At 41.9% G+C, this 72,089-nt stretch overlaps 1 long non-coding RNA gene across 2 annotated transcripts; it reads right to left on the bottom strand.

The window, feature by feature from the left end:
* Positions 1-39,332: 39,332 nt before the first annotated feature.
* LOC135320596 (uncharacterized) lies at positions 39,333-69,582 on the bottom strand. Of its 2 annotated transcripts, XR_010379801.1 has the most exons (4): positions 69,459-69,582; positions 48,994-49,179; positions 46,309-46,529; positions 39,333-40,228 (listed from the first exon to the last, which is right to left on the bottom strand). It is a non-coding gene; the product is annotated as an uncharacterized LOC135320596 (long non-coding RNA). The 2 variants fall into 2 exon arrangements; XR_010379800.1 differs by lacking the exon at positions 69,459-69,582 and having other exon boundaries at positions 39,334-40,228; positions 48,994-49,295.
* Between the last annotated feature and the right edge of the window lie 2,507 nt (positions 69,583-72,089).

Genomic DNA, 72,089 nt, shown 5'->3' with positions numbered 1-72,089 from the left:
GTTTGCGTGTCACCTCTGTCCCGAAGACTTTCAAACTTTTCTTTGGGGGCACTCAGAACTGAGTGTGTGTGTGTGTGTGTGTGTGTGTGTGTGTGTGTGTTTGTGTGTGTGTGTGTGTCCTTCTGGACTTAGTTTAGCCTGAAATGAGCAAAGGCAAGTACCCCCCATTTTACACAATCAATAGACGACTTTCACAATTTGATACCTTTTAAAAATATATGAACTGTAATGTTGTAGAATTTTACAAGAGGCAGTGACCTTCAGGACTGTCAGCAATGGAGGCAGAACAGTTGGAGGGACAGCAGGTGCTCGTGCTCAGTGGCTGAAGTCACACAACATCCACGGCCACCTCTGGTTAATCTTATAGAGTGGGTGCTGTCTGCAGGCTTTCAGGGCTGTGCCCCCTCCCCACCAAACATATATATTAGGAAAAGTGGTGAGCCTCAGTATGAGAAACAATAAAGAATTAGTAGGGGAAATTGAGTTTATTGTTTTTAAAAGAAAAATTAACATCCAGGTAGTTTAATTTCAGCTCCTAATAGACTGATGTGTTGACATTCACAAGGATGCGTAAACACCTGCAAGATCATGGGGCAGGATCGGAGACTCTGAAGCAGCAATCACCACACACAACTTCCACTGCTGTCCTTGATAGCCTTATAGAATTACTTGATAAAGAAAAGGCCATAGATTTTAAATATCATCATTTTGAGAAACCAGTACTTTTGAAATCTTATATACTAATGTAACTGAATTGGATAAAGAAATGTTAAATGTGTAATAAAGCATCCAAAGAGGTAATGATTACTGAAAACACCACAAATTGAAGAGGACCACAGCATAATGTGCATATATATTTTAATGATCTGGAAGAATCAGCTCAGCAGTCTATTCGAGACATCTAGAGATGATGTCAAAAGTGGGTGTCCTTGGATAGCTTTTTGTGAATGTTAGAGTGAAGTCAGGGTCAGGTACACAAAATTAGTTTAAAAACAAAAGGTGAACCAGATTTCTTTTCAAAAATCTATTGTGTCTTGTTAGAAATCATCAAATCCAGTGTCAAGGGAAGGAAAAAAAAAACCTAGTGACCACATGACTGTTTCAGGAGCTGGTAGTAAAATGACAGTTGACAATTGTGTAAATTAGATATGATCTTGATGTCCAACTGACCCAAAGATTTTTAGTCCATGTGCCAATAATATATCAAGGAATAAATAGTGATATATGTTTTATCAGCTCTGTTATCCCCCCTTCAAGCCTGCATTTTGATTGGGAAACTAAGAACTTCTACTGCAGGGAGGGGGATTTTCAAAAATGGAGTGTCCCCCAACCGAGAAAATTAAGAAAATGTAGCCATACACTGTAGAGACACAGGGAGATCTGTTGAGCCAGATGACACTTGCTTTATTGTCAACTAGTGGAGGTGCAGCTTTTTGAAGACTTGGGTACCACGTTGCTGCCTTTCTCAAGGTATTGCCGACGGCTCTTGAGAAGCGATGAAGTGAGGCCAAGGAATTAGCCTCCGAAAGCCCTTTGCCATGGATGTTGTCTCTATTCGCCACTTTTAAGCTTTAGCTTAGACAAGTTGCCGTGTCTTGCCAAGTGAGCTAAATACAGTAAGTACATCTTGAAGCACACGACTCTTTCCTCCTCACTGCAGCAGAGGACCTCTGCATTGGAGCATCCTGAGATGTCATCAATTGTCATTTTTTATGTTCGGAATCAGTAAGGATGCTATGTCCACATGGATGAGGAGGGTAAGATTTCATTCTCTAAAGTGGCAATGATGGGTTGACCTTTTCACTTAAAGGGTCTCACATCAACAAATGCGTGTCTGTTCTGGACCAAGAAGAAACAAGTGTTTGAAAAAGAATAGCTTGAAAGGTCAGTGGGACATGTCAGGCATCTTCTTCATGTCCTCAAGTTCGGGTATCCAACATGGTTTTCCTATCCTGAGTGATACTGACAATTTGCCGTGCTCTGTGCCACATGTATACCAAAGGCTTTCCTAAATAAAATATCTAGAAATGGTAACATTCTTGATATGTGTTAAACCGGGGGATGTGAAGGATTTAAAATTAGTCCCTAATGTGCATTGATTTTTTTAAAGACATCAATTTTATAGAAACTTTTGAAGAATTAAAGTGACAGAAAATTACAAAGCACCTTTTCCTTCTGGTAAGAAAGGGTTCTGTATTCCTTTATTGATGAATGTAACATAGAATCAGTACTAATATTGTTTGTATTGTACTTAGTGTTTACAGAGTGATTCACAGATATTCTCCTATTTCATCTGTGCAATGACCTCTGGAAGATAAGATTTCCTAGTTATGCTTTTTAATGTCTATTTTTAACTCTGTCTAAAAGCAGATTGAGCCCCACTTGCTCAATTTAGAAGGCTGGACTGATATTGTGTCAGAACATTCCATGAGGCAGAGGAAAGGAAGAGACTGGGGTTCTACATGATGGAAGCTGCTCCTGAAATGATTTGACCAGCAGTCTTATCCATTTTTCCCAAGGCTGGAAACAAAACATAACCCAAGACAAGGAAAACAAGGATCCCATGTGACTCCAGCCTTGGCACGTAGAGTCACTGCTGTCTTTCTGTGCCTTGGAGAGGAGGATGCTTTGGGACTGTGTTCTACAAACTCTGTTTTGTTTATCTCCACAGTGTCTTGTTTTACTGGCATATGCTGTAACTTGATTTAAATTTCATAGCTTTAAAACAAAAATCAAGATCTCTTTATCATTTATTAACTATTTGGCAAAGAGTTTTTGGTGAATATTGAACTTTATTATTAGGTCTTACCATGGCAATGCACAACACCTAGTTCCCCAGATAACAGCAGTGGCTTAAACATGCTAAAATTGTATTTCCCTCTTACATAAAGAAGTCAAGCAATCGGTAGCCCAGGGCTGGTTTGCATGATGGCCCCTGGGTCAGAGAACAAGATGCCTGTTATCTTCAGCCCATCAACCTGATGGCCCAAAGTGGCTGCCTGAGGGTCAACCATCAGGTCCACATTCCAGGCAGCAGAGAGGAGGGAAGAAAGGTGCTTCAGTTCCCTTTTGGGATGGTTCTGTAAAGTCCCAGGTAGCTTTCCTGTTTTTATCTTGCTTTAGACAGAGGGCTGAGAGACAGCTTTCTATGAGGTAAGCTCAACCCAGGACCAGCCTTCTCCCTCGAGGGGAGGGGAGGGAGTGCGCGGGGAGGAACCGATCATCCTGCACATGGTGTAAGACACCACGATGAGCCGCCGGGGGCCTCTGCAGTCCGCCCATTGCTTTGGGCTGCACTGAGCGGTTGGTAACGGTTGAGATTTTCACGTAGAGGTGCGTGTATGCTTGAACAATTGCTGGGTTCATTTAAACTAGTGGCTACCAGAGCACGTTGGAGAACACATTTGTTCTCACCTTCTAGCCAGTGACCCTCCCGCCAGGTTGCTGTCCTGCTGTTCATTTCCACGTTATTTTCCAAGACTTCCAGAGGAAATGTAAGCAGCCTGATGCTCAAATGCTTTTCTGTGTGATTCCCCCCTTGTTCTTTGAAGGAAAAACAAATTGCCTAGAGAAGAGTGGACAAAATTCCAACCCTCCATTTCTTTAAAGCTCTGAGATTTGGTGTTAGGAAATAGAAGAAAATTCCAGAAACACCGTTAAGAAACATTATTTCTTTCAAATGTGATTTTTAACAGCAAAGGACAATATAATTTATAGAACAACTTTTAAGACAATTGAATTGGCAGTAAGTTCACATAATGAAACTTCCAACAAGTCTTTATATTTCTCCTGGAAATTCCTTGGCTATTGGTGTAAATTATTAATAATTAATATCAGCTTTCTATTCTTTCTCTTCCTGTAGTTGTAGAGTTACATGAAAATAGCTTGTTGTGTCACTGAGAAAGCCTCCTGGTCAGCCTTCTAGTTAAACAGCTTGTGTGCGTTTCGGTGGCAGGTGTGCTAAATAGTAGTTTTCAGGCACTTGGGGGATGCCCATCACACCAGCACTGTGGGAGCCTATTTCTCACCCACGACCAGGTGAGACCCTCCTTTCCTCCACTGCCTCGCCCAGCCCCCCGCATTCTGGTTATTTCTCACCACCCAATTTCATCAGATTCAGCCCTGCACAAGCAGAGCAAGTCTTGGTTTCTCAAAGACCAGGATCTTAGTTCTAGGTTTTCTGTTAAAGGACAGTGTATAAAATCAGGCAAATTTATGTGTCTATTGAGGCCTCGGGATCTCTGCAATTAAAACAAGAAGTTGAGTTACAATACTATTCTTTTCCACTTCTGAATTTCTATAACTCCACACAATAGCTTTTTTATTAATTAGCTAAAAATTTTTCCAGAATATATTTTCCTAAGATTCACAAATATCTGTTACTTTATATTTAAAGATGCTATATTTAAAAAATGGAATAATTATTTACTTTTAAAAAGTAATTTAAGTCAAGAAATGTTTGATACTGAAAGTTTACTATGAGTTCAAGTATGTAAGCTTAATTTTTGTGGTACTGTCGTTAAAACACACAACGTGAGAGTTGTGGGTTAAGTTTTATCTGGGGCAAAATGAGGACCAGAGCCCAGGTGTCAGCATCTCAGAGAGCTCGGAGGAACTGCTCTGAATTTGAGGGGGAGTTCAGCATTATATGAGATTTCATTGAATGCGGGCGTGCAGTCAAGTGTACGTTAAGTCAGAGGCTGCTGCTATTCGAGGAACAGGTGTCTCTGTTAATGATTTTAGTGCTTTTCTAGATAGGAGGATATGCAAGAATTTGGGCTCATAAAATTTCCTGAAAATGTCTAACTATCTGAAAGATTTTCTGCCCATTTTCCCAGAGCACAGAGCACCCCATTACTGATCTCCACCCTGAACTACTTTCAGAGGGTGTTCAAGGTCAGCAGCTGCAGTGGCTCATGACTTAATCAAATCAGAGGCAGATGACAAGTGCCAATTTTTAGTTGACAATATGTATATATTGTAGGAAAAAATGTTACTTTCCAACCCTACCCCTGTTTTACTTTTAGTTAGAGGTCAACTGATAACTGTTAGATGACTTAAGTCAGATGAGGGGTGAAGGAGTCGTCTCGTGAGCCGGCCAGTGCTCTATGTCAGCCTCCTTGATCACATTCAATTTTCTTTCTGTTCAAACAGCATGCATCTGATTTTATGAAGTTTGGAGACTGTCCTGAGCACATGGGGTCTGGAAGTGGCCCTGTTCCTGTGGTCTTTGTTTATTCTGTGAATTATGGTGTGAATCTTTATGTGCCCAAGCTTCATCATAATTTCAAACTTTAAGGATTTAAATATGGGAGATGGATGCCAAGTTCTGGGAATAGATTTTCAGGATAACAGCCAGGATTGGTAAAAAGTAGGGAGAATGGATACAGCCTTTAAAAAAGAAAAGTTATTTTACAATTTCTGGCAGATAAATTAAAGTCCTTGTTGGGATTCTATCAGGAATGTTTAATTGGGAGACCTACCTCCCATCTTCATGAAATAAAATAATTTTATTATTTGTTTAGTGCCTACTGTCTAACAAATAAGTATCCCCTTTGCATATATTTTTATCATTTAATCTCTACAAAGATTCCCTGGAGAACACACGTGTCACAGGTGAGGGAACCAATATCATCCAGGGTAAGTGGCTGGAAGGCAGATGGGTTGGAGGGCTTACCCTCCTTCAGGCTGAGACAGAGACACCAAGGTTTATTGACAAGCTTGTTGTTGAAGTTGTTTATTTAATACTTTGCTTCCTTGATGAATTGGATCTCTTGAAATTGTTTATGTCTGGCTTATCTTCCCCTCTCTCCTCTGCCTCAGGACTTCTCCTCGTAAGTAGTATGAATTCAGCCTGAGCTGATTCAGGAAAATCAGAAAATAAAAAATTAGCCCACACAAATGACTTCTTAGTCCTTGTAATTCAGTACTTCCTAAAATTCTCAGAAAAGCAAGGAAGGTGTGTTACCTCGGGGACTGAGTGCATTTGAAGAGTGAGAAATGTTAAGTGTGATATGGTAAAGGCGCAGGCTCTATAGACAAAGATCCGGGTTTGGGTACTGGCTCCATCAAGTACTGGAAACATGACCACCTACAGCCTCAGTTTCTTCATGTGTTAAATGGGCTGATGGAGCTCACGTCCAAGTGGTCAGGTCAAAATGAGATGGTACGAGTGACTCTCAGGCAGAATGCTTGGCAAAGTGCTAGTTGCTCTTGCTGGTTTATAATGTCCTCTTAGGTAATTCCGTTGTCCATTGGCTTGAGAATACCTCCTCATTTGATTTAAGAAAAATAGCATACCTTAAGAATTTTAAAATAAGGAATGAAGATTTACTGATTAATGCTGGGTGTATTTTTATAGGTCATTTATTAAAAAAAAAAGTAGGAGTTCTCTAAAGAGAATTTATTCAGTGTGCCTAGAATATGATTCAGTTAAAAATGGTTTTCCTTTAAATACTTTTCAGAAATTTTCTGTGATATTTTTCTTGAAAAGTACTTGAAGATTTCTGAGGAGGTTTTACATTTAGAAAAGTTTATTCTTGTAACAATTGACACATTAAATAAATGATTCATATCCCTGGACAGCATAAAGCACTGGCTTTTTTTTTTAATATATATAATTTTGGTGGTTAGTTCTGTGACATTTTATTGGGTAGAACTATCTCCCATTTCCATTTTACAGGCGGAGAAGATGAGTCATACGATACTCACTATACAAGAGAAGCAGAGGCTGATTAATTTGGGCAGAAGTGTAAAAGGGTGTGGAGAAAAAAATCGTTGACTCACAAACTGGACGCATTCTGTGGTGCTGTGCAGCTGAAACGGATTTGATTTTGCTTCTGGGTTGTCCTAGGTTTTGGCACATGTGCCTGGAAATGTCTGTCGGGCAAAGATGCTTATTTAAGAAGGTTGTCATTGTAAATGTTCTTAAGAGTATTAAACAAATTCCACAGCAAATAAATGAACATGTTTGGAAGGTTTTCCACCCTCATGTAATTTCCAGAAAACAGACATGATTCACTTGCTAAACCAAACACAGAGGTACAGTAATGAGCCTGGCTCACATGACTGGACAGCACGGAGGGAGCCTCATCTATTGGCGTGGGTTACGCTGCAGGAAGCGCAACTGAAATTTTAATTAGAATTTATTTACAGCGAGTGCTGCTTCCGCGTTTTTCTCCCCAAAGTAAGGAAGCGCCCTCAATGCCTGGCCATCAGTCTGCAGAGCCCCGCGGCTCACACACTCCCCTGCTCATCAGGAGGCTGATGGAGCCAGTTTGCTTAGACACACTTAGCTACACTCGCAGCGGGGATCATCAGTCTCTTCTGTGTGTTGATCTCCACGTGCAGGGGAGAAAATCGACTTTTGTTGCCGACAAACGCTAATTGACTACCAGTTGTTTCAGAGGGACTGTGATGTTGAAAACTGGTGTCCCATTCATTTTTATATGTTGGATGCTGACAAATTTCACGGCATCACCTTCACGGTAAGTACACCCACCAGGGAGGGTGTCGGAGTTTGAATCTGTGTGTTTTAGTATTCAGATCCTGGCACTGGTCAGTTTACAGTGTTCTCGCTGGGTTTGGGAGACTGTTTCTGGAGCGATTTCTTTGGCTTCCAATAAATTTGCAAAGCCGTCTCCTTCAGTCGATTTCTGATGAGTTGAGTTGGGAGGGGCATGTGAAATTGGGGCGGGCAGAGAGGTGCAATGAAAACTAGCCACCATCTGGTTACCTTTCATTTTTTGTGGGCCAAAAATGCTTGTCTTCTTTTCTTTTCTCCTCAATTCATCCCTTCAGGTCAGGGAGTCGTCTTCAAGAATTTCTTCCTAAAATGTAAAGTAATGATGAAGGCAGTGTGTTTCTGTGGTTGATTTCATTTGATTTGCTTTCATTGTTAAAGATTTTCTGGTGAGGTTCTTATGAGCTCTTAAAAGCTGGAAGAGCAGCAATACCAAGGAGAGAAAGTCAGAGAAATGAGTCAGCGGCCCCTGTGAGGTCTGGGGGACGAGGGCAGGAGGTGGGGCGGAGGCAGCACCGTGGCCTCACCTGCAGCCCTGAGGGCAACGTGCGCATGTAAAGCCAGAGTCTCTTGTCACCATGTGTTCTAACAGGACTCCCACTAAAGGAATGCGAGGAGATTTGGGGAGGCCTTAACTTTTACCCTCTTGCCAAACATCTTTAATGCTGACTGTATTTATTCAAGATGACACAGAGATCACCTGCAGAGTGTGAGGAAGCGGTGCTTGCTTCCTGTCTTGCCCGCCCCAGGCTCACTCATCAGACACCTGATTCTTGCAGGCACTGCAGTGCCCGTGGGGGGAGCTCTGCTCCTCGGGGAGCTGGGCACGGCAGTGCGCACACTGAAGCCGGCCGCACCATCGCTGATCCCACTCCAAATGGTGAGATGAGCCCTTTGTGTAAGTAGTAGAGGTGGGATCCAGAGTCTTCCTGTGTTTAAGGAGTTCTGCAGTAAAGCCAACTTGGAGGAAAGAAAGAAAATGCCTACTGTTCCATGACTGTGTCCTAAGGGTTTAAAGCTCACTGTGGAGCACACGTGAGATCTCATTCAGTAAACACTCTGGGGTCTTGATTCTGACTTGTCTTGAATTTGGCATTCTCATGTTATTTCTCTTAAAATATGTCTAAGCAATCATTTTTGTTTGATGGTTATGTGTACATAAGGGTCCTGAAGAAACTGTTGTGGATGGAAGTGTGGGTACCAGAAGGGCTGGTGGCCCTGGGGGCTGCCTGAGCTCCACACCATTTGTTACCAGCAGTCTTTCAGATTGCATCTTATTCCAGAGCTCATCAGGGCTCCCATCTCTCACTACGTGTCTTGAGAGAATATTTGTTCAGAGGGGAGGGGACGGGGTGCTTCCAAGTTTGGGTTCTGGGGTTCCCTGTCTAAAGGTGGCACTGGAACAAATCATTTATTCATGGAGTAATGAAGCCCCCCAGTCTCGTGGCTAATTGGGACTCCCTGTCCTTCTTCATTTTAGGAGCTGGAGGGCTTGGGTTAGGCCCCCAAACCTGTTTTTTGGTGAGCTTTCAGTCCTATAACTCCACCTGGGTTGTCCCGTTTCAGTCACATGACTTTGATTTTTGCAGGTAGGTGTTAATCCTGGATAGTGCCTGGGACTTCCTGGTTTCCCCTACAGTAGGGACACTGAAGAAAGTTCACCCCATAAGGTGTGTTCGGGGGCCTCGAGGACAAGTAGGGACCCACAGACAGATGTCTGGATGGGTGGCGATCAGGCCCAAGTCTTGGAAGAACAGAGATTCCATTACTGTTTTAACAGTGAAATTGAAGGAGTAATTCTGGAAGGTCTGATGCAACTGAGATTAAAATTATTATATGGTTTTATTGTTAGCAGGAGTGGTTTTTAACCCTTAGACCCACTCCCCCCTATTGACAATAAATATTTTTTAACCTTTCTTTTCTGGTGCCCGGAAGTGAACGTCATAGAAAATGTAAAGTAACTATAAATATGATAAACAAATAGACAGGTAGATGGAAAGATGTTTTGCCTAAATTCTTATATTATGGGGTATTTTATATTCTATGCTAATTAGTGACCACTCAGGACAAAAGGCACATACAAAGGGAGTCACTTCTAATAAACTATTTTTCCAACCCTTACCTAACTGGGAAACAAGTGGCTTCAGAATGTTAGAGCACCTCCCAAGTCCCTGGGGAAATCTCCTTGTCAGAGTTACACTTGCTGATGGTGTCCTGTGCCAAGTGAAAGCAAATGCGGTTCGGAAGCTGCCCGGAGGCTGACTCCGGGGATTCCTTCTCCGTCGCAGCTGTGAGGGAGCCTTGTCTTTCCTGACCACAACCAAAGAGGCGATTTTGAATCTCTTAAAACTGCCATACCAGTGTATATCACAACCCTCACAAGATACATTGAATAAAGTAGAAAACTTTAAGTGTCTCCTTTAGGATAGAAATAGGGTATAAAAGAAATAAATTAAAAAATTCTAGTGCCCGAATAAGTGCTACATTACACTGGCTGCATTATAAGGTTAGAAAACTTCATTACCGCCTTACATACCACATCTTGTATTTAGATTTTATTTATCTTTTTTTCCCTAAAGAAAAAACAATCATTTGATGAGTTCTTGTGTCAGAGGTGATGAGAAGAGAGCAAGTGTAAAACCGGGAATCGTGGTGCTGGTTAGTCTAAGACCATCTCCGTCACTGCGCAGATCATCTTTACTCATTTTACTGCACTTTTTGGAATCACCTTCTCACTTGGAAAAACTCCCGTGTCAGTTGGATTTGCTAGTAAAACAATTATTTTTCTTACCTAGAACATCAGTGATGTTTTCAAGATGATAAAAAAAATTTGCCCATGGCATTTAAACAGTTGCTTGTTCTCGTAACTCATGGCTCACGGTCTCGTATTTGTCACAATTGGAACTGTGTTTTCTTTCTGCAAATTCTCATTGCTTTGGTGACGCAGGGACACTTGTCCTTACTGGATGGAGTATGATAGTAGTTTTTTGCATTCTCTCCCTAAATCTGGAGTCCTGTGTTATGTTTCCTGTTAACTTAAAAAATAGGAATATTGTTATTTACCTAAATATCTAACCTCACACCAGTGGTGCATATCAAATTGGTCCAAATAGGAATTCCAATATTAAATGAAACAGTAATTTCACAACCCACTTTTCCAAAAATTTGGATTGATGGTTCAATTATACCAGGGACATTAGCTGTTTTAATTGAATCAATCATTGCTTTCTTCAATAAAATTTTCCATTCCATCTGCTCTTTTGGTTTATTGTTCTTCCGTGTTTCATTTGCTTTCTTTCCCAAAAATATATGATTTTGGCTTTTGTCATTGAAAACCCTTACTGGTTTTGCTACCTCTTGCTGGAGAGGAAGGCTTGTGACTGTTTTATAGTCACTGGTTTCATGGTTGTATGAGTGCTTAATGCCACGTTGCAGGGGTGTGGAGACCTAATGGATTGTGTACATAAAAGGCTTAGTCTACACTGAGTGCAGGGTTAGTGTTCGCAGCCCATGTCATCAGTATCATAATTAATCCATTACAATCATCCTCTATTAATCAGTGTTTTCCTTCTAACGTCTCCAGGAGAGGAAATGTAGTAGTCTAAATGCAAATCTTTGCCAAACTTTCAGTCAATTCAAAACCTTTAAAGCTTTGCTGTCAATAGGACTGTGTGCCTTCTATCCCTAATTCTGCTCCTCCTGACCCAGGACGCGGTCTCCACAGCTGATGATCCATGAGACACTGGATTCTTGGTCCCATGGCTCTGTGTGTTCTGGGACTTCTGGGGACTTCAGCACTGTTTTAGGGGCTTTGGGTCCCACCTCTTCATAGCATTGCTGAGATGAGATCTGTGGGTTCACCCTCATTCTTGACTGTATGGTGCATTTTTTCTAGAACCAACACACGCCACCGTGGCAGCACTACTTTGAACACGTGCTGGGGCAGCGTGTGCTTGTCAGTTCTTGGGTTTAAATTTTCTGTTCTAATTTCTATAATGGGGTATATTGACAGATACACTCCATGTAAACAGAAGCTCTGTGGGGTTTTCAGCAACTTCTAAGAGCATAAATATTCCTGAAGCAGCTAATCTTCCTCCCAACAATTGAGGAGCAAGCCGGCAAGTCCTGGGCGCCTGTGGCGGCCAAGCTGTGCAGCCCAGGCTGCTCACCGAGGAACAAGGAGAAAATCTTAAAAACCTACTTCCATGCCGTCTTTCACAGAATCTCAGAAATGAACGTTTTAATATCTAAAGAGGGGTGTTTTTTTTAAAAAAATTTTTTATTTTTTTCCTTTTTCAGTTTTATCAGGTAGAATTTTTACAGTTCAACTTCACATACACATATTGCATGTAAATACATGTATAGAGCATACTGCAGTTTTTAGTTTACATATATGTACTAATTATTGTTTCATAAGAACAGATTAGAGCTTTAGATTTTTAAAATTAGTTACCAGAGGAATAAGGACATCTACAAAAGAATAAACAGAATATGGTAATCCAATCACAAAGGACAGTCAGATGTGCTTGCATATATTCAAGAAATCAAAACAATATTTAGTTCATTTGTGGTCTTATTATTATTGCTATTAATTTTTGATTCCCCATAAATGAAGTCATATGGCATTTTTCTTTCTCTTTCCACCCCACTTCACTTAGAATGACAGTCTTCAGGTCCATCCATATTGCTGCAAATGGCATCTTTTATGGCTGAGTAGTATTCCATTGTATATATGTATCACCTCGTCTTTATCCAGTCATGTGCTGATGGACATTTGTGTTGTTTACATGTTCCTTGTTCTATGTCCCTTCTGGCAACAATTACGGATTTTAAATATTTTCCACCTTAAAATCCTTCCTGAAGGAGATGTGGTAACTGGAATCAAAAACAGTTACAGCACAGGGTTGTTTGTGATGGCCTTGGGGGCTTGGTAGAAAGGTTGGCAGAAAGGATTTCAGATTCTGATCAAATGAGTCCTCCTCTTGTAGCCCTGCTGACTGCCTCTCTCACGGCCTGCCCTACAAGTCTGACCAGTCCCTTCTGTGAATCCTACTGTATTGTGCACAAATTTTGTCCAATTGGTGTCATCCAGTAGGGACCTTAAGTGAGGCACCCAAGCTCCTGTGTTGGTTTCTTCCATCAGCCCTTACTTCCTTGGGAGCCAGGACTGTCTCATTGCCCCAAGGATCCCTAATGCCTAGTGAGATGCATGATAAAGCTGGTACTTAATGAGCACATGGGTCAAATGGAAAAACCTGATCAAAAAAAGGCCCTCATTTTTCAGACATGCCTACTTGAGCACATAGGGTAAAATGACATGTCTTCTTGGATTTGCTGTCAAATACTTCAACAAAGGACAAATAAAAGAACAAAGGTCTGAATAAAGGAAATATGGAAAAGTTTGTGAATTCCTTAATCTGGGTGATTGGCTTATTGTACTATACTTACTCATGTATACTTAAGTTAGTTTATAATTTTACTGCCATTAGCTGAATAGCAAGTATTAATACGTATTAATTGAAATCCTTAGAACTGAACAAACTTACCCCACACAAAATCCTTAATATCCTAGTAGTTTGTCTTTCAGAAATCTTTTCCCACAAAGACAGGAAAAAAGGGAAAGGCAGATCCGTGCAGTATTTCCACGTTGTCAAAAGACCAAAGGCCGATACAAAAGAAGAGATTGTAAAAAAGATAAAGAGGCTGAAATCAATGTCCGGAAAACCTAGCTAACAATCCTAAATGGCCCAACTTAACTAACCTCAGCACTGCTGCATCAAGAATGGGGCAAATAGCACCTAGTGGATTTTTTTTAATAAATAAATAATAATCCAGTTCCTACCACAGGCAATTATGATAAGACTGAGTATAATTTCTAACACCAACTAGTGTACAAATCATAATTTCTACTTGATTCAAACTGCTTCTTCTATAAAATTTGAATCTTTTTATTCTTAAGACAGATTTGTGGCCTATGACCAAGTGATAAAATTTTCAACTGGCTTGTATTAAAAAAGGTTCACCATAGTGAGAGTTTATTACATCAAGTATTCCTTTTTGGGAAACCCATGTGCCTTGTCACTCTCTTTCATAAGATTTCCTGTGGGAAATTCAATCCTTCATTCAGGAAAAGGCTGAGCAATATATCTCATGGGAAAACCTTCATAAACTGCAACACAAGAAAATGAAAATGACAGTGAGCAGCCCGTGAAGCCGGCAGACACGCAGCGCACGGCTGTGTTCCCGCCTCGAATTTCTGTAACCAGCAGGGAAAATGTGCATTTCAAGAAATAGACATAAACAATTTTCAGGACCTGAGCACACAATTTCCCTTTCAGGGTTTAGTGGGCTTCCATTTAATTCTATGAGAAATGTTTAAAACAACAGAACAACAGCTGAGATAGGGTTTAAAGTAACTTTTATGTCTTAGTGAAAATAAAGCCAACTGATAGTTATCATTTTTACTTTATTTGATCTCACTCTCTTACTTTACCTCCCCAACTTCCTCCACAAAATGATTGTGAACATCCCCTCCTGTGTCAGAAGGCTAAGTAGAAAGTACCAATCAAATGGAGGTGTGCTTTGTTGTTTTATTTTTCAAAACAAACAAGTTTCATTCATGTGATTTAATAATTTACATCAGAAACAAAGTCTACTCAATAAATGGTAGCCAACACATGTCATCATAACTGCTCATCAGGTTTGGCCCCACGTTACACACTTTTACATGGACATGTGCCATGTGCTGTCATGGGAAATGGTGAGTGGGGACAGGGCCTCTGCTCTCACAGGGCACACAGCCTGGTGGGGGAGGTGGTGTTCAATCATTGCCCTTTTTTTTTAATATACTTACAAATTATGGGAAATGCTATTTAAAAAGAACAAAATGAGTCAATGAAAGTGAAAAATACAAGGACAGTATTTAGGCTGAGGGAAGACAGGGAACCTCTTTGAAGAGCTGACACTCCACTGAGACCCAAAGGACAACTCCGGTGCTGCAGGTGAAGGGCAGGGACACATTGATAAGGGGCTGATATCCAGAATATACCAAAATCTCTTTAAACTCAACAAGAAGGATGAACAACCTGATTAAAAAATGAGCAAAATTCCTGACACAGACCTCATCAAAGAAAAAATCTAGATGCCAAAGAAATCTATGGAAAGGTGCTCCACAGCATCTGTCATCAAGGGGATGCAGACTGAAAGAGCGAGGTACCACTGCACACCTGTCAGAACTGCCAAAATGCAGAACGCTGACAGCACCGAATGCTGGTGAGGATGTGGAGCATAAGGAATTCTCATGCATTGCTGGTGGGAATGTAAAATGGCCCAGATACTTTGGAAGACGGTCTGGCAATTTTTTACAAAACTAAACGTACTCCTAACACATGATCCGGCAACTGTGCTCCTTGGTGTTTACTCGACGAAATGGAAACTTATGTCCACACACAAAACTGCATACAGATGTTAATAGCAGCTTTATTCATAATCACCAGAACTCAGAAGCAACTAAGCTGTTCTTCAGTAGGTGAATGGATTAACTGTGGTCCAGCCAGAAAATGGACTATTATTTGGTGCTAAAATGAAATGAGTTATCAAGGCATGGAAAGACATGGAGGAACCTTAAATGCATATTACTAAGTGAAAGAAGCCAATCTGGGAAGGTTCCGCAACTGTCTGATTCCAACTGTATGGTGTTCTGGGAAAGGGAAAACCTCAGAGACTAAAAGATCAGTGGCTGTCAGAGGCTAGAGGGGAAGGAGCAATGAATGAGGTGCAGCACGGAGCATTTTAAGGTCACTAAGACAGACTACTCTGTATGATGCTGTGACGGTGGATACATGTCATTGCACATCTGTCCAAACCCACAGAGTGCACACCACCAAGTGTAAATCCTAGTGTCAAGTCTGGGCTCTGGGTGATGATGACGTGTCAGTGCAGGTTCACCCAGTGTCGCAAATGCATGCTCTGTTGAAGGCGTCAATAATGAGGAGGCTGTGGGGACAAACTGCAGTTCATACACTGAATCCAGCCCCAGACACCGCTGTTAATAAAGCTCTGTGGGTGTGTGGAATGTCCGGATGCTCTGGCGTCTGAACAGCAGAGCTGAGCAGCTGCACCAGAGATCAGGAGGTTTGCAGACCCTGAAATACTTACTCCCAAGCCCTTGACAGAAAAAGTCTGCTGAGCCCTATTCTAAACGAATCAGAATTCACCCTGATGAGACAGGACAGCAGGGCCCAAACCAGGCATGGTTAATGGGACTGAAGCAATGTTTTAGTTCCAACATCTTTGCTGAAGTCCTGCAGATCCAGCGACAGACTGTAGCCAGGAAGCGTCTGCAGAAGGAGTCGGTAGCAGGCCTTCGCGCCAGGCTCCGTAATGCCGGGGGCCACGCGCTGCACGGGGGCCACCCGCTTGAAGAAGGCGGACTTGCGGTGGAAGCCGATCAACTCATAGAGCTCGGAGAGGATGCTGCACTGCTGAATTCTCTCCTAGGTATGCTGAAGCACAGGGAAAAAAGCAACAAGCATCTGAACGAAACATGTAATGGAAAAAAGACCCGTAAAAAATTTTCCCTTAAAACAGAGACCCAACGATACAGGAAGGAAGAGGAAGGCTGACTTCATGCACTGATGGGACCGGATGCAGAAATGCAGGGAAGCAGCGCTGTGCAGATGCTCCAGACCCACTCTGGGCCCCACCTTTCCGCGTTCCGCCTCTCCTTTTACTAGAAAGGTCCGTATTCCCTGAAACAGAGGAATCTGCTACCTAAACATGGGACACAGAGAAGGGAAATAGGAAAAGGACGGGAAAGTAAAGGAACAACAGTTCATCTACACCCTAGGGTTTGGGCGGGACTTTCACCAAACACACAACCTCTGAAAGCACAGAGCACACAGTGAGAGGCTGACAGAGTGACTGCGACTTCTGCTCCTTAAACACCAGCTACCTGCCAGCACACGCTGTGCCCGTTACTGAATCATTACAATCATTTCAGAAACTATTACTACCCCGGCTCACAGGCAAGGAAATCTGAATCTCGGGGAGGACTTATTATCATCCTGGACAAATTCCCATGGCCCAGAAGTGTCAGAGCCTCCGGCAGACCCTGGACTAAAATGCTTCTCATCACCACGGGCCCTGAGCCCAGGCTGAGGCCACGTTAGGTCTGCACGGGCCCAGAGCATGAGTCTGTGGGACAGGGAGTGGTCCCATTTGAAGTGCCAGGCCAAGGCCCTCAGGAACATATGTAATGAAACCAAATACCCAAACTCATTTCCAACGCACTTCCCTGTCCGGTAGGACTGCTCGGCACATCTGGCTTATCACCTGTGCACAGGCTGTGCAAGGGGCCCAGACAGTGACGTGACGTCCCCATGGAAGTGGCTCAGAGACCGCTTCATCACAGGACAGACTCTCCCGGCTTCCAACGTTAACTCTCCATTCCATTTCCAACTGGAAAGTAAGTTTAGACTTGTTTTCCTCTCCAGAAACAAAGACAGTGGTAACATCAGCGGGAAACTCAAGACTGAGGAAGAGTCTCCTGGCCATTTGGAAGGATAGGCTGGGGAGGGAACAGAGATAGGGATCAGAAAGACCCGTGTTCCAGTCCAAAGTCTGCACATCACTCGCTTTGACAGTTTCCTTATTAATACAGGTGATAAAATCTAATTATGATTGTTTTGAAAACTAAAAGAAATAACGTATGCCACTAGCATAGGTGTAAAATCCTCCATGAGTGTTCCAGAAATGGACGTGACCATGGTTAGATACTGTCTGCCAAGTCTTGTGTGCTAAGCTCACATCAGCCAGCCAGAGATGTGCCAGAGAATGCCTCAACAGCCAGCAGCCTTCTCCAACTTGGAAACTCACAGTGTCCGAAGAACAGGCAGTGGTGGATGCTTTGGGACACTGTGGAGGTAGCACTCCAGTGATGACTTTAAAAAGCTGGGGAGAATTTAGGGGACCATACAGTTCAAATACAGTAAACTCATTCCATGTCTACAAATATTCATCTGTAGCCATGATGATTCAGAGAGGAAATACATATTCAAACGTACATCATTTTCCCACATAAGTGCATCAAAACAATTTGGAAAGAATGTAACTTTCTTCTCTAGATCACACAGTGGGTATTACAAGGTTTGTACTGACAGCACTACGTGTAAATCATATGCAAACGTAACTGGGTCCATTATCAGTCATCATCATTTGAAGGGAAGGATGGAAAAGAACAAAGCCAAGCTAATACGCTCCGGTATTTTGTTGGGTTACTATGTCAGAGAGGAGACGGACAGGTCATCAAGGAACCACTCTGCCGTGATCACGGAGCCAGGGAACGGGATGGGCTGCAAGATGTATGGCGCAGCCGTAGCTGTGCCCGCCCTTCTAGGCAGGTACCCAGTCACTTTGACAAGATGTCAAAAGTTTATGCCCACGTCCTCATCACCTGTCATGCATTAAAGAGAAATGGAAACCTATAAACGGCCAATAACCTCGGTGGGTACACCGTCCAAAGAGCAACGTCGCAGTTTGACAACTGGCCATCCCGGTTCCCTGGGCTTCATTCTTGGAGAACCTTAAAAACCACTCCTCTGTCCTCAAGAAGTGCTGCCTACTTGTCCTATCTTTGGCTCAGGGATACAGCACGTTCACGTGGACTTTAATGTCTGCACAGATTTGACTGTCTTTCTCCAGGTTCACTTGTCCATTCTGAAGAGGCCTGAGTTAAGTCCAAACTCCATAAGATCAATTCCCTCCAGTGACAACTCAACGAGCCTGCAATTACAAACCAACTGAACAGGACTGTCCTCAGCTAAAAATGTCACCCGCCCTTCACTGCTTTCTTAATCTCCTCTCCTGGCTAATTGCAACAGACTAAAACCACCCTCCACCAAGTTCCCTAACTATGTCAAATAGAAAGTAAGGTCCATAAAAGAGGTGACAACTCCATAGTCACCTCTGAATTCCTAGCATATGTTAATGTCAATAAGTAGAACTATGATTATGGCTTCTTTCCTTTAAAACCTTTCTGGTTATTTAAATGAGACCATGGAAGGGAGGAGTTTGGGTTCAGTATCTTGATCCAGTAGACTCTGGAGACATTTTTCGGAATGGCTGTCCACTGATTCATTCAAAACACAACTTCTCTTTCCGGGAGGAGCTGTGATTTTCTGCCAGGAGCTTGTTGTCACTCTCATGCCAGAACAGATTTAAACTAAATACATACATTGGATATGTTATTTTTCCCCGCTTCCAAAAAATTTAACTTTCCTTACTTCCTTGCCTTGAGGAATGCTTTTTTACTTTTCATTCTAATTCACCCTTTTATAAAGCAGGATTCTCAGGATGTGCTTGGCCTTACATAAGAACAGCCATCCAACTCCCAGTGTGAGAGGCCTTGGGCTCATCTCCTGACCTCCTGTCAAGGCAACTGAAACTCAGTTCAGGAGCCAACTGGCCCCCCAGGGCTTCTAAGGCTCAAGTATCTCCCAGAATCCCTGCTTTCTGGTTTGACATGTCTTCTGAGGATTTCCCCTCACTTACTTCACAATTAGCTGTGCAGCTTGAAAGATGAGGAAGGAAGGTCTTATTTCTTAATCAGCATTTTAAGGAACTTATGTAATGAAGGTTTTCAAGACTTTCTAGAACCCTCCATTGCCAAGGCAGTAAACACAATAGATATTTTCTAAATTTAGCTATCATGTGCATTTTTTCTTTGCTTTTGTTTTCTTAACTGCTAACAGACATTTTTTAATTAAAAAATAAAATAAGGCCCCAAATAGGATAGAACATTGAAGAGGAAACAAAATTAAAGGGCAAAGACAGAAAAATGATAAGTACTCTACAAAGTTAATAGAAAACATACACTATGGATCAGATCAGCAATTCTCAGTAACAACTAATTGAAAACTGACTATGAGGTAAAATGTCTCTCCTGTCAGGAGACGGCCAACAGAAAGCAGAATTAAATCAACAAACTAAAATTCTAAGTCTGGCGAAGTAGAGAAGTCTACCAGCTAAATGTGTTTTCTTCTGGAAGAGAGGGAGACTCATAAGATCTTTTCTGTGGAGCCTGAGCCCAGGTGAGGACGGTGAAGTGAGGTCTGTAAGTACCCAATTAGCAAAGTGAGTGATGAATAAAGAGACGTGAGCTTTGATGACAGAGATGATACTACTATTCACTTGTCCTTTAAGTATGTCTTCACGTTCAATGATCAATACCTCGGCGTCCTCAGGGATTGAGATTATAGGAAAATGCACAGCCCGGGCCTAGACCTCCTCTGTGATTGTGGCACTGCACTTAGATGTTTCAAGGGCACCTCCAACTCCACCTGCAAAGAGCTGACTTCATGGTGCTCCTCCCATGGCCGTCCTGCCCAGGGCCCCTTGTCGGGGTCAAGGTCTGTCTGCCTCTCCCAGCTCAGTCCCATCACTCACAGATGTGACTGGACCCCTCCTTCAGGGCCCAATTTCCTCAGTCAACGAGTCCCACCACCCACACCTCACCTACCAGGTTCTCACTGGCACTCCCTCAGCACTGACTCTGTGCTGGGGACCACACTGCACACTATGAACACGTTATCTCACTGGATCTCCACAGCAGTCCTGGGAAGTCGGTATATCACTGTTTCAATTAATAAGATAAATTGTTTCACTTCCTTGAGTGTGTCATCCAAGGTGACACGGCTACTGAGACACAAACATGGTACTGAAAATCACTTGAAAATTGAACACTGCTACACCTCAAAAACACCCTACTCTGACTTATCACATCACCTCCTGCCGAGCCTTCTAAATGTTTCTAAGCATTCTACAAGACAAAAGTGATCTACGAGAGCACCCTTCTCCCCTACTTAAAATCTGACAATGACGTTCCACTTCCCTTAGGAGAAAGCCCCACCGGGCCTGAGCAAAGCCCAACAGCCCGGCATCCGCGTTCCCTGCGCGGCCGCGCCGCCTCACCCACCACGCAGCTCTACACGTGCCGTGTCCTGGACAGGGATGCTGACTCCCTACAACCCGGGGATCATCTCAATCGAACAATGATCACCCTCTTCAGTGGTCACCCTATTCATTGCTGACTCTCAGAAAAATATTTTCTCAGGGTGAATCAATATCTTTTTCCTTACAACTTCCCATCATTGATAATGAGCTCCCCCCAAAAGAGAGAAGACCTAATCCTCAGTCTCCTTATCTGCAATGTATGAATAACAAGGAAATATGAGAGGTTTTAAGCGAAATAATATTGATATGAAGCTGAGGGACAATTCCCAACATACAGTAAGCACTCAATATGTGCTTACTTAATATTAATAAAATAGATTCCATTCCAGCAACCTTAAATCAATGTTTTATGGCTTTGTCCAAAAGACTACTGACAAACTATTGGACGAACCCCTTTGAGCAGATCCGCCCAAGCGTACTGGGATAGGTAAGCCTTGACTCCAGTTACAGCTGCAGCCAACCAGCACTACGGGCAGGGGCAGTTTGCTCAAACTCTTACATGTTGTTTGAGCATTTAGTTGTAGTTATTGAATAAAGACAGGTATTATATAGTCAAAGCTCCTGAAACATAAATCTTCAAAGATTGATTCAAATTAGGTTTCAAGTACAACACTCTCACTAGAAATTATTTGAAAATTATTGTCTTAGCTCCTCTGCACATCTAAAGGTCATGTTCTTAATGTATCTGACTATATACACTGAGAGGATTGTTTAAAAGAAATTAAGATGAAGCCATAATGAATAAGCTTTCATTATAATCTGCACAAAGCCCCACCCAAGGGTCTCACTTCTCACTTCCACATAGGAGTTCAGGTAGCTTAACCTGGGTCTTGGTTTCTTATGACACGGGTGTGGGAAGAATTGTGGATAGATTTATGTAGCAAATATAAATCTAGGGTATTTGCTGTGTAGGAATCCTAGAAATAAATAAATTGATATATAGTCCCACCCTTAGGAAGCTCAGCCTTTCAAATTACAACAGCATAAAAAATGAAATGAGAGATACATTTAAGAAAAATTTACAAGATTTTCACATTGAACATTTTGAAGTATCACCAAAAAAATAATTAAAAGATCTACATATATGGAAGGCATCCCATGTTCATGGAATGGTAGACAATATTGTTAAAAATGTTAAGACTCCCGAAAGTGATCTACAAATTAAATGGAGTCCCTATCAAAATTCCAGCTGACTTCTTTGCAAAAATTGAAAAACTGATGCCAAAATTCATATGGAAGTGCAAGGGGCCCAGGTCAGCCAAAACAATCTTGAAAAAAAAGAGCAAATTTGGAGGACTCACTCAAAGGTTACTACAAATCTATAGTACTCAAGTCATTATGGTACTGGCATAAGTTTGGGTGCATAAATCTATGAGACACAATAAAAAATCCAGGGGGGAAACTTACATTTAAAGTCATTTTTCCAGAAATGTGCCAACAACACTCCATTGAAAGAATAGTCTATTCAACAAATGGTGCAGAGACACCTGGGTATCTGAAGGCAAAAGAATGATTCTGGAATCTGGACCCCCGTATTTTATATAACAAATAAAATATTAATTCAAAATGGATCACAGACAGAAACGTAAAAACTAAATGTATAAATTTTCTAAAAGAAGACATAGTTTAAATCTTTGTGGTCCTAGGATAGGCTATGGCTTCCTAGATACAATACCAAGAGCACAAGTGAAAAACAAGAAAGATAAGATGGACTTCATCAAAATTAAAACCATTTGTTACAAAGGACATCATCAAGAAAGTGAAATGAAAGGGGAAGGGGGTAGCTCAAGTGATAGAGTGCGTGCTTAGCAAGAAAAATAAAATGAATAAATCTAATTACCTCCCCTAGAAAGAAATTGTTTTAATGTTTAAAAAAAGTAAAGTGAAACGACAATCTGCTGAATAGGAGAAAAATTTTGCAGAGCATATATCTAATAAGAGACTAGTATCCAGGATATAAAACAAATGCTTACAACTGACCAATACAAAGAAAATCGACCCAATTTTTAAATATGCCAAGTATTTAAATAGATACACAATTGGCCAATAAGCATATGAAAAGATGCTCAGCATCACTTGCGAAATCAAAATCAAAATGATATCTGATTTTACACTCACTAGGATGGTTATAATCAAAACATGGACAATAACAAGTGTCGGTCAGGAGGCAGAGAAATGGGAAACCTCAATATGCAGCCGTTGGAAAGGAGCAATGGTGCAGCTTCTTTGGAAAAGCCTGGTGTTTCCTCAAAAGGTTAGAAATATATGGCTCAGCAATTCCACTCCTACATATAGAATCATCCCTCAGTATCCTCGGGGGGTTCGTTTCAGGAACCCCCCACCCTGGATACCATAATCCAAGGATTTTCGAGTCCCTTTACAACCAGCCATCTGGATCCATGAAGTGGAAACTACAGATATGGCTGGCCAACTGTACAGCCAACAGAATGAAAATATATTCTCACAAAAACTTACACATCAATATTCATGGCAGTATCATTCAGAGTAGACAAAGGTTACAAACAATATCCATCCATCAATGAATGGGTAAACAAAATTACCAAGAATAGGCCCACAAATTTTTGGTCATTGAATCTTTGACAAAGGAGGTGAGAACATACAATGGAGTAAAGACAGCCTCTTCAGCAAATGATGTAGGGAAAACTGGACAGCTGCATGTAAATGAATGAAGTTAGACTACTCCCTCACAGCATACACAGAAATGAATTCAAAATGGCTTAAAGACTTAAACATGTAGTCAAGACACTATGAACCTCTTAGAAGAAAACATAGGCAAAACATCTGACATACATCTCAACAATGTTTTCCTAGAGCAGTCTACTCAAGCAATAGAAATACAAGCAAAAATATACAAGTGGGATTTAATTAAACTTGCAAGCTTTAGCACAGAAAAGGAAACAATAAGCAAAACAAAAAGACAATCTATGGAATGGGAGAAAATAGTTGCAATAAATGAGACTGACAAGGGCTTAATTCCCAGAATATGTAAACAGCTTTTACACTTCATAAGAAAGAAAAACAAACAATTCAATCCAAAAATGGTCAGAAGTCCTAAAGAAACATTTCTCCAATGAAGACATACAATTGACCAAGAGGCACATGAAAAAATGCTCAATATCATTATCAGAGAAATGCAAATCAAAACTGCAATCAAGTATCAACTCTCACTAGTCAGAATAGCCATCATTCAGAAGTTCACAGACAGTAAATGCTGGAGAGGCTGCGGGGAATTGGGAACCCTCCTACACTGTGGTGGGAATGAAGTTTGGTGGAGCCATTGTGGAAAACAGTATAGAGGTTTCTCAAAAGACTAAAAATTGACCTCTCATATGACCCAGCAATCTCACTCCTGGGCTTATATCCAGAAGGATCCATAATTCAAAAAGACACCTACACCCCAACTTTCAGAGCAGCACTATTTACAATAGCAAGACATGGAAACAACCTAAATGTCCACTGACAGATGACTGGATAAAGAGTTTGTAGTGTATTTGTACAATAGATTACTATTCACCCATAAAAAAATAATAAAATAATGCCATTTGCAGCAACATGAATGGACCTGGAGAATGTCATTCTAAGTGAAGTAAGCCCGAAAGAGAAAGAAAAATACCATATGAGATCGCTCACATGTGGAATCTAAAACAAACAAACAAACAAAAAACAAAAAACAAAAAATAAAGCAAAGAAACAAAAAGATAAACTTATCTACAGAACAGAAACAGACACAGAGACATAGAAACCAAACTATGGTTACCAGAGAGGAGAGGGTGTGGGAAGGAATATATTGGAAGTTCAAGATTTGCAGATACAGAGTATGTATAGAATAAACAGCAAGTTTATACTGTATAGCACAGGAGAATATATTTATTATCTTATAGTAACTTATGTTTAAAAAGAATATGAAAATGAATACAGGTATGTTCTTCTTTAACTGAAGTGTTGTGCTGTACAAAAGAAACTGACACATTATAAACTGACTAGACTTCAATGAAAATGTTTTTAAATAGACCAAAAACGAAAAAAAAGAAAAAGGATATTATCAAACTAAAAGAATAAAGTACTGATTCAGGCTACAACATGGATGAACCTTCAAACTTTATGCTAAAATAAGCCAGAAACAAAAGGCCAAATAGTGCCCTTTAAGGTGAACTGTATCTGAGTGTTTATTGTACTATTCCTGTAAATTTTCCGGAGGTTTGAAGTCTATCAATATCAAAAAAAAGTTTTATTCATTAAAATCATAAAACGCTTCCTCACAGGAGGGCTTTAATTATTAAATGCAAAAATGCATGTAAAGCTCTTGAAACAACACTGCACGTCCACACACAGTCACTGCTTTCACTGCCACTCAGAGGTTGGTACCAGCGCTGATGAGAGCTACCTCCACTCGCTCTCCTGCATACAGGAGTGAGGGCCTGAGCTCTAACAGGCAGTGTGAGCGTGAACCTGGGTCAGACACAGCCACATCCCAGACTCTGCGTTACCCAACTTTCTTATACAAACTGCAACATATAATGTAAACACGCTACAGGGATGTATCTTACAACGCAGGGAATACAGCCAATGTTTTACAGTAACTATAAATGGAGCATCTATTGTACACCTGAAATATATCATATTTTAAATCAGCTATATCTTTGTAAAAAATTAAAAAATAATTTAAAAATGTTATCACTTTAATATTCAATTCAGTTTTTAAGTAACTACTAAACAGCTTAGAATGTATAAAAGCATTTAAGTGTGCTGTTTGTTTACATATTTATTTACTTTTAGCCTCCTGCTAAAAGAGAAATTAAACAATTTTTTCAAACACAGCTTAACAACCATAACAACAAAAAGGCAAAACTGAGAGTGAAGAGAAAATGGAAATTCAATACTTAAATGAAACCAGGGGGAGGTAAAGTCATAAAAATGGATTCCATGAAGTCAGGGCAAGTGTTAAAGGCCGACTAGAAATTCAGGTGTAAGATTCTTGACAGATAAAGCAAAAAGAAAAAGATGATGGGGAGGGCGGTACAGCGTGTGCTTAGCGTGCACAGGGTCCTGGGTTCGAACACCAGGGCCTCCACTAACAGATAAATACACCTAATTACCTACCCCCCCAAAGAGCCCCAAAGAAAAGAAAAAGACAAATTTCTTTCCCAAATAATCCTGATATTAAATTTGGATTAAATACTTAAAAAAAAAAAAAAAACAGAAAAGATGAGTGACACTGTGAAGGAAAAGCCCAGCTGGGCTAACAAGCTAAGTCACAAATCTAAGTGTGATAAGTGTCCGTTTACTGATGTAAGTTTTGCTGGGCTAACTCGTAAATCCGATGTCAACAATTGTCAGTAATGTGATCTGTTCCAAATTGATAAGCTTCAGTGTACTGATTCCTTGCTTTTTGTTGTTGGAGCCTTATTGGCTAATAGCCCCATACTTGTAATTAAACCTATAAAACCTCACGTGCAGGTCTTGGAGGTGCTCAGAGCTTCGGAACAGAAGCCCCTCTGAGCCCGCCGGGGTAATAAATCTCAGTACTCCAACCCTCTGTGTGGTGCTTGTTTCTTGGCTGGCCTGTTGTTTCCAAAACAACACAAGCGACGATGCCCGTGAGATAGTTCTGCAGTGGGTGCTGGCAGGTCCCCATGTCTCACGTGGGAAAATCTGAAACATCCTTCTCACCACTCAGAGTCATCATAAGCCCACACCTCACCTCCCGCTGTTAAATGCAGGAGCACAGGCAGGGCCCGGCCTTTGTTCTCTCTGTGTCATCACAGTGAGATAGGATGGAAGGGGGCAGAGCACATCCATTCAAGGAAGGCCACAACAATTAACATCATAATGGTGAAGGATTCAACCCCCAATAGGCCTTGAGGCACAGGATGAAGAGATTTAACTTCTAGCAGATCTTGAGCTTCATTATGCACCCACTGTAATAGTAACATGGTGAATAACATGCCCCAGGCACCATGGCAGTCCCAAGGCTAGCCACAAAAGGTCAAAGGGTGGGAAATGGTCAACTCTCTGGGAATACAAGCCCCTTGCCCTAAGGCTGATCCTTCTACTTATTAGCATATGAAACCACCAAGCCCAAGAAAAAAGAGCAACAAAACACCACCTCAGGGTCACCACTCTCTCTCCCTCTTCAGAGAAGGCCCACACTATGTGGAGTGTGTACCTACTTTTAATCTGAGCATCAAACCCCCACAACTCGTGAAGTTTCTCTTGCCTTTCAATGTATCTCTCTGAATAAATATACCTTTACTCAACACTGGCTTGCTCTTGAATTCTTTACTGCATGAAGCCAAGGAACAAAATCTGGTGGGGCACATCCCAGGGGCTCATCCAAAGCCTGAGACACAGCCCTTCTCATGCGTCACGTTTTTTTTTTCTTGTATCAACAGGACTGGGTTGTGAAGGGAGCTCTGAGGCCCCAGCTAAGGGACAGAAGCAGCCCCCAGGGCTCGAATTGGCGGGCAGCCTCTTCCCCAGCAGGGGCCCTGGGGTCTGCCCAGTTCTGTGTGTTTCCCTGTTGTGCTGACTCCCCAGCCTGACAGCTTTCTCCCTAGGCCTGTCCCCACAAAACCCTTCTCTCCAAAATACAAGCACATCATGTCACAGTCCTCTTGTTCAACCAGGAAATGTTCAACCCACTGTTTCCCTCCCCAGTAAAGTACCTAACTGTCCTCCCTCCCATCCCACCACTTCTTTCTTTGTGACAACTCTGCACTCCCCACCCACCATCCTGAACGCAGGTGCCTTGCTGGCTGGGACCGAGATGTTTCAGTCTCACACATCCTGCTTCCATTCACTTTCCCCTTGTTACCTTATAAAAGCCTTTCCTGAGTCACCCACGAATCTGATACTGAACATCACAAAGTGCTGAGTTTGCAGTCACTGTGTGCATACCTCCCAGGTTTTGAGTAGGTTTCCTTCACAAGATCTTCATTAAGGAGCTGCATCAAGAAGTTTAAAGAGTCTTTTCTTACATCTGAGCTGAGGAGCCTGCAAAAAATTTAAATGGCTTTGAAGAGAGGGTTAACCAGGGACAGAGGGTTCGCAGGTCCTATTCAACAGTGTCATGAGGCAAAATGTTCTTCAAAGGCTCAGAGTGGCTTCTGAACGTGGAGTCAGCAAGGAGGAGGTGACAGGCAGTGAGTAGGGTGGGTGACACTGGGTGCGCTTCCCCAGCTGGGGAAGAATTGGATTTTGTTCTAGTTTTCCAAACAATTTCTTACTACCTTTTTCACCTATTGTCACATACCATTTCCTACGAATTAAGAATATCAATGTCAGTCATTTGGGCCACTTGGGAGAAGCAACACGATGCCATTCACAGGGCTGGGACATGACAGCCACACCAGTCTAGGTTGATAGACCAGTGGGGGTATTTCCAAGGTGATCACGGGCATGCAGCAAACTCCCCAGCTTCAATGACCTCATCTCAAAGGTGGGGCCAATAAAACTACCAAGAAAAGTGCGTGATGATTATTGCCGACAACTGTTTACTAGGTAATTGCCCGTGACAGCTGCAGCTTAATGGGTAATGAGTATGATAACAAGGCCCTGTCTACCTGGCCACACGCTCCCTGCCTTCCTGCCTTGGTGCAGCAGCAGAGTTTGTTTAGCCGATATGAACGCCCCCAGAGCAGCACTGATGGGAAAGCTCGCAGCTCTGCACTGCGAGGTGTGTTCCTTTCCTTCTCAGTGCTGATCACAGTTTGCTGTCATCTGTTTTTATGTTTATCCCTTTTATAACTGCCTCCCCCCGGAGTTTTTGCTCAAGCAGCGCAGGGCCAGTGTGTCTTGCGGCCTGCCAGATATTCTGGGCTGGGAAACAGCTGACCCCACTTCTGGCTCTATTGCTGAACGGAGAGGGCAGAAGGCCCTGGGGCACATGCTGAACCGAGGCCACTGCACCCAAAATTATGATCTGACTTTGGGCAAATTACAGTCTTCTTTACCCTGAGATTCCTCATCTGTCCATGAAAATAAATGCCCATGGCACACAGAGTTACAAGGATTAAAGGAAATCACCAAATTCATAACCTAGCCAAGGGGCTACCAGTGCGTCCTCAACAGACAAATGCTGCCTTTACGGCTCTGACACACGCGAAGTGGGGCGGCCGCACACAGTGAACACTGATAAATGCCAGTGTGTTAAGTGCTTCATGTGTGCTACAATACTCTTCAGAACTTACAACAATCCCAGGAAGAAACGAATAATATCATGCCCATTTCACAGATTCACCAACAGGTTAAGAGAGGTTACATTCTAGTCCAAGGCCCTATGGTGAGGAAATGGCGATTTAAACCGGATTCTGGGCCCAGGCCTTGTCTCCAACTCTCTCCCAGCCACCTGATCACTTGCCTATGAATTCCACCTGTCCAATACCTAAGTGTGCAGTCGGCCAGCTCTTAAATGCAATGTGTGCCACCGTTTGTCAATGTTGGTTAATTACCATAAACTGTTCTCAGAAACCACTACAGAAAAGAAAGGTGGACTTAAGGAATTCTGCATTGCGTTCTCCTGTAATGTGCAGAAACCCTTCCCTACACCACCAAATCCAAACGTATGCTTCCTCCATGTTTATGTTTGCACACGGCTTATTAAAGTAGAAGGTACCTGCAGTAATTCCATCTCGGCTGCTTTCCAAGGTTGCAGATTATCCATAATCATTCCGTGAATGAAAATACTACAATGTGAATGAAAATACTGCAACCATGTCAGTAAGCAAAGAATGCTGAAACCAAGTCATTAGCGGCTGCTGCCACCCCCCAGCGAGGAAAGGCCTGCAGCCCAGCCACTGCAGCAACTCACAATGGTGCCCTCTGAGCAGACTCAGAATAAGAAAGGACAGGATACTGGCCCTAGATAGCTAGGTGCTTGTCTAAAGAATGAATTCAGTGAGTCCAAAATATTTTCTTCCTCCCATATATAGAAAAGCACTAAATTATTGAACTTGAGATACCTGGCTTTCTTTAGATAACAAGCAATCTTTTATTGTTCCAACAACCTTGTCTTTGTTGTAAAGCTCCTATATATCCTAGCTCATCCCAAACCTCTTGGGAGCAGTCCCTCAGAGAGATCTGAGAGGCTGTCATCCCGGCTCGAGTCCTCCCGCAAATAAAACATAACTCTTAAATTTTAGGTGGCACATGTATTTCAGTCAACTGTTTTGGACACCATGAAGGGACCCAGAGCAGACTTTCTCCACCTGAACTCTCCGAGTAACTGGGGCCTTTGTACCAGCAGTGGCCCTTTGTGACCATCCGCCTCCTCGGGGAGTCCAGATGAATTTGGGTGAGTCTCTCCTGTTTCTCGGATCTCATATATTGGTTGATAATCCTGAGTTTTATTTGGCGGTGTTTCCAGGTACCTGGCCCTCCAGTTGAAGGAGACTGGGGGGAATTACCCACCCAGTGGAGACATACTGGGTGGGACCTCGTTGAAAGGTAACGGGAAATACCCACATTGAAGAGACGTCAGAAGTGGGCTGGTGGAAACCTATTAGGAAAATACTCACCCAGTGGAGACGTCCTGAGTGGGTCCAAGTTGAAAACACTGGGTTCAGGACTGAGTGGTTAGGTAAGAGGCTGGTCTAATGTTTTCCTCAATTTGGTTACATCCATTGAATTTTTCAGGATAAAAGTAAAACTCTTACGAGGAACCTTTCAACTCCAAAAATGGGACCATCCTCCTGGCTGGTAACAGCTTTCTCGGGTGACAGAGAATCTTGCAGGAGTGGTAGAGACAAAGACTTCATGCCATAGAGTTGTCCCTGCGGGAAATCTTACTAGCAAATTTATTCTGAGTACCCGACCTTACAATGGGGAATAGAACTTTCAAAAAAAATTAAAAAAAGAAAAGAAAAGAAAAAGAAATGACAGATTGCCAGCCTCCAATTAATACCCCAGCCAGGTTTATGTACATACAAAACTTACAACATTAATTGGGAACTAGAAAAGAAAATCTCAATCTGAAAGTAAATAATCAGGCCTGATAGAAACATTTTTTGGAATTCTGAACTTATAAAAACAAAATCCACTTTAGGGGGAACTTGAATTTCTCTTCCTGTGTCCTTGAAATGTAAACGTTTTATCTTTCTCTGGGTCTTTTAAGTGTGTTTATGTATGTATATGTATGTTTACTTTCTTTTTAAAGGAAACCTTGGACTCTGCCATACAAAAGGTACAAGTATTGCGTACATATGGTGGCCACGTAAATAAATTGGATTCTAAGCAATTCTTTGTACCAATTTTCAGATATTTTGCCATCTTAAACTTTGTTGCATCAGCCTGGACCACAAAGGCCTTTAGATTTTGGAGAGTAAAGCTTTGAATTTTATTTAGGCAACACCCCCACTCTCATGTGGAAAAGCCTCTTCATCTTATTCATTTAAAATCACTATATATATATATATATATAAATTGATGGCCATATGATGGATCCTTTAATTTGGAAAAGCTTTTAAATTTGTGAAAGTTGAAAGAGATCTCATGATAAACAGCTGTTTAATTGGTACCTATTAAAATCAAGTTTAAAGATAGAAAAATATATCTAATTGTTAACCTAAGAACTTAGTTAAAAAAAAAAACTGTTTTGAAAAGCTACATTTGTGTTTTTCCTTTCCAATAAATGGTTCTAGAGATGTTAATAAAAACTTAGAATAATTATTGGTAATTAAGTTGAATAACTGGAAAAAGGATTGTAAAAATGTCAGAAAAAAAAAGATAAGGGCTTATCCCAAATGGATAAATATTTTTATATGGTTATTTTGAATGAGATAAATAAAATGGACATTTTTGGAATAGATACAAGGTTTTGATACTACACTAGTAAAGTTAAAAAAAAGGGCCAAAGAGATCACCTACTGTCCCCCAACATTAAAGTTCAAACAAGTCCATTTTATTTGCCACAGTTTAAAATATATGTATATATAGACTGATATACTTGATTAATGATTGGGACAACAGACCAATTAATCAAATTAAAAATTGAGTAGGACCTAAGCACTTTGGCTGAAACTTGGGCATCCTAGAGACTTTTCTATAAAATTAGATACAATGAACAACAACAACAAAAAGTTTCTGGCAATCCTTCTAGAAATAAAAATTATTGATTAAACCTAATAAATATAAAAATTAAAGGTATAAGATTTAAAAAATTTGAGATAAATATTTATAAAATTGGTATATTTAAATGGTCTTTATATAAACCTTTTGCTTAATTATGTTGTGGGATAGATCTGTTTCAATGGAAAAACGCTTCCCCTTCTTGGTATTATAAGGCTGGGCACATATCTGTCCCTCAGAAAATATTAATTGAACAAAGTAAAGGAAACCAATAGAGTTACATGAGCCATCCAATATAACGTAGAACTAAAAACTAATATACAGTGGCTAATAAAAAAAATATAATAAGAGGTTTACCCTGGGTTTAACTTATAACTCAAGGAAAAGAGACATCACTAAATACCTTATGCAAGCTTTGGAAGACATGATAAAGTAAACCTTAAAGTTTTAAAACATTGAATTCTTTGTTTACAGCTCTCCTGATTGATAAAAAAATGCCAATTAAGGAGATACAATTGGTTCTGGGTGACAGAGCAGTTCTCTGGGGAACTGGAAGCGTGTGTCTTTGTCTTGCAGACCAGAAATGTAAATACAGAAACAGTGACCTAGGACTGAGCCTAGTTAGCTCAATGAGATAAAACTTAGGGCCAAGAAATTTTTGGCATTTTAGAACTCAGAACTCTAACGGGTCCTTCAGACTTTGTCAAGAAATCTTAAATATCTGTTTCATAAATAGTAAGCCTTAGTGATTTGAGCAAGCAAATTCAGCCTACTAGAACTATTATTATACCTATATTATAATTAACTTTTAAAGTGAAGCTATGAGATCTCTAGCTTTTGTCTGTTTATAAACCTGCGTACACATTACAGATGTGAGATATTTATACAGCTAAAAAAAAAAAAAATCAAAGTCAAAGATCTCTGCTTAATTGACGTAAAAAATAAGAGCTTACAAATTAAGTATTTTTAAAATAAAAACTGAACAAATTGACTTTCAGCATCACGTGAACTGGAAAAATTCAATATTAAGATAATATTTGATATTGTTTAGTTTAAGTTTGTTCTAATTAATATAGACATCTTTAAAGTCATCAATATTAAGTATAATACCTTTACTGTACCTAGGTTTAATGAAAGTCAAATAAGATTCTGTTATATCTGGTGAAGATTTGTCAAGAAAAAAATAACAGTAATGTGGTGTGGTAAAATTTTAAGTAAATTAAATGCAAATGAGATGAGAGCTTTGGGTAAATTTTTAAAATATATTTTTAAAATGTATGCTTAACATAATCTCTAAATGTTTGGTATCTTTAAATTCTAGAGTTGTGCTAAATTAAGTTAAATGATAGGATTTTATTTAATAGCTATGCCATTTGCAGATAAAATAAGATTGAAATATGAATTACTTAACATTTAACTTACTCTTACAGAGAAACTAAAGGTGTTTAGATATATTAATAAATGGTTGGTGCCACCCTGAAATAGACTCTATTTTTAAGGGAATGATCTCAGTATCCTAGGAAAGTAAGATAAATGTGTAAAGGAAGATATAAGAATGGAATTATATTTTGTTAATGAAAAATAGTGACTTTGTCCTGAAGCTGGTTATTTCTGAATGGAAGAGAAAATAAGGGACACACTAATATGAGAATAGAAAGCTGTGGAAGGCTTGTGGAAGAGGTACCCTAAGGAAAGAGTTTCGTACGTTGTCGGAATTGGCTAAATTTAGAATCAACTTGGGCAAAGTAAATGAATCTTAGAAGTAAGTTGGTACAAGACTAGATTTGGTTTTCTCGCTGTTAAGAGGAAACATGTTTTTTGAAATGTTAATCCACCTTCAGCAACAGATTGTAAACCTTCTTATACCACTTAACTGATCTGTTCTGCCTTTACCTTTGACGTATTTTCTTGTTAATGAATAAGTACTGCTTTACAGTGACCTATATGTTTATCTGACCAAGTGTTCTGAAATCTTTTAAAAAGATCCCCAGATATCAATTTCTAATTAAAGTTCTTTTAATCTCCAGTTAAGTTTGGGAAGTTACAGATGGCCCCTGAAACATCCCAAAGAGAGATTTTAAAAGAGTAAGTTTCAATTGGCGTGTTAAATAACATGATATTGTCAAATGAATAATAAATCTTCTAAGGTTATATTGTATGAGAAAATATTATTAATATAGATATTGTAGAAATTATATGGACTCCCTAAAATTCTGGTATATCTGAAATGTTACCAGTGATATTTCTGGGTATAGTGACCAGGTTTCTTTATCGATTATAGTGTAATGGTGTTTAACCATGATTTTAAATCTTTTGTCATTTATAGACAGTTAATGGTTGTCTTCTGATGGTTTTGCAAAATGCTTGCTCTTCAAGGAGATTTACTGATTTCTAATAAATTTCAAACTATAGCAGTGAACTAAACTGGGTAAGAAATTTTAAATTTCCAATGAAAACTGTGATTAAAAGAATTAGTTACATGGGACTGAGTAAACTGGTGAATATGTTTATAAATTTTGATTTTGTTTAAAATACTACTGGCTTTTAACCTGTTTCCCAGACATAAAGAATCTCTTCTCTTTAAGCTAGCTATGATTCACAGCAATTTGATAAATTATACCTATGTAATCAGACTTGGAACAGTTATCTTTTCTCTCTATCTGATCCCTCAATAGACTAAAAACTCTTAGGTCCCCAGTGGCTCTATCAGACAAATGAGGAAGATCATCTCCTAACAGATATAGGAATCTCAAGGTATTTTAAGGATTTTAAAGAGAAAAGAATTTACCTAAATTTGTAAGGCAGAAATCCATGACAAGCCGTTGACGGGGCTTTCCAGGCCTTAGCAAATCTTATTAACATTCTACCCTGAGACTCCTTATTAAAAGTTCCAACACATCCAATTTAAAAAAGCCTATATGATCAAATAATCAGACTTGACTTGTAAAGAAATTAATCTTGATTTGGCTTTGAGAAAAATGAGGGTAATTTTAGAGAGAAAAAATCTTATATTTTACTGGATATTAAGTTCTAGTTTTGTTAATTGAGGTCTATATTTACTAAGACACTTCCCAGATCATTCCTTGCTTTTATGTCATATTGCTGTACAGTTTAATTTAATTATGAAAAGGATACTCTAGGTTTGTTTCCGAAGCTCAGTAATCTATCCTTGTGTAAATTTCCAATGCTCCATGACCTAAGCCAGGGGATTATACATACTGGAACATGCATGACTTAAAGAACTGTCTCCAACCTGAATGGAAAGACCTTTTATCAAGTACTCTTAACTAGACCATACACACAAAAGCTGAAGGAAACGGAATTTCGGATTCATTTCCTATCAGAAACAGCCACTGCAATGCACTGGCCTATAGAGCACTTGCTCACCTGAAAACAATGCCAAAATGGTGAAAAAGCTACCAGGCCAGGATGAGAAGAAGACGACATCTGAGCTCGACAGCTGACCCAAGACAACGGACCAGGCTTGTATACCAATTACTTTGACAATTTCTCCTACCTTTGATTATGAACTACTCCAATTGTTAAGTTTATGGTAAATTACCTATGTCTAGTACTTCTGTGTTACCTTGGTGGGTTTCCCTACTCCAAGGCTCTAACTAGATAGCCCTCAGAAACGTTATTCTAAAAATAATTTATAGTTCTGTTTAGGCCACTGTTGATCTTACAACGTGGGAGAACTCACCTGGCCAATTAATACCTGCTCGGAGCCTGACCATAAATATGAACTTTCTCATAAGATCACTCAAACTCAATCAGAAATACAAGCAAAATTTTAACCCAAATATACAACTTCTCTACTATTAAATTCTTACTCGTTACTTAAAAACGTTACTAGCTATATTAGTTATATGATCTCTATTTTATTAAATTGTTGTCTGTTACATTTCCCAACGTGTAACTAGGCCTACAAGATTGATGATGGCTAAACATCCTGAAGAAATAGATAAAATTTTTAACCCTGCATAAAATAAATGTAATAGTGTGATTCTAGGTATGGGAATGAGCAACGAAGGGCAAACATTTCCTGGATCATAATAGACTAGTAAGACAGGCGATCCAGAAAACTTTTAGTATCAACAGGCCCTGATAAAAAAACCTAACACCTTGAATGGCAGCTCAGAAAATTCTTCACCTGAAATAGGAATGAGCCATCCTAGCACCGTGGGACAAAATTGGTCATGAAATGTCTCTCAAAATATAGGTCGAATTTAGGACCAAGGGGGAGCACTGTGAATGAAAATACTACAATGTGAGTGAAAATACTGCAACCATGTCAGTAAACAAAGAATGCTGAGACCAAGCCCTCAGCAGCTGCTGCCACACCCCAGCGAGGATATGCCTGAAACCCAGCCTTTCAGCCACTCACAGTGGTGCCCTCTGAGCAGACTCAGAATAAGAAAGGACAGGATACTGTCCCTAGATAGCTAGGTGCTTGCCAAAGGAATGAATTCAATAACCCATATGTTTGCTTCATCCCATACATAGAAAAGCACTAAATACTTGAACTTGAGATATCTGGCTTTCTTTAGATAACAAGCAATCTTTTATTGTTCCAAGTACCTGGTCTTTGTTGTAAAGCTCCTATTTATCCAAGCTCCTCCCCTACCTCTTGGGAGCAGTCCCTCAGAGATCTGAGAGGCTGTCATCCAGGCTCGAGGCCTCCCGCCAAATAAAACATAACTCTTAAATTTTAGGCTGAACGATTATTTCAATGAAGTCCCAGAATAGACACAACTCATCAATTCTGTAATGGAACACACTGAGTCAGGAACCAAAAGCATGTTCTAGTCCCGAAAAACTACGGTTTCCTCTTTCTTCCTGTCATTATACAATCCCACCAGAACTCATTAATTTGCTGTCTGCACGCTTGGCAACCAAACTCAGAGAAGATTCAACTTAACAGAGCTCCATGCTGGGGAGAACCCCCCGCAGAAGCACAGCGGTTGGCCTGCCCTCCCACACGCTCTGCTGACCCCTAGTGTCCTCCGTGGAGACCAGGCCAACAGAACTGCTCCAAACAGCTACAAAGTCCCACAGATTAAATAAAAGCATTTTATTTTATACTATATGTTATGTATATACTCATCTCTGAAAACAGCTTTGCCAGAAGCCCAAATCTTCAACATTAATCTGCAAAGGCAAATCCGGTCCCCAAGGGAAAACAAGTTTTAAGATGATGCTATGGCCTCCAAAGTCCTCTCCAGGACCATCAACCAAACTGCCTGCAGGCCTGAAGCTGCAGGCGGCTACATGTCTGCTTTTAAAGCAACCCCTTCCTGCCCTCGGGCACTACAATGTCCCTCTACGCCCTCCCTTCTCAGGGTAAGAGCAGCTGCTGCAGAACCTTGCAGGGCAGCACTGACAGGACTGGACTAAAGGATCAGAGCTAAACTAAGCCTTCTGATGACACGAGCTGTGTCACTTTACAGATGAAGATATATATAGAGAGGGTTGGGGTGATATTGCTCAAAGTCACACAGCTAATAAGTGGCAAAGTCCATACCTCTGCTCCTCCCTCTGGCGTGATGCCCCAGCTGGGACGCCCACAGGGTTCTCTCGTGCCTGCCTGACCAGTCCTTTACTGTCACTCATAACCCACAACACGGTCTGACCCTAGACTGCTTTTTCAGCATCTTTTCCTTCCAATCTCGCAGGAACAAGGCTGCTTGGGCCACTTTATGACTTCCAGCTTCCCAAAACCTCCATGCTCAGGCTGGTCTTGCCTGTGCATCCTTCCCCCTGCTCAGAGGCACTTCTTCCCCTGCAGGAGGACTTTTCCACTCTCCACAGGGACACCCCCTCAGGGGAGCCCTCTTCTTGCCCTCAGAAAGGCAGGTGTCCCAGGCCACATCCCGAGCTGCCCCATTAGGTCTGCGGGTGCTCAGGTCTGCTAGTCAGACCAGCAGCCTCAGAGCCAGGAATTATGCCCGGGTCACCCTGCAAACCTACTGCCCGCCTCACAGCCCCCAGCCAGCAGGCCACCTGGAAGTCACAGCAAGTGCCCCACCCAATCCAGAAGTCTCTTCATTTGCCAGCACCGCTGATGACTTGTCTCCAACCTTTTGTCAGTTTTGCAAAAAAAAGCACCTTCCACAGTGAACAGGGGGTTTTCGCTTCTGCTCCCATCCTTACTGCAAATGTCAAGGGAAACCAAAAGGCCTTTTCTCAACACTTTTCTGATGACACCCTTCCACCCACTATACTCATATGCTCAAGAAAATTGGGTCCACGTGATTTTGTTTCCCTTACGCTAAGTGGCTCAAAACACTTTGTGATTTTTTTTTTCCTTTTTTGAGGGTATTTGTACTCAGTTTCTCGGCTTTAATCGGTTTTCGTCTCTCTCTTCAGTATCCCAAGCAGTTACCACTTCTTAGCCCCTTCAGCAGCCTCCCTCCCAACATCTAGTCTAGGAAATCAGCTGTGATGAGGGGCCTGGAGGCAGTCACAGAAGAAGTAACTAAGGGACAGAGAGGCGACATAGTTTGCCCAAGGTGATCAGCCTCAACCCCCAACAGTGTGTTTCACGTCCCTCTGTTTAACTCTTATGCTAAACAAGCTAACTTTTTGTAGATTATGGTTATAAACAGATGAGGTATCAAAATACATACAAGGACACACATCAACTCTAAGATGTTCATTAACTTCACTATTTTGTTTCTATTTTTTTATTTCTATTAAAAAATAATTAAGAACCTCTGCAGTCAATATAGAAAAATGTTACTGGGTTTTAATCCAGAATATAGAGGTGTTGTGTGTCATTACTCATACTTATTTGTATGTTCACAAGACAAAATGATTTGAAGGTCTCTCTCCCCTCCTCCTACTCAGTACCTGCTCTCACCAGATCTCCCAGTCCACACATCTAACAGCCTTTCACTTCACCCACAGCTGAACTCATCAGTTTTCCCCCAGAGCTCCCTCTGCAGCTCTCCCTCCTCAGAGCACAGCAGGACCATCACTTACCTCATTAATCCACGCAGAAACCTGGGCCTTCCTCCATCCTACCTTCACAGACAGCATTCATCCTTTCATTTTTACCATCTAAACATGCCTTCAATCTGTTCGCTTTTACACACTGACCGTCCCACCGCTCAAGTGGAAGCCACCAACACTGCACACCTGGACTCACGAGTCTCCCAAGTGTCCCCACAGCCGCTCTCACGTACTTGAGACAAAAGGGATTGTGTCACTCCCGCGGTTTTAGGACTCTTTTCAAACCCACTCTTCTTAGAAGAAACTCCCAGTTCTTCACCTGATAAAGATCTTTGCCATCAAATTGTCAGCTCAGGGAGGGCAGGACAAGCCCTCTCCCCTCGGCCCCTCCCTCTGGCAGAGCATCAGGTTGGGAGGACCTGCTGAGCTACACCAGCCTGTATTCTAACCCTGGTCTTGAGTTCTTAGCAAACTGCTTCACTTATCCATACAAACCCAAGGTAGATTAGAAAGATTTTAGATGTTGAGCTAGACTATTGATTTGGGGATTTTGCACTAGCAACCTGCAAGTACATGTTCTAATGATTCTGTCTTCTTAAAACCACACCCAGATTTAAGGAGTATTTGTGGAATGTCTTCGGAGTAAAAGGGACTGTACTTTAACAGACTATATGTTTTATAACATGAACAACCCTGACAGGGTCACAAATGGAACCACCTCACAAGTGACAGAAGACAGTTGAGAGGCACAAAGCAACAGGTCACAGAGATGGTAAGAGCAAAGTTGTTTCTCCAACCCCCAAAAAATTTTTTGAAAGAACCGAAAACTCTGAATTTTGAAAGTAAAACACTATCATATAAAGAAATAAAATAAATAATCCTCTTCATCAGTGTTTCAAGATCTGACTGCAGAATTTTTAGCATGCCATACTGAATCCTAGCACAGAAAAATCAGATGGACTAGTGGTGAGTAAGTTCCAGGGAAACGGCAGCAATTCCTCCACTTGTAAGAGGACACACACTCAATTGTCGAAGGTGATTTTAAACCACATTCTGGAGAAATTCAGAAGATTCAGGCACCGATTCTAGATGGTGATGACACGGAAGGACGGGTTGGATGCATGCTTCTAACTGAGTCACCGGCATTCTTACACTGCAGGGGGAAACGGAGGCTCTCAGTTATGAGCAGAGATGTTCCTGTCATGTCTCCCAGGCCGTGCCTCGGGGACTCAGTGTCCTGCAGCAGCCTGGCCCCAGACGAGGACCCGCAGCGTGGCCCACTCAACCAGGAGGGGCACTGTGCTTGAGAAAGCCCATCCCCGATGGGAGAAAGAGGGGCTGGTGGGGTTGTGTGTACCTATAAATGATCATAGAAATACACCTGCATACATTCATTTGATACAATTAATATTAGCAGGCTATTTAACAAAATTTCAATTGTCAGTGTTAATTTTACCATTCCTTTCCTCTTGTCCCCTGCACTCTGAGACAGGCTTAGGCTCTCTCACACCTGCAGCTCTGATGCAATAGTTGTGAAGTCATTTTACTTTGCTGCAAGTGTCCTCGCTCCCCGTGTCGCTGTGACTGTCGTCTCTTAACAGAGTCAGATGTCTTCCTGGATCTCTCCCTGAGTTCCTTGCTCCTGCTTCTCAGATCCTGAGATAAAGAACAGGTGAAGACACATGACTAGAAAAGGCACTGTGGACTTGACCAAGTCCTCAGTGACCCCCTAGGTGAGTGCTGCCCACACCTTACCTTCGATTCTCAACGTTCTGCCCAGGGTGACATCCAGACAGGAAAGAGTCTTGGGCCCAATTAAAAGCTGTGAGGCTTGGGTGCAGGGAAAGGTGCAGGAGCTGGTTCTGGAGCCGGGCCCCTCCCCACCTCTGCTACTCTCTCTCCCAAGGCCCTGCCCCCAAGCCCCCAGGCTCCCTGATCTTCTGTCCTTCTCTTCTACACTACTCCAAGCCCTTTTCCCCTTCCTTTATTCCCTGATTATCCCCAGCTGGAGTGATTTTTTCATCACAGCATCTAAAAAAAATTTCCTACAGCTGAAAAAGAAGTCTCCAGAGGTCAATGCCCACATGATGGTTCCTGAAGAGAGCCCCTGGTTAGGGGGACTCTCACCAACACTCACAGGGCATCAGACATGTTGCAGGGTCGACCACCCCCAACAAGAATTTGCTGTGACCCCTATGCCCGCACAGCATCCCTGTTCACAAAACTGTAGTTGGGCCACTTATCCGTTATTAAGAAGCAAAAGTAAAAAAATTGCTCATGTTTCTTACTAAAATTATCTATGAGGTGGAAAAAGAAATTGTAATAGAAAAGAACAAATTTGACTCCATGTTAGATGTGTTCGTTTGTCTTTAAACCTGTACCCTGTTTTCTAGGCTAAGACTTGTTATCTCTGCACCTTTTGTAAAAGAAAGTTGCCTTTAGCCTGAAATATCCAGGAAGGCCTATTTTGCGCGCTCTGATCTTTAAGGATGTTAGCTCTTCTACACTTATGTAGAGATGGCAAGTTGCAAAATAAAGAATAAAGTTTGTTTTTTTGAGGTTTTAAAGGGGTGCCATGATTTGACCCACATGGACAGCTGCAAGAACAAAGGATTCCAAGGAAATCAATTCGTACAGCAAGAAGTTTGCAACAACCAACCACACCCCCGCCCCTTTTTAGTAAAAAAGGAGACTGAATTCTGACTTGGGGAAGAGGGTTCTCCAGGATATCAGTATGCCATCTTCTGGGTCTGCCAGCTTTTCAAATAAAGTCACTATTCCTTGCTCTAACACCTCATCTCCCGATTTACTGGCCTGTCATTCAGGAAGCAGAACTAGTTTTGACGTGGTAACTAAATGACTTCATTGGAGGTAGTATGTCTCCACTGTTTCCTCATTTCCAATATGTCACAACCTATCAATTTTATATGCTGTTTAACAACACAACCAAAAAACCTTTGTTAGGGAATTGATTCTATGGAAAGAAAGTTATTTCTACTCCTTCAAACCTTTTTTTTTCTTTTCTATTTTATTTTGTTTTGCTTATTGAAAAGAAAATAAAAGAGAAATCATTTTATTTCACGTATTTTTGTTACAACTACATATTTTAAATTCTACAGAAAGATTTAAATTGCATTATAAATTTGTTCATATATTAATATAAAGATATATACACAATCAATGTGGATTAGGAAAGGAATGGATATTTACTAAAAATCCACTGCACATCCAGTCTTTTACAAGCATATCCTGGAATATAATAAGCTCTAGAATCCAGGGTTCCCCCACCCCCTTTCTCCCTGCCGAGTGCCTTAGTAATCAACAACCAAGGCACCATCATAGAGCCACGCGATATGAATTTTAGGTATAAATGAGGAAATTAACTCATTCAACTCTAAATCAAAAACCTTAAAATAAATACTTAACTTATTTACAAACAAAGAAAATTGAACACAATTAAGTACAGTTTCTTCCCCAAGGTCACTAAGCTAATAACTGGTAAAGGCAAGATTTGAGCTCATCTGCCTGATTCTAAACACTAAGGTGGAAAACACATTTGATTGTGGAGGGTCCAGCAGCAAAGCCTATCACCCTATCTTTATTCAGATCTAGCCTTAGACAGCCTGAGACAGCACCCCATTCCTATGGAACTCGAGGATAACACAAAGGATTTTATATCCAGTAGTTTCTTAGGTCTCATTTATATAAAGTGTCAGCAGGTCAGCAGAAAAAACTCTGGGAAATATGAGTGGGTCCAGAGCTTTTTGCTGATTAGTAACTTTATCAGAACAGCGTGACCTTCCCATGAGAGGCCACATGGACCTTAACTAAAGGCAGGTGAGCAATGAAAACTAGGAAGACCCTGGAACTCAAGCAAGAAGGATCACTGCCATCCCCCACCAAGTTGCCTCTTCACCCTCGTGGGCACGATGGCAGAAGATCCAGCTTCTTGTCCAAGTTACACTATCATGGATTCTCACCCATAAACAGATACGACTCTATGCTGTCTTAAGTCCTTCCCAACTCAAATATGATGACACCAATATCTGAGCAGAATGTCTATGTCTCCACTTCCTCTCTTCTGTTAGGAGAATAATTCTATGGCCACAAAGCAGAAATCCAACTAAAAACACCATGCATGAAGCCAGGTGAAAGTCTACATAAGACACTTTGCTCTCACGGACAGTGAATGAAAACTCAGAATAAGTGGTTCTTCTTCCTCTGTAAGTGGGAGGTAGCCTGATTGTGTGTGTGTGTGTGTGCGTGCACGTGTGTGCGTAAATCAAATACAATGAATTCTGGGATGTGTACAGATTTTTTTATGTTACTGTCATTTCATGAGGATGAGACAACCTTTAAAGTAATTTGAATCTAGTGTTCTGAGATATTCTCAGGTTCTTTTGGTGGAGGAGGGGAAAGGGGAAATGAAAGGAGGAAAGAAGTAAATGAAGCAAAGGAGTAAGAATACTGCTAGCGAAAGGCAAGACATTAATTTTGTTCCTACTTGCATCACACACAAATTAGGGACTGGCTTTCCCCAGGTGTGTTGTCGAACACTGAGTTGCAGAAGAGGCAACAGCCCATTTCTCACTGAACTTGTGACAGTACGTGGCATCTTATAGACACAAATCATTTACCCTGATCAAACACTCTAGCAGCAGGCCATAATTCTCCTATTTTGAGACACAAGAAAACAGGAGTTCAAAGCGGATATATAACTTGACAAAAGTCAGAGGACCATTAAACAAGAGAGGATGAATTCAAACTCAGATCTGAATGCAGAGTCTGCTCTTCTCACTCCCAGGACTGGAAAATCCTTAACACACAGGCTCCCCAGCTCCCCTGCAGTGTTCCTGGCGCCAAGCATTTCCCATGTTAATGGTCGCCAGTTCTCACAGTCACAGCGCTCTGTGCAGCCAATGGCCTCCATCGGACCTTGATCATCTACCTGTCACGCCCAACAGGCTTCTCCACAAAGGCAGGAATGCTGGCTTTCAAGTGCATAAAAAGCCATCCCTGGTCTAACCTGGGCTCTTCGGAGGCCTCTCCAGCCTAAAGGCAGCCATGAAAATGCTCACAGTTTGTACATGAGCCACACTACCTCTCTCCATCAGTCTCCCCAAATACACTACTTAGCTACGACCACTTTGATAATCTTGGAAACAAATTTTGAAAAACAGAAAAGAAAGGATTCTGGAACAAGTATTTAATACTTACAATTTTAAATGACAAGTTACAAAGTGAGTATTGACAATCCGAATCTGCCTTCCTAGGTGTCAGTTTGAAGAGTTAAAAAATATAATTGCAAAAAATTCTCACTTACAAAATTAAGTAAAACATAAACAATAATCTGGGCTAAACTCAAAAATAATGCCCATGTTGTACATGGAGAAAAATACAGGACTATACTGAGGGGTAAATTAAGAGATGTGAATGTAGAGACATCAACATATTGCATGGAGGAAAGCAGCTTTGTAAAATGAATGCTCTTTTAAAGATAATTCAAAACTTACTAAAAAATCCTATGAAAACCCTTATCTGTTTTTATTCTTTAACTTGAACAAAGAATTTTAGAATTCTTCAGGAATAATAAAGTCATAATACTAGCCAAGAAAAATTGGGATGGAAGAAAAGAATCAAAAAAAAAATCACACTGTCAGATATTAAATAAATTTTTACAATATGTAAGTTATGGTGCTGGAGTAATAAAGTAAGATTGACAGAAATAAACCATGAGCTCAAAAAGAGACTTTAGTGTACATAAGTATTTTGTGCATGTGGGATTTCAAATCAAAGAGCAAAGTATGAATTCAATAATTGTCCTGGGAAAATCAGAGAATCACCTGGAAAGAACAAATTCTATTCCTGTCATAATGACCAAAGAAAAATTACAGATAGTGATGTAAATATTAAAAAGTACTAATAACAGCAAATGCAACTCTTTGCTCATATTAATTCAACTTCTCCTCACTATAACAAGTACTATTATCATCTCCATCTTAGAGATTAAAAAACCTACAGAAGAGATTTGTACCATTATAAGAAAGTATTTCTAAAATAATACCAAAAATAAAACCCAAAAAGAAGACATTTACTATCTTAAGTATATTTTGGGCCACAACAAAAGTAAACCTACTGAATAAAATGAAAGGCAAGAAATGACAAGTAAAAACTGCGTGATACATATTGATGAAGTCAAGGGGTTAATGTTCATAACATACAAAGAGCTGTCACAAAGCAACAAGAAGCTCCCTCACTTAACTGTGTGCGAAGGACAAAAGGGATCATTCACGTTTTAAAAGTCAGATGGCTAATAAGTGAAAAATGCTGAATACCTCATTGGTCATCAAATGCAAACTAAAACAATGAAAAAGCACTTTTGCTCATCATATTGGCAAATATTTTTAAAAGTTGTTCTAGCTAGTGTCCATCTGTGAGAGAACAAACTGTGAGCAACGTGTTTGGAGGACGACATGTCAATGGATATGTAAACTCTGATAAACGTGTGTACACACAGATTCAACTCCCCTTCTAGGAATCGTTTCGTTTAGAAAAAAATCAGTTCAAAAAGATTTACTCATCAGAGCATTTACACAGCACTGTTTACAATGGTGGGAAGAAAAGCTGAAGTGAAATCATATCCAGCGATAGAGAATTGGTTACATAAGTTATTCTACATCTTTTCATTCCCCGCAGGAGAAGGAATTTCTAGAGTCACTTGAAAGGAGCCTGTGATGTATGTAATTGTCACATCCAGGGACTAAATTTCCAGAAACCTTAACTAAAGGAATACTCATACAAGATCACAGGAATGTTTGTACAAGAAGGACGCCAGTCAAACACCCTTTCTGACAGTGGAAAATGGAGAAAACTTAAGTATCCACCATCAAGACAATGATGCGGTAAATCAAGGCGAGCTGTGGGCACTAAGGGGCAGGCGTTTTGGCGTGGTCCAAGGCCTTGTCCACAGTACTCTCCCACCAAAGGTGTCCTTACACAAGAGACCAAATCTACTGCACATCAGGAGACCCCTCTACTCTATCTGAAAGGACCGGGTGAGTCTGGAGTGGGAGGACGTCTATGATATACACCTCAGTGAATAAACCGAGCTGCACAAAACATATAGTGTGGCCTTATTTTTCAATACAGCATATATACACACACATATACATAGATTTCTCATATACATGTATGTATGTATGTGTATATATATATGACAGGCATAAAGGTCATGAAATATATACACCACATTGTCAGCAGTTTTTACTCTCAGGAAAAAAAGGGGAAGGGATGTAGGGGCCTTTCGGTACCACCACAGTTCTCTTTTCAGTATTTCAGTTAAATATACTTGGAATTTAAAAGTTTATTTAAGTCCGAAGTAAAATGGACGATGCCTCCACAAGACAGAATGCTATACTGGTCATTAAAAATCATGCCAGGGGAGAGAGAATACTGTAGAAAAACGTGTAATAAGCCGAATGGAAAATGGATGTCTCCACACAGTAAACAGGCACAGAGTGCTCGCTGGTTTTTATGACAGATGTAATACACACTGATGAAAAGAACAGAAAATAGATGTAAAAGTGTTAATTATTATCTCTGAGTAGTGGGACCAGGATAGACACTTTTGTCCCTTTTTTCAGACTTATTATATTAAATACACATTATTTTTCATCTGAAAAAAGCATTTTTAGATGTCTAGTACCACACATTGAAAAAATTACACTAGTACTTACAGAAATAACTAGGAGACACGGCAGCAGCGTCACAAAGTGTAGAACGGGCGATCCTGAATAACACCGCGCAGTTACATAAGGACCCACAAAGTAAGAGCACCTGCTGTCTTAGGGCGTAGCCCCCTTCTATTTGTCAGTTGTGTCTTCAGGGCTAAGGCAGTTGTGAGCACGGCCAGTGTCAGTGCTGGTGTCTGGATGGATGCCACTGGAGGTGAGGGCACCTGCAAGCCGAGAGGAAGAACAGAAATCATCCTCTGCTTTTTCTGTCTTGTTTCTTTGTTACTTTTGAAGAGAGGTGTAAATAAGATAAACTAAATCTTCCCTATTAAAATTTCAGTAATGAAACCGTTTTTAAAGGGTTCACAACTTATATTCTGCCTATAACTGTCTTTTCAACAAAGCATCATATTTCTTAAATGTTAATTAACTCAGTTAATTAACTACCTGTTGAAACCTATTAAAGAACATGAAATGCACTATGTAAAATCACCACGCCTGCAGTGACTGGCACATCTGTCTTGATAGCAGTGCAGTCAGCCCCCACCATCCCGTGGCCCTGAGCTCCTTATGCTGCTAAGAGAGCACGCTGCCACCTCAGATGGAGAGAAACGGTGAAAGCGTTTTCTGAAATCTACAGCACTGACAAAACATAACTGACAAATCCCAGGCTCCTTTGAGGCTCTCATTTTCTGTTTCTGGCCTACACCCGTCAATGAGCAGAACCACCCCATTCCCGAGCCATGGGACTCACATGGGAAGCAGTTTTGGAGAAATTTCCAGGTATAGAATGTAACCAACTATACATAGAACTCTGAAAAAAGAAAAGATGCAATACTCTGATTTTGGAAGAAACTCAAAATATTCTCCTAAGCCTTAGTAGCTGGAAAGGCTGGGCATCTCCTAAGCCACTTATTTATTTCACAGCCAGTGAGCATCTCCCACAAACCCTGTTTCCCTGTGTCTGCTGGGAGCCTCAGGCACACTGTTGCTGTCGATCTTATAAGTCACAGGCCTGAGGCGTGTGTCTCACGCCTGCAACTCTCACACAGGCTCGCCTCCTAGCCTCACTGTCTGAACTTGACCCCATATTCTCACCTGTTTATTTTGTATCTGTTCTTCTGTAAGCTGCCTGAAATGCTTTTTGGAACAAGTCAGAAGAATCAGTGGGTAGAGAAATGGACAGATGGACAGGTGAGAGTTGGGGAGACAGAGTGACTCCAAGAAAAGGGGAACAAAGAAAATTTCCTATGCAGAACCCTCTTCTAGTCAGGGAAGAAAACCACCACGGAGAAGTGTGAAGAGGCAGGTGGCTTAGGACTGTTTCCTGGATTCCATGAAAAGTCACACCAAGAGATGAGAGGGTAGAACTATAAATAATAAAAGAAAAAAGCATGCATGCTTGAAAAATATATCTACAATATGTACTTTCTAAAGAATAGATTCAAATCAGCAGGGCCCAATAACACAATCCTTGGGTATTTACAGAAGTGAGAATCCCATCTCCAAACCACAAGGCATCCCTTCGGAGCACTAAGAGTCTACACGGGACGGTCATAAAGCTGTCATCGCAAAAGCGATGCTATCCTGCCCTTACGAGGAATGAGCAGCTGTGCTCGGGCTGCCCACGCGCGCCATTTACACCCCACAGCACCTCTACGGGAGAGGGACGCCTAGCGAGCCCCATCTCTGCAGGACAGAAAACAAGTCCGGGAGAGGCTAAGCCGACCTACCAGTTCTCCATCTCACAGGACTGGTCACTCCAGAGCAGGACTCGAACTCGGACCCACGTTTGTAACCGCAGTACTACCGTGATTTGTGTGCTTTTTGTGTGTATAATACATTTGTTTCCGGCATGAAAGGATATTTAACAAATGTTCGGTTGTCTTGTCTATCTCATTAGCTCACAATCTTTATATTTTTGAATTGTACTCTTTTCCCCTGGAGAAAGGAACGGAAAGAGCGGGGGTCAGAATGAGATGGGGCTCCATTCTTTATCTGTTACCTCATCTCATCCAGTCCCCAACCAGGGAGAAGGAGCAAATGTTCTCTTCATCTTTAAAGAGAGAGCTCCACTGATGGTGACTTACTCAACTCCAAAACCATGTCTGGGGGAAGGGCACAGACAGCAACCAGAGAAGTATCACCCGTAGGAAGGAGAAAAGAGCTCAGGGTGTCAGCCTGATTTAATTTCAATGGATAATATAATACCACAGACTAAAAATACTAGCATGCAGTGAATTTGCTATTTCTTGACATCTAGCAAGTTTTCATAGCCCGCATGAAACATTATCGTGAACTAGTTAAAGGAAGAGTCCACACTCAGGGAAAATCAATGCCACAGGCAGGCTGAAACCGAGGCTGGAGGAAAAGAAGAGAAAAGGCATAGTTAAGAAGAGGGGAAAGTCTGGGAAAAAGACATCATCACAAGGACTCTCCAGCATCATCCAGCTATCATATAATCATTCATTCAAGAGAGAGTTACTTAGGTCCTATTTTGTGCAAGATTTTACACAGGGCAAAGCAAGAGTGCAGCGTACATGGTGGCAGCAAGTGGCGGGGCTATAATACAATTCTGATCCTGGTACCTTGCACAATTGTACTCAGTATAAAGGCAAAAAAATAAGGTAAAATAATACTATGTAAACTCTACGCATTGTTGAAAAAAATTAAAGAAGACCTAAATACCTGGACAGACACACCACGCACATTCCTGGATCAGATGACAGCGCTCTTGGGATGGCAGTGCTCCCCAGAGCGATCTGTATACTCAACGTGGTCTCGATCACAATCCCAGCGGGCTCCTCTGCAGTAACTGACTAGCTGCTGCTACTATTCATATGGGAATTCGAGGGACTCAGTAACCAAAACGTACTTGAAAAAAAGAAAAAAATGAGAGGACTTGTAATTCTCAATTTCAAACCTTACAACTGTATCTCCAGGTGAGATTAGAGGCCATTTTTAAGTTATTACTGGGTTTATCCTTATTTTCAAAATTCTCTACAATGAATATACCTGTTAGAATAAGAAAAATAAAAAGAAAGGTATCTTGTAAAATATGCACAGTGATTCATTCATTGGGAAAAAAATTATTTTAACTATAAAGAGGTAAACAAATATCTAGTGAAAAAGGACTACTTAAAAACAAGTGTGCATTTACAATTTTCATAATTTGAAAACTGAAAAGCACAAAAACATCAAGTTACTAGGGAGACTAGTGAAACATATTAATAGTTATTTTCAAAAATTCTAATTGAACAATGAAAACTCAAGAAAGGGAAAATTGTGATTGACACCCAAGTGCAAACACATGGAGAGCAAACGCCTAGAAATCACAGTTCCTTTAAATCTACTTCTAACTCAATAGGAGAGGAAATTCCTCACTTAGGGGACAGTGGAATCCCATACATAAGACAGGATACACAGTACAAACTGCAGTAGTATCGGGAGTGAATTTCTTAGAATTCTAATGTTACAACATTGCTGAAAAACTATAAAAACACTGACAGACAGATTAAAACACACAGTCATATATATTATATAGAAACATATGAAGTCTGCTCCCATGTTGCATAGAAATACAAACATATTTGTTCATTTATAGGCACTGATTACTTTATCACAGATAGAATATTTCAAATAAAACAAAAAATCAATAATACACTCCTCTTGTCAAATCTACTTGATAAGTTACTCTGCTATGCAACCATAATGTGTTTAAGATAGATCTAAAATTAGTGAAAAATCTTTGTATGGTTTCTTGAATTGTTCTCAAAATTCCAAGCTTAATATTAAAATAGATCTGAGCAGTATTTCTATATTATCTTTTCCCTTGTGAAATGAACAACACAGTCTGTTGTCAAAATTCTGTCCTTACAATGATTCACGAGCACCGTTTCCTAACAAAACTGCTGAACAGCAAGGCACTATCCAGACACTGTGACCAAATAAATGAAACACAAGGAAGACAGTGACCCTATCCTGGAGGGCTTATAATCTGTGTCAACAGCGGGTTTTTATTTGATTGGTTTGATTGGGTAGCAAAATAAAATCAATCAAGTACTTTCTGCTTTTAGCATTCTGTAAGTCATGACTGTTTTTAGTGTCATGAGAAGGAAAGACTTAAGCATGACTTGATTAGGTCAACTAGCAACAATCATCACTGGAGAGTGAGTAATAAAGAAGTTAACTGATAGAAATACTTCTGACTACATGAAACCTAAAATAAATCTACACTGATATCCGAAAGGAAAATGAGGAGATGAGGTCCCCAATGAGAAAACAAACTAACAAGGAATCAAAAAAGGAAAGACGTTTTCATTAACGATTCCAGGCAGTAGTGGAGCATAGTGGTGAGGATCACAGATTTTTGGGACGAACATGAGTGCCTGAACTCCCACAGCACTGGGTAGCGGTGAAACTGATATTTCAGAGAAATTTTCTGCATCTCAGTCTTCTATCCATACACTGGGGACAACAACCACACCCATCTCCTTGAACGGTCCTACGAATTAAGTTATTTTATATATAAAATTTTAAATAAAATACCTCAGATTTTAAATAATACCCCAAAAGCACAAGGAACAAAGAAAACAGAGATAAATTGGAGTTCATCAAAATTTAAAACTTTGCTTCAAAGGGCACCATCCAGAAAGTGAAAAAACAACACACAGGAGAAATTTTTTTCAAATCATTTATCTGATAAGGAATTTGTATCTATAAAAAAAAAAGTACCTCCTACAACTCAACAATAAAAAGGCAACTCAATTAAAAGGTGAATAAAGGATCTGAAATGGTATTTTTCAAGGAAAATATACAAATGGCCAATAAGCACAAAGAAACGATGTTCAATATCTTTAGCTGTAAGGGAAATCAAGTCAAAATCACTAGGAGAAACCGCTTCACACTCACAACAATAGCTTATAATAAAAAAAAAGTGTAACAAGCACTAATAATGACACAGAGGAAGCGGAGCGCACAGCCCTTTCTGGTGAGGACGTAACACAGCGTGGCCACTTTGGAAAACAGCCTGGCAGGTCCTCAGAGAGTTGAACATTTGGTTTCTGAATGACCCAGCAACTCTGCTGTCTGGGCACAGACGTAAGACAACTGAAAACAAATATCCACATAAAAACTCCTACAGGAATATTCATGGCGACATTACTCATCACAGCCAAAAAGCAGAAACAACCCAATTGCCTATCACCTGATGAATGGGTAAACAGTGGGGCCCAGCCATACAGTGGAATATTATTCAGCAATAGCAAAGCATAGAGTACTGACCCAGGCCACAACGTGGACAAACTTTGATAACGTTACTCAGTGTGAAATAAGTCAGTCAAAATAGACGGTTAAACTTACATGAAGTGACTCGATTTAAATGAAATGTCCAGCACAGGCAAATCCACAGAGAGAGAAGAGTGGCTCCTTGGGGCTAGGGGAGGATGGGGAAGATGGGAATGACTGCTTATGCATACGGGGCTTCCTGTTGGGGGAATGAAAATATTCTAAGATTAAATGGGATGCACAATTCTGGGCATAGAGTAAAAACGACTGTATATTTAAATGGTTGAATTGTATTAAAACTGGTAAGAAAAAAAGCACCTCGGGCCAGTACCTTCCCTAGTAAATGCAAATTGCTAACTTTTATTAGAGGAAGAAGAAACTGCCCTCAGCATGAAAGTAGGAGATAAGCAAATGTGAGTTAACCGAAATTGGACAAGAGCATTTCACTTGAAACAGTTGCTGAGTGTACACGAAATATTCAGAAATAAGAAAATCTGTTTCACATCAGGAAGAAGCATTCTGCTTCAAATGCAGATCAAGGATTCGGCAAGCCCAGCTGCTACAAATGACCAGAGAAGAAACCTGGTTCTTAAAACAAGCACCAGAGCCAACAAGGAAATGGTGGTGAGGAAAGCAGGCGGCCGAATATCTGGAACAGTTTGCTACAAATAATTTCTCCACTGAAAATTTAAAAATAAAATGAAAGTGATAAAATGCTCTGTTGACCTCACGTGAATGGGCTTCCTTCGGTGCTCGACTGTTCTGTAACCCCGATTGAGAGACTCAGGAGAATCAGCATGTCTCCTGGGAGTCCCCAAAGGACTGCCCACCAGCACGCTGACCACCATCACATCTACCAGGGTTGAATTGCAGAGAAGAGACCAACTTCTGAAAGGCACAGGAAATGTTGACAAGGGAAGAAAAAGCTGCAGTCAGTCCTGGGACAGAGGCCCTCTGAGCAGAGGCCAGAAGGCTGCAGGTGAACTGCAGTGGCCGTGGGACAGGAAGGGACCATGGGGGAGCATATCTCAATTCTCTCCTCTCTCTCCATCGGGTAGGAGAGATAAACCTGCATCCTTCTCACCTGGAACTGTGGGTTGGCTGGCAGAATTCTTACCGACATGGAATGATTATTCAAGTCTCTGTGGAAAAAGTCAATAAATCGAGAGGGAGTAGGGAGCCAACTCCACGAGCCTCTCAATTGCACCCTTATTTATTGTGTATAATCAAAGGAAAAATTCATTAACAGTTGTGTGATAGTAATAGGAACTTCGGGAAAGACAGTATGAAGCAGAGATTGTAGAATACACAATGAGTACAAAGGATTAGTGTATCTTTAGGGAAGTCATGGGGTGAGGGGAGCAAGATACATTTTTAGACATGTGAATTACAAAGCAGACCACCAGACCAGCCAGGTCCTTGTTCTGTGGATCATAGACTATCTAACAGCACACAAGCTCAGCGTTTATAGCTGAGGGCCTCGGTCCTTGCTTTGCAACCAGCAGAGTGCTATCTAAAAGCTCAACTATGCAAGCAAAGCATTGTCTCTGCTTTTTAAGGCAAGGAGACTGGAGTGAGGATGTACAGGCACTTGCTTGCAAAGCAGTTTTTAAGCATATATTTTTCTTCTTAAAGTTCACAGGAGGCTGGAGTGTGTTACAATTTGTTAAACCAATCATGGGGTCCCACATGGAACCATTATGGAGGACACCCTAGGATGACAAATCCTGCCTCTGGGTCTTTTCCTGCCATCTTCAGCCACTCTAGCAGGGTCTAGGCACATCCGTGAATAACGATCCTACAGAACTACCCACACTCTTAACTCCTGGTGCTTGAAACTTAATTTTAGCTCTACACAACTTACCGTAGAAAAGTTTCAGAAATAAAAGATATAATATTCCTTTTATATCTCATCATATTACTGATTTTTCTGATTGCTCTAAGTTGCTTCTACTTGGTAAAGCACATAATTCTGCAGGTGAATTCAGTAATTTCCATTGGGCATATCTAGCCATTTTGGGCTCTCTAACTTCTATTGGTCAAATACCGATACACTTAATTGATTTCTTTGTTTATCAATTTCAGCCGGGAGGAGAGGGAGTGTCACTCTTTTCCTCAGCCCACCCTCAACCCTTTTCTCATCAACTCAGGCCTCCTGAAAACAAAACAAAGGATTTGTTTCCCTTCTACTCTTTCCACAAAAGCAACAGGAAACATCAGCCTGGAGAAAGAATTCAACACAAATGTTAAAACAAAAATCTATAAACCTGGAGCATCTCCATCTCCGAATCATGATACACAATGACATGAGAGTAAGTGTGTCAGGCACAAAGCATGCGTGAGCCTGACCACCTGATTTCTATTCTTCAAAGGAAGGAAGGTTTTCATATTTTTTATTATCATACTTTGTCATTGTTTCTGATTATGCCAAAAAATAGTTTATGAAAGAATTATGCACTGCAATAACAGATTACTATTGTATCAATTATAGAAGGCATTCAGAGGGGATAGGAAAAGCCACCTTTGTAAAAAATGCAAAATTTCTTCCCCTGTTAAGAACACGTATACAAAATGCAACAGAGAATTCAAATTCTTGTGGAGAGGAGCAAAAGCCACAGAACCAAAGCAAAGTCAATAGAATGAGTTAATTCAGAATTCACTGGACAAACATGCTCAATGCATTCAAATAATTTTAAAGGCACACTGCAAACCATTCACTTAATGATCTGCAGGCTAGAGGAAGCATTTCCCGCTTTAACAGACAACAGAAATCAATAGGGTGCCCCAACAAACAAGGACCAAAGAACAATCAGGTTTTTAACAGCTCTGATAAATCAGCATGTTCTAAAGATCAAAATCCAGAAATTTTAAACATTCATTCACACCACAATGAAACAAGCACTTAAAAAAAAAAAAAAACAAAGAAACTAAGCACATAGATCATGTACATAGATCAATGAGGACTTCATGTACCGCTGGAAGAACAGGCTATAGCCTTCTACTTGAAAAATAAAACTACTTTTAATGATAACTGCTAAAACACATTTCATCATTCATGTTGCCTTGAAAAATCTGAGGCACTTGTATCTGATCAGAAAAGCAATTCTGGGTAATAGTAGGTTACAATTCAGTGCCAGTTTGCTTTAGAAGAAAAGAGAAAAAAAAGCTACTGTTTCTCATATCCTGCACAAAGTGTGAAGTGTCTCCCTGCCTCTTTCTCCTCCCGTTTTCTGAGCTCATGCTCCCCAACCCTTCTGAAACAAGTATGAGAAACTCTTATTCCCACCAATATGCCAAATGACAAAAGAATATCAATTTATTTGTGTAAATATATGCCTATACCTTGAACTGTAGGAGAAAGGTATCAGAAGTCCATATGAAACTTATTTCTAGATTCCTGAAGTCACACACACAAACGTTCACACAGACACAGACACATACCCCCTGGATTACTGGGCACTTCACAAGTTTAGGAATTCCAACTTCTAGAAGATAACTTTGTAGTTAGTTTAAAATACAAATCTGTCAGCTTTTGAAAGCCTTGATCATCTGCTAAACCATCCAAATATCAAAGAGATCCAATTAGCTTTCTCTGTAGAATGTAATTTCACTTGATGGCAAAACAGACCCTAAGAAGTACTGGATCAAAGATTCGTGTTTATCACTACCTATGATCGTTTTTAAGCACATTAACAGATTCAGAAATGTATGTCTCAACAACATTTATTCTTATTGAAAAAGCATACGTGTTCAACTCTCTATACAGTGACTAGGTCCCATGATGGTGTTTAAGAGCTATTTTGTGTATTGAAATATTTATTTTCAAGTGCAGACAAGGAGGGTGTGTATTACTCAGTTGTAGAGCACCTGCTTAGCATGAACAATGTCCTGGATTCAGTCCCCAGTACCTCCAAAAAAATAAATAAAAATAAGTGCATATTTAAAAATAAGAATAAAGTTATATAAAAAAAAAGCAGACTAAAAAGCACTGCAATCTATGTGCTACAATTATAGTAAAAAAAAAAGTGTTTCTTTCAAATATTGACTATATGCCAATCACAGAGACAATCACAAATCACACCTGATAACCATCACGTGTGATTCTCAGCAACACTACTAAGTAGACATGGATGAGAATCCCGGCACTGCGGATGAGGAGACGGAGCTCGGAGGAGCTGCGGACCCTGACCGTCCTGCTCCCCGTGACACCGCGTCTACCCAGGGCAAGCTCTGACAGACCTGCTCTGAGGGGACACCCAGCTGCATGGAACCTTGGGGCATTGGGGAGTCGCAGAAAACACTAAAAATTGTTCAGTGAAAAACCAGCTCAAATATATTACACTTTGCCTCATCCTTTAAAAAGGGAAAATGACTGAGACCTTTTTGATGCCTCCGTGTCCTTTCTGCCATCATCAATTATTTGCCCTCTCAGGGTGACCAGTGATGAACTGGACCCCATATGAAATGCACTCATATGGAAGAGCTTTTAAAGTTATTTTAAGAAGTTTGTAAGACCCTGTCTATGCCTCACACAGGTGGTCATCCATCACTTCTCACCGGTGTGGACGTACCACCTGAAATCACTCCTTTCTGCTTTTTAAAATCCCTTCATCTAATCCAGGCTTTTCAACAGCAAAGAAGCACCTCAACCACAGACACTGGACAGCTTTTCACCAAACGGACTCGAACAGCCCATTGGACTACCTGGAAACCCTTTTCTTCTATTAAAACCACTTCCAGGTACTTCATCATTTTCTGATTGGTGGACTTGGCCTCTGACTGGCCTACTCAGAGAGCTCCCAGCCTCACATGCGGGGGTGGGAGAGGACCCTGCTGTTGGGGGAAATCAGTGAGGAAGGCGGACATACTCCCGCCAGGTCTGCAAGGGTAGAAGTGCCACAACGTGCTCAGAAATTATACCGTCATCACCCCTGGGCTCCCATGGACTTGTTTCACATTAACCAAACTCATGACACACTGATGAAAGAAAACCAGAAACTTAACTTATTAATGTAACAGAAGACGTGAAACTATGAACCAGACTGAAATATCAGAGTTCAACCATGAGTACATTTTCTCAATGGCCTAATCACGGGGAGGCAGTCACATGGCAAGCATGGACAGAAACAGAGCAGGAAGGGTTTCTAGATTAACTCAATGGACTAAATTTCTGTTATAAGAACTGATCTACTGCCTGGAAAACAAATAACACCAATCACGATGCACTCTCTGTGGACAGTGGCCAAGACATGACTATGAGCATCTGTGTAACTCTCCTTTCCCTGTCCTTTCTGGGCTAACATATGCACAGAGGTACAAAGATTCAGGGATGCAGATAACTCTAAACACCCAAAGCCCATCTCTGGGAGCCTCAAACCAGTAAGCCAGGGATTAAATACCAGCTCTGCCACTTACTATTTCTGTGATTTTGGCCAACTTACCCTCTGTGTGCCTCAATTTCCACACTGTAAAACTGGGATAACAATCAAACCTTCCTTACTCGCTTGTTGAGAAGATTGAAGGATTCATTTCTGTAAAACTCTCAGAAAAGAATGTAGCACATTTTGGGTGTTCAACAAATGTCAACTTAATATCAAAGTGATTTACAAGTCTCCCTTCTAATCATCTTATGTGTTTCCTGGCTAGTCTAAGTCCCAAAGAAAATCCTTATTTCTCCTTTTATAAACTCTTGGGGAGGACCCTTCTCTTCCATCCCACCACCTGTTTAAACCGAGGGAGGGAATGCCTCCTAACCACTCCTCTGGGCCATGGAGAGTGCTTCTCCATTCACACCCCTGGCCCCTGGCCAACAGATAGCCCTCGTCACACTAACAGAGTGAGGTGTGAGTCCGGGAAGACAAGCAGGGCATTTGAAACCCTTCCTTTCCCTCCAGTGTTGATCACCATTGGGAAGCATTGGGATGCTCGGCTCCATGGCAGGACAGCCTTGTGCATGAATGGGCAGGTCCTCTCAAGGGAAGGTTCGCTGTGTCACAGAGCTACATGGGACAGGGTGAGTCTCTAATTCTGGGACACAGTATCATGACACGCATTTTCCCACAGCCCTGAAGTTCATGGAGAACGTGGCTTTATCAGTAACAAATAAGACATTTATCGCCTGCCTACTCTTATGTGTCATCTCTCAGTTGGCTGCTGGAGACAACATGTGTATAAGTATTGGATCCCTTTAAGCCCCAAAATATATGAAGTAACAAAGAATTCTGTGGCTTAACGTTGGTTCAGGGCGACTGTGTAACAGTTCTGACTCTGCTGATGCTTAATTATGGGTATAGGAACTAAGGAACCTCCTCAAATATCTCTCAGCATAAAACCAGCTTTTCTTATATTCTTGTTTCTTAGTAATTGCCAAAGACTCTCAAATGATGGCTTCACACAAAAAAGCAGCTAAAGTTTATGAGCCCTCTTGACATACCCACTGTGGTAAACACTTTACATAATTTCTAATTCTCACAATTCTGCAAAGCAGATACGAGCGTCCCCATCTCACAGACGAGGGAAAAACTCAGAGCAAACTGACTCAGGCTCACGTGGCTCAGTGGCAGCACGTGCACGCAAACCCAAGACAAAAAACTACACCCCTTCTTATATGTACAAAATCACCTCCCAACAAATGATACACAGCTGCTGGGTCAATACTCAGGGAACTCAGTACACTTTTCAGCTTTAAGGTGCTCCAGAGGCCGCTCTTAGCTGCTTTATAAAATTCCGGCTCACTGGTTGCTAACACTGGAAGAAAAGACCGATTTTGCCATTGTTTGCACAGCAAGTCTGAAATGTTCACAGCGAGATGACAGAATAAGTCTAAGACATAAGCAGAATAATTTTTCCAGGTAGACAGACATAATGGACATTGTGCTATTCTGAAGCACTAAGCAACGGAATCAAAACAAAATAACATTTGTTAAGCCTTCTTTTGCAAAAGGAATATTAAGACTGTTAGAAGGTGCAACAGCGCCACCTATGGCTAAAATGACCTTCCAGGTTGCCGGGAAAGATGCAACACAAAAATTGCCTGTAGGATCAGAAAAGAGAATCAGATAACTAAAAGCTTATGTAGCACATACTGCACTTTGCTTCGGGGGAAGGGAAGGGTATTTAGTATTTAATCTGATATTGCTAATACTCCTGAATATAAACAAAAGACATAGGTTCATGGAAACTCATCTTAGAAGAGGAAAGAATCCAGTCCAGCCACTTCATTTTACAGGAGGGGAAACTGAGACATGGGTTCTGTCCTGCAATCGGCAGCAAAGCTCTCCCAGGCCTCATGTCTTGCACTGTAGCATAAACCAACAGATCTGTACTAGGCCTATATTCATAAAAGTCACGTTTGTATTTTTCCAACATTAGGTTATCTAAGTATCTTGCAAAATAATTCTCAAAGAGCCAGGATATCATACAAGATTGATGAAATACAAAAACATTTATTTACATAATAAAACAGCATGAGCTTTATTCTATTAATAAAGTGACTTGTTAAATCAATGTTTTGATATTTTAAACCTGTTAAGAGTGCAGGAAAAAAAATCAAAATTTTGCTTAATCACAAAAGAGAGAAGCTTATTCCCTGAAAATGATCAATGTGGATTTTACTAAACTTAATGAATCTGGTCAGAATCCCACGAATTTAAATGTCTGTGTGGATGGTTACACGGCAACATGAATTCTGAGTTGTAACAATACATATTCTGTGTAAATAATATTCAAGGTCGTCTGATTAAGGCAATTTAACTAGTCCCTGTCTCACTAGTATGATACAGATTTCATTAAAACTTCATACTACACTAAAAAAAAAAATGAATCCTTGTTACTTTAAACCATATTCAAATATATCATATATATGAATATTATAAATATTGAATATGCATCAGAAATAAGCGACACTCTTTAGTATTCAGAGTTGATCCTTCTAAAATATCTGTCATTCTGACAGCACATTTTTATTAAGCACCTCTTGGGTTCTTTGTATACAAGGCGTCTAACTCTCACAGTCAGACAAGTTAAACGATATTACTCAAATTTCACAAATAAGGAAATGTACTTAAGCCATGAAAACAACTTACATATTCACCATCAAGAAAGAAAAGAGTAAAGATTTTACTTATAATATTCACTGACAATCTTTTCTTCCATATTAAGACTACATAAAACCAATTCAGTCTTTGTAAGTATTTCTGTCAATAAGGGCCACTAGAGAAAAACAAGTAACATCATTAACAGTGGTTGGACTTTCAAAGCCCACTTCTCTTTGGCACTATAATTGTTTTTAATGTTTTTTTCTTTTGTGCTAACAGACCACTAAATTAAAAAAATTAACTTTTTAAGTAATTACCTGAGAATTAAACATTTGTGAAAATGTACAATTTTAATTTATGACACTCTGTCTCACATTCTCACTGGTGTCTCTCCTTTGAAGGCCTCATAAGGCTGAGATCACAAAAATCGGCCATTTATGGAGTCACAGCAGTTCGGGTAACCACTCAACGGGAGGCTGATTAGAGGAGCAATTAAGAATGCATCCTGTGCAGCCTGGGTTCCAGCACCGAGGTAGCCACCGCCAGCTGGGTGTGATTTAGGACAAGCTGCTCCATCTCTCAATCCCTCAGCTGCAAAAAAGGAGACACTGATACCTACCCTCAAACACCTGCTATGAAGTAAAACATGAGGAAAGCATTTTAGTGTTAGGTAGGTGTCCACTCAGAGCGAGTTTGGTCATTATGATGATGAGGATGGCTGTTAATAAATTAAGCTAGACCAAAAAGGAGAAATCACCTTAAAGGAGAAACATTTTAATTCAATCAGCATTTCCTTTTGGATGGATTGCAGAAAGTTCTACTATTGATGTTTTTAATAAACCAAGTTTTGTCCATTAATTATAGATTTACAGGTTCATGGACAAGTCTCCAGAAAAAGAATTAGAGGCCTCTAACTTCTGAATACTAAGAAAGTAAATTAAAAAAAAAATCATTTGGGAGATTATACCTCATTTGGGAGAGTATGTGCTTAGCATGCATGAGGCCCTCACTTCAGTCCCCAGTAACTCCATTTAAAAACTTTCTTTTTTAAGAAATGGAGAATTAAAGCAAAAAGATGGAGGAATACAGAATTTTTTAGAGACTCATCTCAGATTTAAGATGGGGAGAAAACATCCATTTCTCAGAGGAAATCTTGAGAACCATGTAAACAGGATCTGAGATGTCTAGTCTTCTAACATTATTCATGAATTCATATTACCAAGTCTTAAAACTACCTGATAACCCACAGAGGTGATACTGATCGTAACACCTGCCAACACGGATCGAGCTCCCGCTAGGACTGCTCTGTTCTGACATCTCTGCTCCTGAGGCCTGACCAGGCTGAGAGCACTAAATTCGGTCATTCATGAGCATCTCGTGTAAGTCCTCCATGTGTGCTTCTAACTCTCCCCTCACCAGCCCCTCTGAGGGAAGCACTGTTATCATCATCCCCACCCGCAGATAAGGCCACTGAGGCACAGAGACTAAACCTTTCCAGGTCACATTGGCATTAAAGGACGTCTGTATTTCTGCTGTTTTCCTTTTGACAAAGTAATCTGAGATATCAATTCAAGGGAGACTGTTAAATAGTCAAGTCTGTCAGGTCTTCACCTCAAAGAGCAGATACTATAAATTCCTGATGTAGGATGAGGCTGCCGCCACAAACTGACTCAGCTTGAAATTAATATCCAAGATGAAGCAGCGGATTCATGTAAATATTCACGACTGTCAACTCCGCTCTCGGGTCTGGGCCCTTCACTGCCTGAACGGGGGTGAAATCCCCACCCGTGTCAGGGAGGGACGCGCAGCTCTTCCGGGACTCACCCAGGATTCACGGGCTGTTTCCCCCCACAGGCTGTCCTCAACGATTAAAAAGCTCTCAAGATTTTTACACCATGCAAAACTAAAAGACATTTCTGCAGATGGAGCACTTTCTCAGGCTTAAACCTTTTTTGCCTACACTCAGCAAGGGGCAAAAAAAAAAGAAACATGACTCTACAAAGTCTCTGACCCTCACCACTCACGGGAGTAGAACGGCCACAGCAGCAGATGAGTCTTCTCATTGCACGATGAGAACAAAATAAAGCCGCCCCAACAACAGGCACTCCCAGAGACAGAGCTCAGCAGTCTTCTGCACACTCACAGTTGTGCAGCCCTCACCACCATCTATTTCATGAACACTCATCACCCCAGAAGAAACCTCCTGTCACTAACAGTCACTCCCTAATCCCCCTCCACCCAGCCCCTTTCAACCATCACCTGCTCTCTGCCTCTGCATGTGCCTTTTCTGGGCATTTCAGATCACTGAAATCAACAATATGTGGCCGTTTGTGTCTGCTTCCTTTCACTTAAAATGCTGTTTTCAAGGCTTGTCCATTTTGAAGTGGTATCAGCATCTCTCTCTCTCTCTTTTTTTTTTTTTTTTTGAAAACGTTAAAGTTTATTAGAAGGTAGTAAGTACTATCAAAAAGAGTACGGTGGAGCATAAGTGATTGGGTTTCAAAGGGAAAAGTGCGGGTTGAACAGTCAGGGAGGAGTTCCCAGAACAGGTGGCCTTTTTCATTTTCCTCTTTATTTGTTTTTTCTTTTTTATTCACTCTTACATGTGAATAATGTTCCACTATATGGAGATACTACATTCTGTTCTTCCATTCAGCAGCTATTTATGGACGAAGTCCAGTAGAATGAGTGTAAGAAGTGACTACCATGGATGGCATTTAAGCAAAGGTCAAGACGTGCTTTCAAAAAACAAGCCAACAAACAGAGGCACAAGGAAATTCAGTGCGTTTCTGAGCAAAGAACATGCTTGCTTCGGCAGGACTACCGTGCAGGGCTGGGGCGGATACTGGCAAGAATCACGGTGAGGGAGTCACCTGAGAAGACTCCCCACTGCAAGCAGCTCAGCCAATTCTCCCTCACCCTGTATTGTTAGAGCCATGTTTCTAGGTTACTCTTATTTCAAGTAATAGTACTTTAACTGCACATCTGATCATCTGCCTCAGACCACATTACCTAGAAGCCACAGAAAATCATTCACTGTCCGGAGCAGCTCCAGGACATAACGGTGATGGATCAGGGAGTCCAGCAGCATTCCAGCCTGCAGGCACAAACCCCACATGTGCCCTGGTGATGTCCGGAAAATAAAATGCATGGAAATATCTCATTGCTGGTACACGACATCTGCCCTCAAATTGCCCCAAAATCATGCTGGCAAAGCACTACTCAAACTTTTCACTCCAAAAAAAAAAAAAAATGCTAAGAAGGCAAATTTAGGCCCTTCCATTAAAAACCAGCAACCATCACTGCCAGTATCTGAGCTGGAATTCTCCTGACTTCAAAAACCACCGCGCAGTTACTTTTCAAAAGTGAAAGTCATATATGTATTCCACGTAGATGATATTACAGTAGGATTTTTCTTTTCAAAATTTCCAGTTGCAACATTAGCACAAGAAAGTTTATGTTTCAGCTTTAAAAAAATCAATTATCCTCCACTTTCTTAATTTTGAACCTATTATTATTTTATAAAGGGAGCTATGCTGCATATTATAAACCAACTGTTTGGTTTCTGCAAATAAGACCTTTATGGCCTCACTATTTCAGAGCAAACTTTAATGATGTTTTGAGAGGTGGGGCCTGGGGCGCTCACTAACAGCTCTTTAAATACTGACAAGTATGTGCTCTTAAGTAATGCAAAGGCTCTAACTCCACACTAGCTCAGAAAGCAAAGAAACTGCACCAAAGACTTACTTTAAAATTTTAATATATTCCTATTGTTTTGAATATTAAAGTTCTTAAAAGATATGATTTTTTTTGAGAAAGCCAACAGCTGTATTAAATTTCCTCTCACCAAGAAAGCAATCTTTATCAAGAATAAAAACCCCTATAGAAATCGAAATGACGGGACGTTTCTAGCTAAGTGAACATGCAGATCTGAACACAAACCTAAATCCTATCAGATCTCACTCGAACGAGCTCAACAAAGTCCTGGGCTACCCTGGAACTTAGCTCTTCTTTTCCAAAAGCTGGCTGAGCTAAGATCATCACACAAGGCAGGGAAGGAGAGAAGACGAAAGTCCACCTGGCAGCCTCCATCTGTTTTCTTCCAGCCAAAAGTCGCCTCTAGGGTCGCCCTGCTAACAAGCCCTCCCCATAAGGAAATCCGGCATCCACACTGCCCCTGCCGTCCCCAAGCAGTCCCGACGCCTCTCTCCCAGCCTGTGAATGTTCTTCTAATGACCCCCCCTGTTGGTGGCACCCTTCCCCTCTTCCCTGCTACACACACACACACACACAGAGCCACAGCAGTCTTCCCAAATCACAAATTTGATTACATCACCCCCACTTCAAACCCTTCAGAGGCTCCCTGGTGGAATTCTAGCCCCACCCCAGACACTGCTTGCCCAGCCTCACCTCAGTACACAGGTCCCCAGTGACCTCAGGGGCCCCCTGACTTGCTCCTACTTCCCACTTGTCTCCAGGCTCATTTTGACTGTTTCCCAAGGAAGCCTTCCCTCCTTCCAACTACCACAATTTGTTCCTCTATTCCTAGAACATTCTAGGCTAAGTCAACTTCTGACAATGCTAAGCTCACAAGAAGCAAATACATTTTGCTTACTAATGTGGCTCCACCCTCTCTCCCCTAGACACACAGAAGTGCACGTGTTATGAATAAATGAATGACGGGGTGGGTCTCAAAGGGACAGACATACCTACTCTCACCCGTCCCGACCCTTGTGTCTGTAGAATATCAGAAGAAAAACCAGAATTACCTTTCCTGAGGGTCACTTTCTGATGACACCCTTCACTGACTACTGTGTCAGTTCTAGTAAAACCCAAGCTCTTCCAAAGCCCTCCATCCCGGACTCTCTCCAGTGTCCTCACCAGCAGGGGCACCTTCCACCCTGGACCACACAGGGCACTCTCCCCGTTTCCCCACGCCAAAAGCCTCCAGGCATCTGCCCGGGCTGCACCTGCCACCTGAGCCACACTCGACTCCTTCTCCTGGCTGACACTTACTCTGTCCTCACGATTGAATGTAGAGTCCATTTCTTCCAGGAAGTCCTCTCTGATAATGTCCTTTAGGTCTTGGTTGGGCTTCATCTATAGCAGCAGTACATGGTGACCAACTGGGTGTTTGCCCGCTCCTTTGAGACCACGAACTCTTGGGGGCCACGTGGGAAGGAGTGAGAGATTACAAGAGGGGTGCGGGAAGCAAAAAGCAAAAATCACAGCCCAAGTCCCAAATTCAAGGATACTTTCTCAGGAAAAAGTATAAACAATTTCACACGTGTGCAATTTGGCTACTGTTTTTGTGGCTTGTGGACAGCAAGAACTTTGTGTTCTAGTCCAAAACCAAGATTACATGCAAAGAAATGTATATATTCATATCCAAAGGAAACCAGAGCTGCTCAACAACAGTTTGCAGTTAGAATTGAAAGGAACTTTGATAAAGGCAATCTCTCTCTCTCTCTTCCTTCTTTTCTGGCATCATATAATTTTAGAAGTATTTGCGTGACCAAGAGATGGCTACAGCCCGTGATTCTTCACTGAAGTGTTTGGGGCTGAGGAAGACCAGATTACATTCACTGCATAAATGCAATCACACCAACACACTGATAGGTGCCGTGGTGGTGGAGATGATGTTCCAAAGCAGGCAACCTTATTCTGTAAGAGAGCTCTAAATAGAAAGTAAGAAATGCAATGTTCTGTAGTCAATTTCATTTGCTATATGGGTCATTAATTGATAGTATATCTTGTCTAATGAAACCCAAAAATAAATTGTCAAAGTCGATTTTCTTCATCTGACCATTTTATGCTAACTTTGGATATTAAACCCTCACTCCATAAGTAAAACTCAGGCCTACGCTGCAGCATAGTTACATCCCGTGGAAGAAAGCCGATCAAGGGAGAACTGGAGAGTTTCCCTTCAGAAGCTGCTAAGTCTGGTTTTGCACCTGTACGTGATTTGCAACCACGTCATCGAGAATGGAGAAAACCTAACAACTGTGGGGCGAAAAGCACTGCGGTGCTTCAGAAAAATCAAAGAACGCTGAGCTTTGTGAAACAGTCCTGAGGCACTTAAATCGTACTTTTTCTGAAAGGCTCCAAAACTGACCCAATTCACCATTCCAGGTTCAACAGGGAGGTACCGGAATTAGTAGAGAAAACATGCCCTTGAAGTCTGACAAGGCCTTGCTTGAATTCTGCTGCAGCATTTACTAGCCACTAAACGGACCAATTCCTTAACCCTCTGAGAATGCTTCCCGATCTGCAAAAGGGGGCTGCCACCGCCCACCTGGGAAGCATGGATGTGAATTCAACACGCAAGTAGGGTGGCCGACTGGTACCTGACACGGGGCCTGGCTAGTTTCCCTCCGCTGCCCTTCTCCCCCTTTAAACTTGCACTGTTCCCCCGGTAAGGATCAAAACCACGGAACAGAATGCCCGATTTTTCTGTGTATCCCCGGATACATGACTTACCCTTAGGAGGCCAGAAAAACTGCTTCCTCCCCAGTCACTATCAACGTTCTTAAGATTCTGGGTATTTTTAACTCTATTTTCCAGGGAGACTATTCCAGACCTTTCCAAGCACCATTCTCCAGGTTGGCTCCCCTCCCAGCACCCATCCTTTCTCACTTCAGATACTCTGTATGATTGCCTTCTGTTCATGGGAAAGCAAGTCCGGTAGGGTATGGACTCCCAAGGACTCCACCCTCCCTCACAGGTGAGTGTGACTACCTTCTGCCCACTCCTCACTCCAACTCCAGCTTCTAAGAACTCTACCCTCCAGGACCCTGCAGACTCTGCATCTTCCCAAGACACACACGTGGCCACGACCCTCCCTTCAGATTTCTTCCTGGCTGGCCCTGCACACACCCCAGCCCCTTAAAGATAAATGGCATTAGGCTGAAAATCGCAAATGCCGCTGACTGACACACCAAAGCTGCATGGTCTGGGCTTTCCTCCAACCCAGGCAGGGCCCTGCCCCGCCTCAGCCTCAGTCTGCAGCTCTCGAGATGATGTAATTCACATGCAAGGCTATGAACACCAGCTAAGAATGACGATTCCCAACGTGTATCTATAGTCCGGCTCCTTCACCTGAGCCACAATCTCATAGACACGAGTGCCTCTTTGAAGTCCTAACTTGGATGACAAATGGCATCTTAAAAATGCCTCATGTTCACCATTTAATCTGGAATTCGATTCCTGGCAGGTACCTCCCAGACTCCCCATTTTAGTAACAGCCCCAGCACCCAACTATGTGTTTGAGGTCACATTCAATTTCCAATGTTCCCTCCCCTAATCCCTGCCCTGGAATCAGTCCTATTATTTCCGTCACTAAGCCCATCTCAAATGTGGTTCTACAGGGACCATGGCCGTAACCCCCCAAGTTCACAGCATGGTACACTGACTAACAGTCCTCCGTAGGGTGCTCCCTGGAGGGGGAGGCATCTCCTGCCGCTGGTCACCTCAGAAGGCACTGGATTCTCACAAAGGAGGCCCAGGAGAAGGGACTCAAGGTTCTCCCGTGGTCTGAGCTTTGAAGGGCCCGAGGTCTGGGGGAGCTCCTAATTAGCAGACACACTTGCCAGTGAGCAGATGAGGATGGAGGAACCCAGGCAAGGCTGTTCTCACTCCAACCCCTGGGCTCTCGGGAGCCACGGGAAAGGCCTGTGTCCAGGGCACAGCCCGGCCATCACAGATCCCAGCCAGCATTAGCCAACACGGACAGCCTAGACTCCATCTAATTGTGACACTTACTTCTGTTCTGTTCCCCACCCAGAATGTGATGGACTCATTCAGATATTATGGCCTGTCTCAAGCGATACAAATTCAGTGATAAATGAAGTGCCCACATTTGGACCAGAGCATGAAAGGAGAAACAAGGCCTCATGTTCAGCATGATGGTGGTGGCCAAACCCTTCCACCGAGTGAGATGAAGCATGATGGGGGTGAGAATCCAAGGTCCTAGGTCGGCCAAAACATCTTCCTTCAAGGTTGGCTGGGGTGTTGCAGACTCCCTACCGCAAACTAACTACACGGCCGTCAGTGGTGTACATCAGCTGCAACAGACACGGAGTCAGCTATTTATGCCAACATGGGTTAAAAGTAAAGGCCGTTGCAGGGAGGCCTGCACGGCTGCTGAGGCAAAGCACAGACCCGGCTCTGAATGCCCACTGGCTGGAGAAGAGAGGAAGCTACGGTCCCCTTTAGCGGTCGCTGTGTCAACAAGATCCAGGTGAGCCAGCTACTTAGGAGAAGGCCATGTTTTCCTGATACTCAGAAAAACCAGCCTCGTAAAGGGAACACAAGAGTGGCATGGATTTTAGACCCCCCTAAGCCACTTTATGAAGGCAAAGTAAAGTAAATGGCACAGGGATGTTGAATGCAAAAAAAAAAAATTAAATAAGTAAACGGTGACTGCTTCCTCCAACAGCGTCCCCTGCAGCTGCACACCCATGAGCCTGCCACTCTCTCACCAGTGACCGCTGGTCATTAAGTGCCATCACGCACGTCACACAGTGACAGCCAGGAACCGCGTGAAGAGCACGTTTGTGTAAAAGCAGGAATCGAGCAAGATGCTGCAGACTTTGACTTCACAAGTTTAAATACTCCATGAAAAGAATCCCTCAGCAGCCGCCTAAATCAATTCGCATCTCACTTCTTCAAAACAATCAAACAAATTTAATAAGGGCGCATTTGTCACCAAATATAAGGAGGACCAAACAGGTTCCTCAAAGCAAGGATTTTAACAGGTATCAAACACCAGTGGGTGATGTGCTAACAAAGCAAATATTCCAAAAAATTAGAAAATAAAAAATGACTAGGATAATACATGGATCAAGGCAAGTGTTAAGTTTTTGCTCTTTAAAGCGATGGAGACAGTACGGAGGGCAATCTGGATATTTCCAATGCAGGGTGTGCACAGCCCACATTTTCAGACGCAACAACATGCTCACTTGGCAGTACAAGAGAAAAAGAATAAAGAAAAATGAAAAGAGGAACAAGAGAAAATTAGAAACACACAAGAACAAAAATGATTTTGACAGCATATACAAGAATTTATGTGAGTGTGTGAGGCCGGGGATGCTGGGACGGTGAGACCCACACTCACCTCCTGCTCCGGGGAAGGCAGGGGCCTGAGGGGAGTGGCGCTGCCGGGGGACCCCAACATGATCAGCGCCCCTAACCAAAACTCCACCTATATGCGTCTAGGCAGATTTTGAGCTACAAAATGTGGTCGCATTTCAGGCTGGACAGTTTTACTCACTTCCACCAAGAGTAGCAGGAGAGAATTAGGCTGTTCCTGTACCAAAGCATTGTTTAAAAAATTAATGACTGTGGAATAGTAAAAGCAAAAATTCAGTAAAAGTGACTGGAGGAGAATGTGCTTGACCCGAGCTCACTGGCCACGTTATCTCACTGACGTTAAGATGCTGGCTGAGCCCTTATGGTACCAAAACAGACAGACCCACCAGGAGGGAGGTTTAATGCGCTGCTGTATTTTGATGCCGAGAGCCATGCCTGGTACACGAGGTTCTGGGTAAACAATGGTGACAGTGTCAACCACTATGGGCTAAGCACACATCCAGCTACTCCGCCAAATCCCAAGGGCAGACTTCAAAAGGCAAAAACAAGTTGGCATTCTCTGGTGGGTCTGCAGAGTCAGAGCCAAGCAGTTGCTGAGCAAAAATGTCACCAGTGCCTCCTATGACAAAAGATGAGGCACTGGCCTGGGGCTGGGGCAGGGCTCTAGGCTTCCACTGCTCACCAACCAATCTGTCCAGGGGGAGAACGTGGTCTCTGCGTATGTTGCACCTATGCACCTACCTTGACTGACGCCTGGGGGCTCAGCAGGAGGTGACATGTGAGGTGAACGGAGCCAGCCTCGGTGTAGCACGGTGCTGGCAGCTATGCCCTCAGCAGCGCCCAGGCTCCTAAACCTGACACCTCGTCTCCAAGGAGCAGAAGGGGAGTGCGGGCATGAAGATCACAGGGCCCTGTGAGGACAAGTACAAGCCATGACATGCCTTGCCCATTCCTTAAGCCATAGAGTTATGTCCGGGAGGAACAGAAAATTCATCCAGAGCCCGCTAGGCACCTCACACACGTGGGGGACTCGGGTCCCCTGTGCCTATCACTCACAGGGCTGGTCTGGACATTCTTTTTATCAATTCTCTGGCATCTTCTCCTCCAACTTACCAACAAACAGAAAGTAGAATCTGATCTTAGTTAATTTCAAGAATCACAGAGCACCGCCTCCACAGTGGGCCCGGCAGCCGTGCCAGGTCCTCCGACCGTCACCTGTCAGACCGCCATGAGTACTCTCCAGACTCAAGGCCTGAGGCCGTAGGCCGTGGGCACACAGCTTCCCTCACTCTCCCCAGCAAAGGGGGACCACCTCTCGGCAAAGGCATGTCACCCTCTTCTGCACGAAGGACAGCACTATAGATACACGGGGAAACAGAGCAGATGGTGGGGGGGGGTAGGCAGCCCAGAAGAGCTCGTCTGTAATTCCGAGACAAAGTGGGGCCGTTGACTTAATCACAGGGACAAAGTGAGAATGAACATTTCCCTGCTCTTTCCCATACCCCGTGATACGCCTTTCCCTGCATAAGGAGTTCATTCGGAGGTCCCTGGCGGTGATTCTGATGTCCTAACATGGCATGCTGGCTGTCGGGCAGAAATAGAGGGCCTGAGCCGAACAGGTGCTGGGCCTGGGAGGCAGGAGACACCGGCTCCAGCCCCAGCTCAACCAGCGCCTCGTTCTGCCTCTCGGGATTCAGCATCTCATCTACAAGCAAAGGGATGAGACTATCTTAAGACAGGCTGCCCAACATAAATGAAATGAGAGCCATGTAAAGAAAGTTTCCCAGTTGCCACATTTAAAACGGTAAACAAAGAAACAAACCAAGAAACAAAAAACAAATACTAGAAAATGATTTTAAGAACAAATATTAACCTACTGTATGTAAAATACTATCATTTTGACATGTATTCAATATAGGAAGTGATAAGATAGTTTACATTCTTTTTACTAGACAAGTCTCAGCGTCTGATGTTCATTTGACCTACAGCAAATCTCAGCTCAGAGCAGCCTCCTCCCCAGCTCTCCTAGCATCAGTGGCTGTGGCTACTCTATTGGACAGCAACTCCAGGGGTCCCACCAGGGTCCTGGCTGAAAACCTGGAGTAAGTGTCCACAATAACCCTAAAAGGATCTCTCTGAAACAAAGGCGGATTCACTTTTAAATGTCTGTAAACCGGCGGGCTGGACCTCCCTCCACCCTTGGCTACAAGAGAGTCCTCTTCCTTGCTGATCCCTTTCTGGATGTAGGGAAGAAACCCGGCACACAGCCAGGGTGGACTGGCCTCCAGGTAAACTTACCTGCTTTCTGTGTCCAGTCCCATGATGTCCTTCTCAAATGGGATGCAGAGAAGGAGGATCTTGTCCCCAGAATTGTCGGATGCACAGTCCAGCCTCTTGGACTTGGGCAAGATGAAGAGTGACTCAGTGAAGTCCTTGATCCTCTTCTCCACCACCCTGCAGTCCTCGTAAATTGAAGGCCACTTTGGTGCGCGGCTGCTCGGCCACCTCCCCATGCAGCAGAAAGTCAAAGAGCTGAGAGTCATAGAGCGTGGTGCCATACAGCACCTCTGCACGTGGAGCTTTTCGAAGCCTTGGCCGAGAGGCAGTCAGTAATGATGACAAGGTCCAAGACCTTGCGGTGGGTCTGGAAGTCGCTCCACCCATTCTTGGGCGCATAGTGGTGCCTGTAGTGGATACAGTTTGCCCACTGGGAGCCGCACGGACTGATCTGACTCACCAAGGTGATTCACTTATAGATGCAAAAGAAATTCTCCTCTGAGATGATCCCCACCTGTTCGACCACCACGGGGAAAGTCTGGTGGTCCTCAGCACACTGCTCGTAGTCAGGGATGCTCATGTTGCAGGCCCTGACGAGAGGGGAGAGGAGATCGAGGTACATACTGTACTGTGGGCTGCAGGTCCATCTGGGTTGTGGTGACCTGGTGTGTACCAACCAGAAGGCAAGGGAAGCTCAAGTAAATCCGGGGGTACAGTTTGTCCTCAGAGTCTTCAAATGGCTACCGTAGCTCGGATCACATTACCCAGCTTTTGGTCTAGGCTTTCTGCCCTGCAGAGAAGGGTCATTTCTTGTTTTCTGTTTCCAAGCACCTACCAAGGCCCTGATGCAAAGTCACTGCTGAAAAATGCTGAATAAGGAAGTGAACAAAGGAAGTGCTTTCCCCAACCTCCTTCAGCAGAATATAAAGAAAAGGACTACAGTGGGATCAAAAGATCTGGTTTTCTATCCAATTTATTTGAACTACTAAGCTTCAGAATAATGGATAAGAAAACTTGCCTTGGGGAGGAGGGTACAGTTCAGTGGTAGGGCACGTGCTTAGCATGTACGAGGTCCTGGGTTCAAACACCAGTACC

This window comes from Camelus dromedarius, unplaced genomic scaffold (genome assembly GCF_036321535.1).
Source record: "Camelus dromedarius isolate mCamDro1 unplaced genomic scaffold, mCamDro1.pat HAP1_SCAFFOLD_161, whole genome shotgun sequence".
Lineage (NCBI taxonomy): Eukaryota > Metazoa > Chordata > Mammalia > Artiodactyla > Camelidae > Camelus > Camelus dromedarius.
The sequence above is the reverse complement of the archived record's forward strand: the minus strand, read 5'-3'. Positions and strand labels throughout refer to the sequence as shown.